The sequence below is a fragment of the Marmota monax genome, unplaced genomic scaffold, assembly GCF_021218885.2.
Source record: "Marmota monax isolate L192 unplaced genomic scaffold, Marmota_monax_Labrador192_F-V1.1 WCK01_AAM20220418_F8-fsc00017, whole genome shotgun sequence".
NCBI classification, from domain to species: Eukaryota; Metazoa; Chordata; class Mammalia; order Rodentia; family Sciuridae; genus Marmota; species Marmota monax.
Window position 1 is genome coordinate 19796635 of NW_026695241.1, and position 72089 is coordinate 19868723.

At 45.1% G+C, this 72089-nt stretch overlaps 1 protein-coding gene and 1 long non-coding RNA gene across 2 annotated transcripts; both read right to left on the reverse strand.

Moving 5' to 3' along the window:
* Window positions 1–31233: 31233 nt before the first annotated feature.
* Window positions 31234–35429, reverse strand: LOC131424021 (uncharacterized). The gene is made up of 2 exons (XR_009226391.1): window positions 35281–35429; window positions 31234–33843 (listed from the first exon to the last, which is right to left on the reverse strand). It is a non-coding gene; the product is annotated as an uncharacterized LOC131424021 (long non-coding RNA).
* Window positions 35430–43662: 8233 nt separating this feature from the next.
* On the reverse strand, window positions 43663–47048 carry Fos (Fos proto-oncogene, AP-1 transcription factor subunit). Its single transcript, XM_046441097.2, has 4 exons — window positions 46749–47048; window positions 45734–45985; window positions 45239–45346; window positions 43663–45115 (listed from the first exon to the last, which is right to left on the reverse strand). Exons 1-4 carry the CDS (start codon window positions 46887–46889, stop codon window positions 44474–44476), a joined length of 1143 nt encoding a protein of 380 aa, XP_046297053.1. The 5' UTR covers window positions 46890–47048; the 3' UTR covers window positions 43663–44473.
* Between the last annotated feature and the right edge of the window lie 25041 nt (window positions 47049–72089).

The following is a 72089-nucleotide window of genomic DNA, read 5'->3' on the forward strand; positions in this document are numbered from 1 at the left end:
TGCTAGGGAAGTGCGCCAGAGCTGAGCTAAACCCCAGGGAATAATGTTTTTAAGTTACTTAGTGGATGTGTAGAATCTTCATTAGATGCTTTAGAACAATGCTTGGAACAGTGTTTTGTTTATAAGAAATGCTCAATGTGTCAATGGCTATCATTATTATTTGCAGATGAAGATCAGTCCCCAGATCTGATTAATTCAGTCGATCTCTTTCTCCTTGCTGCAAGCTCACCAATACTAGTTCAAGATCTAGGAAGCCACGCCCCCGCTGTCCTCATCCCCTGGTCTCAGGTGGCCACCAGTCATTGCATCCATTCTAACCAACGCGGTTCAACTCCAACCTGTGCTTTTTCTAGTAAGAAAGAGATGCTCCCCGCAGGTAAGGTCCTCACTGGTCCGGGAGTGGGGGCCTCTTGCAACTGATGCCAGGATATCCAGGAAGGAAACGCTCTGCAAATATGTGCCGGGGCTTTGTCAAATGGTGAGGTAACTGCCGGAGTTGCAGAGGGGAACAGCGACAGCCTGCTGCAACCCTGTACTCTGGGTGCCTCCGCCCAAGGTTGGTGGTTGGAGGATGAGCTCTTGGCCAATATGGAACAAGAGGGTCCTGGGACTTCATTCTAACTGGGGACTTGAGCCATTCCGAACAGCCACAGGGTCAGTTGCCATGCCAGCAGGCTCCTTTCCCCTAAATCCCTAGAGGATGGTAGTCGCTGGCCTCAGAGTTGTCTTTGGTGATATCACCCATAGGTTTCCAACTGGGAGGAGTCAGCTGTTACCACCCCAGCCACAGTGCACCCTGGAGCTCCAGAAACTCTCCCCAAGGATATACTGAAACCCAGGGACTCCTCTACTCCAGGCCTACCTCCTCAGGTCACCCTTCTCACACTCTGTGCTGCTCCCCAACAGCCAAAAACAGAGAGGCCACTTTCCCCCAGCAACAGGGCGCTGGGGGGCGCTTTGCGATCCTGCAGGACGGACTCCACCCCGGCAGACCCCAGGCTAGGGAGACTGCTGCCTCACAGTACCCTGCCCCTGGGAGAGGCACCCTTCATCTCTGCCCCCTGCCTTGGCCCTTGCTTTGGGGGATGACATTCTGGAGACACCTTCTTCTTGGCAGATCCCTGGCAGAGACTGCACTCTGCACACAAGCGAAGCCTGATGCTCTTCTGCTTGGCACAGAAAGAATCCCTCTTCCTTATAAATGTAGTGTGCTCGCCTTACACATACACACCTGCCCCTAACCACCCCTCACCAACTGAGTAACTCACTGACAGAGTGAGAAAGAGACATATGGTGGAGCCCCGCTGCTGGAAACCTGCAGGGGACAGGCAGTGCCCTCGCACCTGGCATGCTGGGAGTGCTCAGTTGTTATTTATTTTTACTCTCCCTTTCTCTCTTTCTTTCTCAAGATCAGTCCCTCTCTCTCCTCCCACCATCTTCTCTGTTTCCTGCTCTATCCCTTCTACTTTCTATGGGATGAATGCTGGCTGCCCATCAGGGGCTCCCAGTAGAGCTAAGGGTTGTCCCCACCTTCCAGCATCTCCTGGATGCATGTGCTGCCTTCACCACACCACTCCCTGTCCCTAAAGTCACCCTGGCTCATTCTCCATTCCTGGTCACCCTGGCTTATTCAGCATGGTTGATTGAAGGAATCAAATCTATACTGACCCGGACATAGAAATTGCTTCCTGACATGTTTTCATGGTCATGGGACTTTCTGGTTTTACCAAATACCCCACCCCAGAGCTTTCAAAATACCATCTTGTGAACTCTTGTCCATCTCATTGGGTATAACAGTGACATTACATCTATAGAGATGTATTCTTTGACAAATTTACTGATGCAATGAAATGTACTGATCTCGAAATAATACGGGAGACCAGTAGGCAGAAGGGGTGGGGGTAGGAAAAGAATGACCTTGGATGGAGGATGGAAATTTATTGGGACTAGGTAATTAGAACATGAAGATTCCTCAGCTGGGTATGGTGGCACATGCCTATAATCCAGGTGGCTCAGGAAGCTGAGGCAGGAACATCTCAAGTTCAAAGCCAGCCTTATCAACTTAGCAAGGCCTTAAACAACTGAGGAAAACCCTGTCTCTAAATAAAATGCCAAAAGGTCTGAGAATGTGGCTCAGTAGTTAAGTGACCCTGGGTTCTGTACCTGGTACCAAAAAAAAAATAGTACTCAAGTCATGGAAAGAGAGAGAAGTGAAGTAATGAACAAGGATTGGCAGAATGTGAATAATTCTTGAAACTGAGTGATGAATACATGGGTTTGTTGTGCTGTTTTCTCCGTGTGTTTATATGTTTGAAAGCTATCATGAAAAAATATTTAAATTTTTAAAAGATGTCACCTTATCCTGAGCCCCTCAGCTATAAGGGTGGGCCCTGGGTATGCAGCATGCTGTATGGAGAGGCTGTTGGACAGGTGTTTCCTCAAAGGCCTCAAGGGCAGCTGCTGCCTCTTCCCTCAGCAGAACATGACTTCCTTGCTGGGCAGTGCTGCCTTACATCTCTGTGCCTTTGCACATGCCGTGTCCTCCACGTGGACTGCCCTTCCCTGAGCCACCTGCCAAGCTCTCAATCAACTTTGGCCCCTCTTCCGCCAAATTTTCCAGGCCTGAGCCTCCCAGGCCTTGTGCTACCATGAAACACATACAGTCCTACAATTCACCTTAAATTCCAATTGTTTACATGACTGGCCTGGTCCTACACTCGATTTTCAGCTTCTCAGGATAAATTTTTACTTAACTTTCCATCATCGTGACTTTAATTGCCACCTTATGTCATAACTCCCTGAGCAACATCAGCAGCCTTTCTCGCCCAAGCTCCAGAACCTTAAGTTCATATGTCCCCTGAACTTCTACCCCTGGGTGTTCTACAGATCCCTGAAATTCAGTGAGTCCAAAGCTGAACACATTGTCTTTCCCCTAAACACTCTTCCTGCTATACCTGAGCAGGTGAACTAAGCCTTTCAGTTGCTCCACTCACAAATCTGAGCTCCACCCTTCACTATGCCTCTTGATTCCACATCACACATAGTCCTTGGACACATCCATCTCTTCTCCTTGCAGCACATCCATCTTTTTTCCTTGCAGCGCCTTCCTTGGTCAGGACACATCATCTCTCACCTAAAGCACTACTAGGAGCTTCTTATCTGCTCTCTAATCTTGACCTCTCCATCCTTGCCTCCAACTGAAAACCTAATCTTCCTAAGACGATCCTGGTGTAATGCCAATATGATTCTATCCCGCCCTAAAAAAATTCTTTCATGTCTCCCTGAATTCCAAATTCCTTAGCAATTAACATGGTTTCCAAGGCCCTTTGTGACTGACTTCAGCGTATGTCATTCCCTCTAACTTCTCTCCCATTTAAATCCTGCCCATCAACCCCTCATACACATGCAATAAACACCAGCCATGTAAACTACTCCCGATTTCCCCACGTGCCTCATTCCATGTGGCCCAGTGGCAGTCACCAAATAGTACTTGTGCTCCTCAACGTTCCCAGCCCTGGAGCAGTTGGGTGGAGCCCTGTGACTAGTTCTGGACAGTGGTTGTGAGGAGTTTTGTGATGAGCCCAAGGCTAAAGCATCTCATGGCCAGTGCCTGCCCTGCCCCCACTCTCTGTCTCCATCCCTCTCTCTTCTCCACAGCCACATGTTGAGGCAATGGTGTCTTGACATGAAAACATCCTGGATCACTGAAATACCTCGTGGAAGGCAGTTGTGCTGACCTCACATCAGACTACATGAAAAATAAAAAAACTTTTCTTGGGTTAATCTACTGAGAACTTGCGGTTCCCTTTACCACAGAGCATGCGCTCTGCTCTGCCTGGCAGTTTTGCCCTCCACCTCTGCCCCCCAACCTCTCACCTGGACAATTCCTACTTTTCTATCAGGCTTAGCTTAGTTGTCCCTTCCTCCTGAACCCCAAAGATTGGGTCTGGGGTTCTTACTAAGAACTTCCTTAGCACCCTATGCAATTTGTTTAAGCAATCTGTACCCTCTATTATAACTGTCGTTCACGTGCGTCTTTTCCCACCAGGTCTGACAGGGCTGGGCCCAGGCCTTTCACAGCTGTATCCCCAGCACCTGGCACAAGGCTGGCACACTTAGGGCTCAACAAATATTTGCTTAATGAATGGATAAACTTTGCATTCACAGGACCTACCCTGTAGCCTATTAAATGTTTACTAAAGGAATGAATGGCTTTTCAACCCTTAACATCCAACAATAAGAACAACAAAATTTGCATCCTAAAAAAGTAGCCTAAGGGGAAATATTGGGAAATGAAATTGGCTAAATAATATTTTATATTATGTGCATGTGCGAATATGCAATGACAAATTCTACCATTATATGCAACTATAATGTACCCATAAAAAATGTGGGAAAAGGAAAAAAGGAGCAAGCTGGGCATGGATTACGCCTGTAATCCCAGTAGCTTGGGTGGCTGAGGCAGGAGGATGGCGAATTCAAAGCCAGCCTCAGCAAGTTAGTAAGACCCTAAGCAACTAGGCAAGACCCCATCTCTAAATAAAACACAAAAAAGGGCTGGGGATGTGGCTCAGTGGGTAAGTCCCCCTGGGTTCAATCCCCAATACCAAAAAGAAAAAAAAATTCATAAACAGCCTTGAATTATTAAATTATTCTCAGGGTCAATTTAGAAACACAGATTAGCATATCCAGTCCTCAGCTCTGCTCTACATCAAAAGTCAACTATTTTACTGAGTCCTTAAGTCCCCTTTTATGGTGATAAACTATTAGAAATAATTGAGGAATTGGGAGAGTGGAAAGTTCCCCTTTTTAATGACTTATACTCAGCTGGGGAAATTACAAAAGTTGAAAATCTACAGCCAAGTCCTTCCACTATCCCTCCCTTAGTTAGCTTTTTCATGTTTGTTGAACTTTTCCCCTCCATCACCTGTTGGGACCATAGGAGGCACCGAAACAGCAACTAAGTAAATAAGGCCAACATCTTAAACTCTGGTGCCATTCAAGGCCACAGCTGTTCCACAAAGCCACAGACACTACTCAGAGTCAGGTGGCTGGGAGGACCAGGAAGGGGCTGCTCCGCCCCTCTTGTTAGCTGTCAGATGCCTGTGGAAGGGCAGGCCCTTCAGCTTCTCCATTTATCATTTGCAGCAAAGCCAAGAGCTCAGGTCTCTGGGGTCTGAGACAGGCTGCTGTAATTCTCCAAGGGTTTCAGCTCAATCTGGGTGAAACCTTGAGAAATCAAAGAGGAAAGTACCATCAATCAGATGCAATTCAAGGCAGCAAAGATTTATGGAGCATGCACATGCAGGCTTCCCTGGGAGGAATACCAAAGAATAACCCAGATGGTACCTTCAAGGGTTCAAACTCATGAAATAAAGCCAGTTATGCATGCACACACACACACATAGGACAATTGAAGATAACATGAAATCAAGGGCTACATCATTATGCAGTTCAGGCTTACAAGGAACAGAAAAAGCAAAGGAATGATGTGATTGGAAGGCAAAGAAGGCTTCAATATAACATTTTATATTGGATGGCTGCTCTGGCCAAGGGCTCCACATATTACAGCTTAATCTTTATGAACCCCACGAGGTACACTCAGAGAGGTAAAGGTGACAGAGATGGTGAATGTCTGAACCAGAATTTTTAACCCAGACCTAACCTCAAAGCCTATGTTCAAGCCCACCTCTGTGTACACCATGTTATTTATCATGACTGAGATGCTGAGTTATCCTTCACATGTCTCATTTTTAGCCTCCAAGAGGGAGACTAACCCATTTGACACTTGAAAAAATGATGCTTAGAGAAGTTAAAGGGCCCCAGGGAAGGAAGGAAATTGGGAGATCCCTAATTGCAATATAGTTCAATTTAATTCAAATTCAAGTCTTCTGTGTTTCTTCCCATTTTTCCTTATTACTGATTTTTGCTTGAACTAAAAAATATGAGAGGACAAATATGGGATATTTTAGGACTTGGACACATTTAGAGATCACCTATTTCTCAAAGCCAAATGGATACTTTCCTCAGTAAAAATTGTTACCTGGAGTAGGTAGTCACTTCTTAGAGCAGTTTTTTTAAAGTTTTAAACTTTATTCATAAGAAAATACAAAAATAGCTGAGCCAGGTGGTACACACCTCTAATCTTAGTGACTCAAAAGCCTGAGGCAGGAGGATCACAAGTTCAAGGCCAGCCAGACAATTTAGCAAGACCCTGACTCAAAATTAAAAATATGTAAATGTAACTCCATGGTAGAGCTCTCCTGGGTTCAATTCCTAGTATCACTCTCTCTCAAACACACACATGCACACACAATCTTTTAAAGGGCTGGGGATATTGCTCAGTGGTAGCATGCTTGCCTAACAGGCATGAGGTCCTGGGTTCCCTGGGGGAGGGGAAGGCAAGAATAGGTATATGTCCATCTCATTGACTACCTCTGTAACTTTTTTTTTCTTTTTAACCCAGAGCACTCTACCACTGAGCTATATCCCAGCCCTTTTAATTTCATTTTGAGACAGGATCTTCTAAGTTACCAAGGCTGGCCTCAAACTTGCAATCCTCCTGCCTCAGCCTCCAGAATAGCTGGGATGAAAGGTGTGGGCCACCATGCCCAGCCCATTTTAACTTTTGAAAAGTCATGTAACAACTTTGAGCCTCAGATTTCTCATCTATAAAACATGAATAAGACAGCTCCCGTATCATGGGAATGTTTTTAGGATGTAATGAGATAGTGCAGATAAAACTCATCATACCACGCCTGGTATACTATAAACACTTTGATCCAACAGTGAGTGATACATATTAGCAGTGGTGATATTTATTCATTGTCTATCATTGGCTGCGCCTTTTGCTGTGAATTATAAAGTATACATACAATAAGACCCTGACCTGTGTGTGGATATTATGTATGTAGATACAGAAATGAATGAATAAATCCATGAATGGTTGTGAATAGAGAAAAAAAAAATCCTGGAATGACATAAACCAAAAAATCAACAGTGATTATGGGAGGTTTTTATTTCTTTCCGAAATTTTCTTTAATGAACATGCATGGGTTACTTTTATAATCAAATCAAAGAAAATCTTGGAAAATCCATTGGAAGTGCAATTCATTTTGAAATGGGAGGAAAGCTTTATTTGGAGGAAGTCATAAAAGTTTAAAACCTCTTAGAAGGTGCATTAGCTTAATAGCCCCGGGAGGGGGAAAGGAGCTATTTCCTAGCAGAGCCGAGCAAACCTAGCTGACTTCACTGGAGGTTGCTATGACACCTGGTTGTAGAACAAGGCATTAGAGTTCAAAAGCAAACAATTTTAAGTAGCAACCACCCATCAGCTCTGCTGGTCACCTTTAAGAAGGTGGTTGGCCATTGCTCAAACTTCCTTTCTAGTTGTTCTGAGGCCAAGCCCAGCTAGGACTCTGAGCCTGCCTATGTCCCAGACACCCCTTCGCCATGACATAAGCACCTTCCCTGATGGAAACCTTTCACAGCAGGTGCAGCACCAAGTAGTGCCCATGTGCTCCCCCTGGAAGTCCAGCCAGCTGCTAGGCCAAGGACCCACCTGGGCCTGCAGAAAGCAGCTCCCCCAGGTAGAAGTGGTGGAGTCTGGAAGGGAGCAAGGGAACAGGAAATGGGACGGCAGTACCTGGCGGAGAGAGTCAGTCGCCTTCCCAGGGACTTTCTCTTCCAATCCTCCTGCCAGACTGGGAGGGGTGGAGGGCACTGGCAACTCCCTTTTGCAGATGAAAGGGCACAGAGTAGTTGAGGGCCCTGCTCCAGGGCCAGAGTCAAAGAGAAAAGTGCATTCTCTGCTACATTTGAGACAGCACCAAAGCACATGTTTCCAGACTGGCAAGGAATGGAGCGAATTGGAGGCCCCAGCAGCGTAGGCCCACTGTTGCCAGATCTTCTGAACTCTTCTGTGGAATGTCTCAATTTCTGAATGTTGGCTTAATTTTAAAAAGAAAATAAATAGAGATCAATATGGACTGAGGCTCAACGACACCTAGGAAATTGGAGAGCTGTATCTGGCGCCTACTTTTCTGACAACATATCCTTCATTCTTGCAGCTGTGGGTTGGGTTTCAGACTTCCTGTAAGTGATGACTATATATCCACTTAGGGTGTTCTAGATCCTGGGGCAACATGGGGAACAGAACAGGAAGAATCCCTGCTGTCATACAGTTCAGTGGGAGGAGGTGGAACATAAGCAAGTGATCTCTTGGCAGAGGCAAGGGCCGGGGAAAAGTTAAGCAGTATAGGAAGACGGGGCAACTGCACAGTGGCCACTGCAGGCTCTCGGATAAGGAGCAATTTGGACAGGAGCCTGATGTCAGTGGCAAGCCATGCAGATTCCTGTGGAAAGGCAGTCCAGGTGCAGAGGACAGTAGGTGCAGGATCCCTTAGTGGGGAAAAGCATGGTCTGCTTCAGGGAGAACCATGAGCCAGGATGGCTAGAAGACGTGAGCAGAGGGGAGAAGACAGGGAAGGCAGGGTCAAGACAGGTCCTGAGGATAAGACAACTGAGATCTGTGCCTGTCCTCAAGGGGCTTATGGCCTGATCCTGTGACCTCCTCTCACCTACCTGCATGCTCAGCATGTTGAGTTCTCCTCATGCCCCTGTTGGCCCAGAATCTTCTGGCTACAGGTGGGACAAGGCAGTCAGAGAACCCCCATGGCACTGGGCCACTTCCTGGGCCTGGGCAGAAGAACTGAGAGAAGCAAAAGCCTGTGCCAGCTACCTTGGGACCAGTCACACCAGACTCTGCCTTAACAGCTACTTCTGTTTCCCCAGGTGACACAGAAGGCAAGAGTTAGGGCCTTGCCATTGGACCTGGAAGAGTAGTTTTGTATTAGCATATTCATGCAACAGGTGTTTATGGAGTAGAACCTGAACACTAGATCTAATACCAGCGCTTGGGGAATTGATACACAAAAGAGATTACATGTAGGTGAGCCTCCCCTCAGAGAGCTACAGTCCTGAGGGGGACAGCAATACGCAAACCAGCCATTTACAGCAAACAGGGAAGTTCCACTGTGGCTACAGGAGACTGAGCAGTGGCGTGCACATAAACGTATAACAATCACCTCTCCAGAAAAATATAACTCTATGTGTATATCTGTGTGTTTATTAACATAGCTGATAAAAAGGGTGTGCAGGATGTAGCTTATAAATAATAGCAAAATATGCAATTTTTCTTCATTGTAACTTCCATATAAACAGTTGATGTTTACAGAACACCTTCACGAACAGTCACTGAACGCTTGGCCTGTAGCCACCTATTGCTATATTAGGTGAACAAGTATAGTCCTAACAGAATTGGCTGACATCATCCATTCAATAAAAGTGAAATAATTTTTTTTTAAATGTCAGAACCTCACATACTTGTAAATATCATGAGCAACTTCTTTGCTGAACTGGATAATTGTCTTGAATACTGAAAGAGTATTTCCTCAATTTTTCATGCTATGCACAACACAAAAGCTACAAACGAACACTTTTAAGTTTAATCTGCATTATGACCATATTCTTCATCACTTCCTTAAATATAGATTATTCATACAACAATAAATCAGTTCCCCATTTACAGTGTTTCCCTGTTTTTGTGGCATGTATACTCCCACCAATTACCAAAGTGATACCATTGAGTGCAGATTTGGAATGAGATGTACAGTAGCCTACAAAACAAGTAATATTTTCACCACATAGATAAAAGAGAGTAAATAACCTCAAGAGCTAGGTACTGTGGCACACGCCTGTAATCTGAGTGGCTCAGGAGGCTGAGGTAGGAGGATCATGAGCTCAAAGCCAGCCTCAGCAACTTAGGGAGGTTCTAAGCAACTTGGAAGACCCTGCCTCTAAATAAAATATTTTAAAAGGGCTGGGGATGTGGCTCAATGGTTAAGCACCCTGAGGTTTAATCCCCAGTACTAAAATAAATAAATAAATACATAACCTCCAGAACAAAGGTAATAACAAAATAAATTAATTAAGAAGCAATGAGTTTGGGGTATTTATTACCATAACTGAATTTTTAATAATGGTTGAGTTTAACAACCATCTTGCAAAATTCCTAAAAATCTAACAATAGGCTTATGCAAAGCATGTTATTGAGGACACCAGGGCACAGTGGCAAGACGCTGTTCTAAGCTTTAGGGGCTCAGGCAGGCTGAGACTTAAGAAGTCACACTTAGGTAGGCCAGGTGGGACCAGGCATCCAGGCAAAAGAAACAGCACATAATGAGATGGAGAATATGTCAAGCAGCTGAGGTGCACAGAGAGATTGCTCTAAAAGAATAGTTGCTTTTTCAAGAAAGGACCTTGAGGCCAGATAAGGTAGCACATGCCTATAATCCCAGTAAGAGGCTAAGACAGAAAGATCACAAGTTTGAGGCCAGCATGGACAACTTAATGAGATCTTGTCTCAAAATAAAAAATAATAAAAAGAGCTGGGGATGTAGCTTAGTGATAGTGAAACCCTGGGTTTAATCCCCAAGTTTAAAATTTTTTTAAAGATCTTAAATTTGAACAACAGCTGAACCCTAGGCCTAGGGCGTCTGGTGGTCCTAAGGCTTTTCAGGAAGGAAGTAGTTATTATGGGAGGAGGGGACTGGAAGTGCCCCAGGAATCTGGGTGGGGAGGGAAGAGGAGGGAAAGAGGAGAGCTGAATGCCAGAGTGCAGTGGAACCCCACCTTAGAAAAACACCCCCTCCACTTCAGTGAAAGCTGTATCACAGGGAGGCACATCACTTGAAGAGTTTAATTTCTTGCAAATAAATAAACACAATGAAGGAGCCAAGGGTTGTTTCAGGACTAATGCACACACAGGCCTGGGAGCGAGAGAGTGTGGGGTATCCTGAGAACTAGAAAAGGTTCCTTCCCTGGAGTCTCAGGTGTGAGGTGAGAAGTGGGAGAAAGACTGAGGCCCCAGAGGCCGGGTTAACAGCAGGTCAAAGCCCCAACTTCAGTCCTTTGCACCAGTGCTGGGCTCCTGTCCCTCCTCTGTGGTTACCCCAAGTGGAGGCACCCAGCAGGTGGGCCCCACAGAGTCAGTCATGCCCCTGCTGGACAGGCCTTGCCTGTTCTTGACCCAAGCAGTCTTTCCCAGCACACAGAGGCTGTGGCATCAGAGGGCACCGGCAAAGCTGTCTCTGAGGAGGCCAGAGACACCAGACCCTTGGCCAACATGGCCTTTAAGGCCTACCAGGGCGCCCAGAGTGAGAACTGTGAGGTTTTTCTCCCAGAAGCAGAATATCCTCTCCCTGGACCCTTGAAGATCACCCTGTGGTGACACAGCAGGCGCTGGGCAGTGACTAACCTAGGTTTGAGACAACTCTTTCCATAATGAGGCAAAGCCTTGGAAAAAGACCACTGCTTAAGCAGGGGTTTCTTCCCTCATCTGCAGTTTGCTCATCCTGAAGTCACAGAATGCTAGCCTTCCTCTTCCCCATTTTCTAAAGCCCCCAGACATCCTGTTCCTTCGGGAAAGGACCGCAAGGCCCGAAACCCAGCTCTTAATTACCCTACTGTTCCACCACTGAGCTCCTCCACATCTGTCTTCCAGGAGCTGGAGATGTAAGACTTGTCACTACCTGTTCCCATCTTCAGGAGCCTACATTCCGGTGGGGCAGGGGACAGACAAGGAAATGAACAGTTACAATGCAACATGACATGCACCATAATGGAAATAAGCCCAGGATCCTCTGGGAGCTGCAAACCAGGGTGCCTAAGCCAGCCTGGGTGGGTTGAGAAAGGCTGTCCAGAGCTGATGGCAGGTGATGGAGAATTAGATCCTGAGGAGCACTAGCTAGGCTGAACAGCAGAGACAGGACATGTCAGGTAGATGGGTCAACTCACAAGAGAAGGCCCTTCGGGGTCTCATGATGGGTTGATGTGGTGAACCCTGATGAACTCAGCCATGGCCATGGAACTTAGTTAGCCAATGAAATTTGAACAGTAGTGACACCCATGTCATTTCCAGACACAAAAGCCTGGTTCAAGAGCCAGCATTCTCCTTTCCCTACTTCTGCAACAGAGGCCCATGTCAAGATGGAGCTTCTGTCAGCCTGGATCCCTGGTCAACTGTAATGAATGGAGATCCCTGCTAGTCTGCATTGAACAGTGTGAACAAGAAACGAACTTGGCTCATTTGTTGTTGAAGCACAACTTAGCCTGTTCCTGACTCCGTTGCTGTGGCTCAAACAGAGGCTCATATTGAGGGACAGCAGGAGCTAAGCCTGCACATGTCCCTGCTGTTCTTTCTCCAGATCTCAGGTGGCTGCACAGGCATCTAAGTGAGTTGGAAGCCCAGTCTGGTCATTTACTAGCTCTGTGACTTTGGGAAGTTCAGTTAATCCTTTTGAGCCTAATTTTTGCTATCTGTAAATTGAGAAGAATAAAAATAATATTACTTCTTCATAGGGATGTTAACGTTTCCTGAATAAGCAAATGCTGAACTTTCCCCATTCCCACGAAAGATGCTTGGACCACCTGTTCCCAGGTACATGCAAGTTAACCTAAAAATGCAAATTCTTCCTCCTCGACCCTAGTCCCACTTAGAATCTCTGCACAAGGGGCCCAGAACTCTGAACTCTTTTTAAGAACACTCAGGTAGTCTTTTGCATGTAGAAGTTGAAGAGCCACTACCCTTTAAGGTTTTGATTGACAGTCAAATCTCCACTCTAAGGAGACTCCTTGCTTGGTGGCTGGCTATGTCTGAGGTCGAGAAATGTGTCTCTAGCCAGGCACGGTGGTGCATGCCTGAAATCCTAGTGGCTCAGGAGGCTGAGGCAGGAGGATCAAGAGTTCAAAGCCAGCCTCAGCAACTTAGTGAGGCCCTAAGTAACTCAGCAAGACCCTGTGTCTAGATAAAATATTAAAAAAAAGGCTGGGGATGTGGCTTAGTGGTTAAGCACCCCTGGGTTCACTCCCAATACCAAAAAAATTAAAAAGAAGAAGTGTGCCTCTGACCATAGTGCCTTGGATTAAAGCTTGAGGCTTATAAACTCAGTATTACTTAGAGATTAGGTAATAGCAATGGTTTGTACAGCTCCAGCTTCCCCACAGCACCTAGATCAGCTTTTTGGAGGTGTTAGGTCCTGAGGGAAGCCTCCAGCAAAACATCCTTTTCCATCTTCACTCACCCCCAGCCCCCAAAGCAGAGGGCTTACTTCCTGTTGTGCATGACAGTGCTGGGAATCGAACCCAGGGCCTGGGCATGCTAGACAAGAGCTCTATACCACTGAGCTCCAGCTCCAGCCCAGACCAGACTGGTTCTTAAGAAAAGGTAGACCCTATAAGATTCAGGCCAGAAAGATAGCCACCAAACTAGACCCTGCTAAGAAGTCTTCTGAGTGCATAAGGTTGTCCAATGGCTCAAGAAAGAAAGATGCTCTAAGCTAATCGTATTACAGCATAGGCTGGTCCCAGCTGTTCTTCTTACCAGCAGCTACCTCTCAACACATGCCCCTGCTGTAGAACTCCTCTTAAGTATGGCTCCAATTCACACAGGTGCTCAAGAACATACAGTGGCTCCCTGTGGCTTCCTGCCTGGGGGGTTAGTTCTTAACTTCTTGCTCTGGCTTTCAGAGGCCTCCAAGTTATACTGCACCTTGCCTTTCTGTTACTACTTTCCCAACGTTTCTCAAGAGAGAGGTCCTTACCTGTAAAACTCACCTGCAAGGGGAGTTCAGGCGGATCCCCTGCAACAGGTGCTGCTGGTGCCCTACACAAAGCCCCTTTGGCATCAGCCCCTGGAACAAGGTTCAAAAGGCCAGCCTTCTTGCGTGCAGGGAGAAAAACCAGTGGTGCCGCCCATACCCCAGAGCTCCACCTTGGGATCAGGCTGAGGCTACGGCTCAGCAGAGTGGGTCCTCTTCCCCTGTTCCTCTCACTGCCCCACAGACTTCCTCCATCCAGGGTTCCCTCATAAATCACCTGCATGATGCGCCATGTCCTGTTGTTCAAGAACTCCCTTGAGGCCATGGTGGCCTCTAAGGACACTTGCAACAAGCCACCCCAGAAGTCACAGAATGGAGAAGGCCAATGAAGGTGTTGAATCCCATAGCTTATTTAATCAATTTAACACAGAAGCAAAAGCAGAGAGATGGGACCAGGGGACACACTTCAGATGGCAGCAAGCAGGTGGGAGAATCACCCTGATTCCCACTTTATATCACATTCTCACATCTGTCCTCCCTCTCTTCCTGCCAGTGCGGCTACAGCAGTTGGAGTTCAGGGCAGAAAAGTGGAACGGCTGGAAGGAGGTGCTGCGGTCAACAAGCTGGCGGGACTGGGTGGGCAGACTCCAGGCAGGTGCATCTCTCAGGCTTCAGCACCCCAGTTAATCTGTAGAGCAGCTCCGGGATTTTTCTGTTTCTTGAATTAATGAATGTTGCCACTGGGTGACCAAATTAGCAAGGACATTGCTTTAATCTTGAGAAGACGTGAGCTATGCCTTGTAGATACCTCAGGTTTACTTGGTGTGCTCGTTGTTCTGTCCATAAGTAACAATCTCATCTCTTTCATCACTTTATACTCAACACATAAATTCCATGTTGGGGTCTGTATCATAAGCAAAATTTCTCTCATTTCCTATAACAGAATCGAATATTCTTAATACAGCAAACTCAAGATAGTCCCCTTTTCCAGAGTTACTATCTTCCATTCATAGGTTCCAGAGCTCTTTGTGTCACCTCTAATGTAAAAGCAGATTTTTCAATGGCAGGACTAGAATTCAGCTCAGAATTTGAGTGTTGATCATTCTGACTCCAAACCTGATCCATGCTATAGAAAGTGTTGTTTTGGGAACATGATTTATCTCCCCTGGAGATGGGAGATGATAGGAATAGATAGGGACCCTATCATTCTTTTATCTCTATATTTCATTCTCTCTCTCTCTCTCTCTCTCTCTCTCTCTCTCCCTCTCTCCCTCCTTCTCTCTCTCTCCCCCCTCCCTCTCTCCCTCTCTCCCTCCTTCTCTCTCTCTCTCTCTCTCTCTCTCTCACACACACACACACACGCACACTAAGTGCTGGTCCATGGTAAACTCTCTATGATGCCTTTGGGGTTCAGCTGGGTCCATTAGCTTTGAAGAAACAGCATACCCAGTCTGCTTTCCTGGGTTGCTATCATTTAAGAAGCCAGAGAGCAGGAATAGGCTGCTTCTTCCAGCAAACTCTGAGCAAGGCCTGCATTAAATCCTGCTTTGCATTTGCTAGGGGCCAGATTCAGGGTCTGGCCAGGGTCTTCTTCAGATTGGGGAAAGTAAATTCTGCCCCAAACTGACTGTAAAGCCAGGAGACTGTCCCATTCCACCTGGCCTACCCATCACAGCACTAAAGCTGCACTTTTCTATGTGAAAAGTGCTTGCCAAATCCCCGGAAGAGCAGCAGCAGGAAATTGAAAACCACGTAAAGGTGTAAACCTGTATGATACCCAAGAAGGGTTTGTGTGCAATAAAGTCCATTAATAAATAAAAACTAGGCTTGCAGAGTGGCGCATGCCTATAATCCTAGCAGCTTGGGAGGCTGAAGCAGGAGGATCATGAGTTCAAAGCCAACCTCAGCAACTCAGCGAGGCCCTAAGCAACTCAGTGAGACCCTGTCTCTAAACAAAATACAAAAAAGGGATGGGGATGTGGCTCAGTGGTTAAGTGCCTCTGGGTTCAACTGCCAGTACTAAAACAAGACAAAACGAAATGAAAAAGAAATTAAAAGCTTGGAAGGTGGGTGGTGCACACCTGAAATCCCAGTGGCTGAGGCAGGAGAATCGCAAGTTCAAAGCCAGCCTTAGCAACTTATCAAGGCCCTAAGCAATTTAGTGAGCCCTTGTTTCAAAACACACACAAAAAATAAGGGTCTAGGGATGTGGCTTAATGTGTTAAGCACTGATGGGTTCAATCCCTGTACCAAAAAAAATAAAATAAAAAGGGCTACAGATGTAGCTCAGTTCTTGTATACTATGGGCAAGGCCCTGGGTTCAATATCTAGTACAGGGAAAGAGAAAAAGGAAAAACCCAGTGATGTGGTTTCAAGAGCAGTTCATCTGGGACTCTGGCTCCACTTCTCTGCTCTCTGCCCTCTTCTGTGTGTTAGCTCTATCCTCAGGATGGCTTCCATCAAGGTGACAAAATGGAGTTGGGCTCCATACATCTACGTCTACACCAGGAAGGAAGAAAACTTCACTTCTGTATCCATCGAAAACTCAGCTTCACATTTCCCACTTCACAGCCTCAACCAAGCCCTATTGATTCTGTGCTGACAGGCTCAGACCCATCAGAAACCTCCAAGAGGGGCTGGGGATGTGGCTCAGGCGGTAGCGCGCTCGCCTGGCATGCGTGCGGCCCGGGTTCGAGCCTCAGCACCACATACCAACAAAGATGTTGTGTCCGCCGAGAAATGAAAAATAAAACGTTGAAAAATTCTCTCTCTCTCTTTCTCTCGCTCACTCTCTCACTCTCTCTTTTAAAAAAAAAAAAAAAAAAAAAAAGAAACCTCCAAGAACCTGGGTGGCTTAGGAAGTGGGGAGAAGAGGAGTGGATACCGAGAAGGTAACCAATGAAGACCACCACACTCTTCAAACCCCTTTCCCCCTCCTTGGGTCTGGCCTCAGGTCCTCACGCCCTGCCCATGTGTCCATCATTCACCTCCATTCTGCAGCTGAGAGCTTGGGGAAGTGAGGTGCCCTCAGTTCCTCGTGGGAGGAGAAGGTGAAAACGAGAAAACAGCCCACTGCGGGTGAATGTGGCCTGGGCTTGGGGCTGAGTGTAAGGTGAGAGGCACAGTCTCAGGAGTGCCCCTAGTGGCCACACTGTCTACAGTGCTTTATTTTCTTCATAGAACTTGTCTCTATGTGGGTTTATTTGTTTTGTGTTAATTAACTTATTTGATGTCTCTTTACTACAAGGAATAGATGCTCCCCCAATAGGAGCTACTTTACCTCATTCATCACTGAGGTTTTGACACCTAACACAGAGTCTGTTGCTTAATGGTTGCTTAGTGAACATCCGCTGGCTGGCTGACTGGATGGATGCCTGGATGAGGGGACAGCCATCCCCCCTGTATTGCTACAGTTACAGGACCAGTCCTCTTCTCCACCTGGAGTGGCACTACCAAAGACCTCCCCTGTCATCCTCAACTTTAATATGCAAGGCCCCAGGAAGGCAGATGGAGAAAGTCAAAAGGAAACACTGTCCTACCTCAAAGAAATCACAGACCATCCCTGGGCCCTAGAAAACATCTGGCCCATAGATACAGAGTGTATTGGTCCATTTCCTCTTGCTAATAGCACAATTCCATGGCCTCAGTACATTTCAAAGAAAAGAGGTTGGTTTGGGCTCATGGTTCTGGTCCATGGTTGAGAAACCATCATCTTCTTCTTCTCTCCCCGCTTTTTCTTTTAGTGGCACTGAGGATTAAACCCAGGGCTGCTTTGCCCCTGAGCTACATCCCCAGCCATTTTATTTAGAAGAGAGGTTTTGAGAAAGATTTTGCTAAATTGCTCAGGTTGTCCTTGAACTTGGCTGTTCTGCTCTCGAGGGGCCTTCTTGCTGGCAGAGGCCTGAGACAGTGCTGGGCCTGAGAGACACAGGGCTCATCTGTATGTACACATGGGTGTGTCCTCTACTGTCCTTCACTCTTTTTTTTTTTTCCTTCTTATTCTTCTTCTTCTTCTTTTTGGTATGAGGATTGAACCCAGGGGCACGTAAACACTGACCACATTCCCTTTTTTTTGGACACAATACCTTTATTTTATTTATTTATTTTTATGTGGTGCTAAGGATCCAACCCAGCACCTCGCACATGCTAGGCAAGCACTCTACCACTGAGCCACAACCCCAGCCCCGTTTTTTATTTTGAGACAATACCTCGCTAAATTACTCAGGGCCTCACTAAGTTCCTAAAGCTGGCTTTGAACTCACCATCCTCCCGTCTCAGCCTCCTGAGCTGCTGAGATTACAGGTGTTTGTCACCACACCTGGCTTATAAAACCACCAGGATTCATCAGTGAGGGGTCCACTCTAACAATTTTACCTAATCTTAATCACCTCCACCAAGCGCCCACCTTTAATCCAACTCTAGTTGGATTAAATTTCCATTCTCTTAATGGGAATTAAATTTCTACACATGAGATCTTGGTGGACACATTCAAACCACCTCCAAACTATAGTGCTGGGGATTGAACACAGAGTCTCTCACATGCTAGGCAAGAGCTCTATCACTGAGTTACACCCCGCAACCTAGGTGGTCCCCAGTTTTACTGGAGATCAATCGGTGGAGCAATTTTTTTCTACACCATGTAAAATGTTGAAAACAATCCTTTTCAGTTCTTAATATCATTAAGCTTCTAAAACTTAGTTAGAGAAGATAATGCTAAGTGAAGTTAGCCAATCCCAAAAAAACAAATGCTGGATGTTGTCTCTGATATAAGGAGGCTGATTCATAGCGGGGTAGGGAGGGGGAGCAAGGGAGGAATAGATGAACTCTAGATAGGACAGAGGGGTGGGAGGGATAGGGAGGGAGCATGGGGTTAGAAATGATGATGGAATGTGATGAACATCATTATCCAAAGTACATGTATGAAGACACAAATTGGTGTGAATATACTTTGTATACAACCAGAGATATGAAAAATTGTGCTCTATATGTGTAATAAGAATTGTAATACATTCTGCTGTCATTATACATAAAAATTTTAATTTTAAAAAAAAAGGTAACAGGGGCCTGGATTTGGAACTCAGTGGTAGTGCGCTCGCCTAGCATGCATGGGGCACTGGGTTCAATCCTCAGCACACCACATAAAAAAATAATAAATAATAATAATAAAGATATATATATATATATAAAGGTTCCAAAACTTGCTTATGCACGGCAAGGTGCACATCATCAGCTTCCCCTCCTCATGTTGAACCAAGGGTGCAAATCAGGCAAGACAGGCTCACGTTGTCTACAGGTCCTCCAGCCTCAGAACAAGAAGAATAGCTGGATCACTTCTCACAACATGATCTGGGGGCACAAATGAAGAACAGAATACAACACCCCAGAATTAGAATCCAACCTGCCTGGGTTCAAATCCCAGCTCCACTGCTTGCTATCAAGGTGGTAGAGGACAAGTTGCTGGATCTTTCTGTGCCTCCATTTCCCCACCCTTAAAATAAACACACTATCGTTAGCAACTGCACAGAGTGGTTGTGAAGATGAGTGAGTAATTAATACACGAGGTGCTGAGAGGAATGGACACTCATAGGACGCACCATGTGGGCTGTTAGAATGTCTGGTCTACAGCACTGAATCCATCAGTCATCAAGCAAGCCTCCCTCCCTCACACAACCCACACGTGCACGCACGTCACATACGTACACACACAGTGCACTTACACTGGACACACAACCAACACCTACAATTCATATAACATACAACACACATAACACAACCAAGCATTGTTACGTGCCCTGGACTTTGTGTACTTTGCATTTTTATCCAACTTTAAAGTCAAATCCTTGCCCACACACATACTCGTGACTCTGGTGCCCTTCCCTGGTGTAGGTCATTGTAACATCACACCATGTCATAGTAAGGCAGTTTAGCCATGGCTCATTCTAATTGCTCTCAGAGCATCATATCCATTATGGGTTTTGTTTCATAACCTTCTGGGCAGTAGTGTCTTCTCTGACATACTGCAGTTTAAGTTTTGGAGTCAGATGGACCTGGGTTCAAAGCCTGACATTACTCCTAGCTACTGAACTTCTCTTGCTACAACATTCTTCATATATATATATATATATATATATATATATATATATATATATATATATATCTTTGCCCATGGATCTTTTATTTATTTATTTATATGTGGTGCTGAGAACTGAACCCAGTGTCTCACACATGCCAGGCAAGCGCTCTACCACTGAGCCACAATCCCAGCCCCCATGTAACATTCATCTTAATAAATCAGGAAACAAAAATCCAGAAAGACCAAATCACTAAACCCAAATCTCATATTGTCATCCATAAAAAAAGATTCGCCTTGCATAGTTCGTATGAGGAATTGAAAAGATAAGTTACATACTGCATTTAGATGAGTGCCTGGGACATGCTAACATATGCTAATGTAACACATGTTCGGTAAGTGGTGCTAGGGATTAATGACATTACTTTAGACTGAAAAAAAAAAAAGTTGCCTTGAATAAATTGTTGCCATTTAACAGGACTCTGCTGGTGGCTCAGGTTCCACCCATGTATCTGGGTTCTAAATCCCACAAGCTTCCACTCACACAGTGTTGTAACTGTACCATTTCCCTTCATGACATTTGAGAGGTGATGTTTTGACATTGTTTCATTTCATTTCATTTCCTCCTGATGGGTGGGTTTAACCCATTTCTCAATTTATCCAGAGCAAAAAGGGAGAAGTATTTTAAATTGCTGTGATAGCTCGAGTTCATCTTACCTTCTGGCCCCTGAGAATGAGCCCCAAATACTCTCTACCTTTCCAAGGGGACAGGCCTTCCTCCGGTTCCTCTGAATGTCAGATGCAATGATTTCCTCAGTTTCCTCCTATTTTCAACTTGCCCTTGGCAGTTGGGTACCTGAACAATGAATGGTGAGATAACAATACATTCTCAGGCACATTTCTGTTCGCTGAGCACCTTCCTTATCCAATCTTTACCATCTTCCTTACACCATTATCCAATGGTGTAAGGAAGATGGTAAGTCCCACTTGAGGACACAGTTGAGCCTGGGTGTCCACCTTCAAGCAAATGCCTGGGCGGGGTGGGTGTGGCTCAGTGGAAGAGTGGTTGCCTAATCCCCAGCACCAAAAAAAGAAAGAAAGAAAGAGCCACTGTCTCCTGGTACAACAGGAAGACGGTCTTTACAAAAAAGACGCTTTTTTTTCCTTGTACTAAAATATACATAACACAAAGTTTGCCATTTTAACCTATTTTAAGTGTATAGTTCAATAGCATTGAGTACATTGACGTTGTTGGGTGACCATCACCATTGCCCATTTCCAGAATGTTCTCAGCTTCTCAGACTGAAACTCTATACTCATTCAACACTGATGCCCCATTTTCCTTTCCCTTACCCCTAGCACCCCCATTCTACCTTCTGTCTCTATAAATTTGATCACTCAAAAAAACCTATGTAAGTGAAACTATACAACACCCACCCCACCTTTTGTGTGACAGACACTTTGGGAGCAAGATTTCTGAAAGAAGGACCAAGATGCTTTCCTGCACTGTGCTGGTCTTGTGTGGCCCATTGCACACGGGCCAGAAAGGGTCTCTCATCTCCATCCTAAAGTAACCCACCCTGGTGGGCACGAGCATGGCTGGTGGTCGGACTTGATCCTATAGCAAGCCCATCAAAGCAGAGATTTTCTCATTTCTGCTTTACACAAAGCGTCATTATTCCTTGTCCACCAGGTAATTACTGGAATTGGGGTCAAGGTAAAAAACAAATAAAGCAGCAGCAGCTCCTGGAGAGCACAAGGTGTTTGCATAGTCCACCCCCAAGGTTCCCAAAGCCCCTATTCTCTCCTTCCTTGGCTCGTGTGGTGGAGGGCCGCAGTGTTCAAACTCTGATCCACTTCATGTTTTTCCCAGAAAGTCACCAGAACCACATGTCCTTTCTGCCCAGAAGCCGCTCCAGCCTTTGCAGAGCACTCTTTGCTGCTTTAGTAGCCACTTCACTGCTGTAATGCCACCCCTCCCCTCCCCAGGCCTCCCGCCCAGCTCCTCTGGAAGCAGCCAAGCCTTCTCTGTGGTTTCTGTTACTTGGAGAAGCGCGGGCTCCCCTGGGCACTCCTGCCCCCTCTTTGGGCTTCCCCCTCAGAGAACTGGCTCTGCTGCCCGCTGGTAAACGGACTGGCTGTCACCCAGGCAACAGCCTGGCCTGGAGCCTGGTGACGCCATGCCTGACACCCCTCCCAGCCTCACCCAAGTCTGTTTGTTTGGGTTCCAGCTGCTTTTGTTGGGCTTTGTTTTGCTTGTCAGTTTGGACCAACTCCTTTGCTGACTGGCTGCAGGGGACTGAGTTGACTTTTCTGGCACCTGGGTATTTCCCCTCCGTGATAACAAGATCCAGAAGAGCCCCCTCAGAGGACCATATCCTTGTTCCCTTCAGACAACACAGAGCCCACAGAGAGAGGGGGCATCAGATAACCTGCTAATGCTCTGATCCCCATGGGACTTCAGTCAAGAGCCTTGTTACTAAACCATTCTAAAGGCCTGTCATTGATAAAACTATAAAGGAGCATACAAAAGTTGCATTAGGGTTACCAGAGGCTGGGAAGAGAAGGGGTGAAGGGGAATAGGAAAACACTGGTCAACAAGTGCTGAATTGTTGTTAGGTAGGGGTAAGAAGTTCTGGTGTGTGGAAGGGTGACTATAGATAACAATAATATACCATATGTTTCCAAAGGTAGAAAAAAGGAGTTTTGAAAGTTTGCATCTTTAAAGAGATAAATATGCTTGCCTTGTCCTGGTTTGCACATTATCATATATATCAAAATATCACATGGCACCCTATAAATATGGGCAATTTTTACGTGTCAATTTACAAAATAAATTTAGGGGACTGGGGATGTAGATGAATGGTAGACAGCTTGTCTGGCAGGCATGAGGGCTTGGGTTCAATCCCCAGCACCATACACAAAAGAACTAACATAAAAAGTAAATTTAAAAACAGAAAAGTTTTCTTTTTCCCCTCCTAGTCCCTAAATTGAGTCTTTCTCATTCATGATATATTAGTTGGGTAGGTTCCCTCAGCATTCTAAGATGGTCCATCTTTAGCTTATTCTAAGTGGAAGATTCCTTACATTAAAAACAATGGATTAAACCAAAAACAAACAATGGATGGAATTAGACTGAGAATACCTTCTCCTGCTCTCTCCCCTCCCATCTTTATATTTCAGACAAGTTACATTTCCTCTTTATTCTTCATCTACAATGTCAAGTGCTGCTGCTTAGAAAAGAGGCTAAAAGAAACTGATCAGTGAATATTTTGTATCATAAAGACAAAATATATTTCAAGCAAAATGTTCCACCTTCCTTAGAAAAACATAATTCTAACATAAAGGGTTAGAATTTAATTTAAATTTATAATTTAAATGCTCTTTGTGAAAAAGGCACTTTTATTTCTTAAAAAGTAAATCAATAAAAAGGACATGTTGGGGGCTGGGGGCGTAGTGCTTGTCTCACATGTATAAGGCCCTGAGTTCAATCCCCAGCACCACCAAAAAAAGAAAGGAAGGAAGGAAGGAAGAAAAGAAAGAAAGAACAGTTTGGCAGCTGCGGTATTTTTTCAGAAATGACTTTTAACAATTGAAGTGATGTACTAGAAAAAAATATGTACCTTCTGACTCCACAAATATTGGATGTGGAAACTCTTGGGTCCAACTGTAAATGTTACAAGTACATGGAGACAATTTTGATTAAGAACTCAACATTTTACAATTTACTCTAACAACACCAAAAAAAATCTGTTACCTTATACACTATTTAACAGAAGAAGAAGAAGAAGAAATAATACAACTCTTGATAAAGAAAAACCAAAAAAAATAGACTTTTTAAAATAAAATCCAACATGTTGACAGAAAATTCCAATTAAGTGGAAAAATCAAAAATGAATAAATCTGGGCTGGGGTAGGGGGGCGGTTCACTGGTTAGTGAGTACCAAGCATGTTTAAGACCTAGGGTTCCGGGGCCAACAGCAAAATAAATAGAGTAAAGCAATAAGGAAGGAAGAGAAACAATTACATAGATTTCAAGGAACAAGTGAATGCGGTGATAAACATTCAGGTGAATTTCCACCAACAGTTGGGATAGTTTTGCTTCCATTACTCAGATAACTATAAAAGCAGGATTGTCTGTGACTGATTTGAAAATATGGCTTCTGGTCTTTCATCATTTCATCTGGTTTCTATGTCCCAAATTATTCATTTTAATAGTTTGCTTGATCACCCAAGTTTACTCTAGACCCTCTGCTTGGAGATACGAAAGGTACTTCTTGTGTTTCACTTTTTGAAGCTATGTAAGGGCAACCTCAGTTCTCATCTGTAAAATGGGGATGAATAATACCAACCAGCCAGGTTGTAAAGTACTTAGCACAATGTAGCCCCTTACTGAGCCACAGTCATCATTGGTAACACCCACCTGTGCCATTTTTTCTGCAGATCCTGACACTCTTCATAAGAATCATATTATTGTGGGGGGAAAGAATAGAAGTTCATTTGATTCGACAAAGGGGAATGAAGGGAAGGGAGGAGGAATGGGAATAGGAAAGACAGTAGAATGCATCGGACATAACTTTCCTATGTTCACATATAAATACACGACAAGTGTAACTCCATATCATGAACTACCACAAGAATGGGAAGTTATATTCCAAGTATGTATAATATGTCAAAATACACTGTACTGTCATGCATATCTAAAAAGAACAAATAAAAAATTTTAAAAGAATCATATTGTTGATTTATTTAACAAATATTTTCTAAGTACTGTCAATGAGTCAGGCACTATGCAGGACACTAGGAATAAAATGATAGACCAAAAAAAAAAAAAAAAAAACACAGTCCCCTGCCCTTTGGTAGTTTTTGGACTGGTAAGGGAGACAGATAGTAGTCAAATAACTACACAAAATGTAAAATTATATCTGTTATGTGAGTTACACCATCTTGGATCCTCCAGACCAGATCAGCCCTGCTGAATACCACAGAGGCTCAGTCACTGCTATAGTGAGCAGAATTTCCCAGACTAGTCTTGCCTTAATCCCTGATCCACAAAATCATGAGATATAATAAATTAGTCACAGCTTTAAGATAATGGAATTATCTGATCCCTTAAATCCTAAAATCTAAAGTAAAGCCCAGGGATGCAATTTCTCAAGGCACAATCATGCAGAAAAATCCTATTGGTTCCTTCTACCAAACCTTGTTTCGTTGAGGAGCGCCCTCTGCTGGCTTGGTGCCCTTCCTCCAGCCATGCTGCTTCTGGCTGTAGCTTATGAAGGGTTTTGTAGGATATGGTGGCCACGCCTTCATTAAATATATGCTATGCACCCAGGCACTGGGTTACAGCCTGAATCAGACACAGCCCCTTCTGGAGCTGACCGTCATTTGACCATCCTGACATCTCCAAGACTATAGGGCAGGCTTTGTATCTTGTGGTTGATAAGGAACCCAAATAGTGAGGGTGGATAAAACTTTGTTACCTTATTGACAATTCAGGATGAGATTTTAGAGCTCAAGGAAACAAAGAACCTCCCACCAAATATTACATTAGACCCAAATTTCTCACTCTCCACACCACACCCTGTTCCTGGCCTTCTGCTTTCTCATTTTGAGTCCCCTCTGGCTTGAGAAGTCTCCTCCTTCTCTCACGAACATGCCATTCTTGTCCCAATCTCTGAATCCTTGTGAGGTCCCAAACTCTTCCTCTGCCACTTCATCTCTGCAGTTACCCTTTCTCTAGAGCCTCCTTCCAGTCCCCTCTTGCCTAAGACCTGCCACCTCCCTGACATCCTGCTTGGGTAGCCCTGATACTGTGGACCCTGTCATACATCTGGGAGCCTACATCCAGAATGACACCTCATTGCATATCCTGTCACAAAGGAGGGCATAGTCTTTGGGGGGCTCACACAGGCCAGGGGTTCAGATCTCAGGAGTGCCATCTACCTACCAGTTGTGTGATGTGAGAAAAGAGATGTCACCTCTCTACTCTAGTTTTCTCATCAGCACAAAATAGATAGTAGTTGGTACCTACCAAGCCTGTACTGACTGTTAAATGACGTGTTTGAGCTCTTGGCACATAGTAAACACTCAGCGCATCTTATGTCTAAGTTGTTGAACACGTTCAACCTGTCACCCGCTTACAAAGCGACACAGCCCTCCAAACATCTGGTACAATTGGATATGTCATAGAGATACAGCCGCTCCACCCTGTGGGGGGCAGCAGGGCTCACACAGAGTCACTGAGGCATGGTATCTAAGGTCTCTGGTATTTTCAGGAATCCACACAAAATCTTCTAATTTGGGCTGGGGATCTGGTTCAAGTGGTACCGTGCTCGCCTAGCTTGCGTGAGGCACTGGGTTGGATAGAAACAAAATAAAGATATTGTGTTCACCTAAAACTAAAAAATAAATATTAAAAAAATCTTCTAGTTTATTTTTTTAATCAGATAAAAAAAACACAATTTGGCATCAAAAATGTGAGTTATGTGAGTTATGTTATCTTGGATCCTCCAGACCAGATCAGCCTAAACAAGGTCCCTAGAGTAGTCAAAATCATATTAAAAATATAATTTTTAATAGTGAAAAACCTTTTGACAAGGGTGACAAGACCATTGAACAGTGAAAGGACAGTCTTTTCAACCAACAGTGCTGGAAGCCAGGCATGTTGGAGCATGCCTATAATTCCAGTGGCTTGATTTAGGAGGTTCAGGCAGGAGGATCATGAGTTCAAAGCCAGCCTCAGCAACTTAGTGAGACCCTGTCTCTAAATAAAATATTTTTTAAAAGGTCTGGGAATGTGGCTCAGTGGTTAAGCACCCTTGGGTTTAATCCCAGATATAAAAAAAGACACTAAAAGTAAAAACACAATCCAAAGAAAAGGAAAAAATATTTGCAAATACATACTTATCTGACAATGAATTAATATTTAGAATACATAAAGAACTCCTAAAAGTAAATTAAACAGAAAAAGGAAACAATCCAGTTCAAATGTGTGCAAAAGGACTTCAGTAGACATATCTCCAAAGAAGATACACAAATGGCCAAGAAGCACATGAAAAAGATGTTCAATATCACAAATTATTAGGGAAGTACAAATCAAAACTACAATGAGATGTCACCTCACACCCAGGAGGCAGGTTACAACCCTCCAAAATTAATAACTACAGAAAATGACAAGTCTTGTTGAGGATTTGAAGACACCAGAACTCTGCGCTCTGTTAGTGGGAATGTAGATGATGCAGCTGCTGTGGGAAACAGTGTGGCAGTTCCTTAAAAAAAAATCAAAAATAGAATCAACATATGATCCAGAGAGATATTCCACAGCTGGGTGTGCACTCAGAAGAAGTGAATCTGGTCTTGAAAAGGTATTTGCACAGCCCTGACAATAGCAGCATTATTCACAATAGCTAAAAAGCAATCCAGGCATCCATCAACAACAGCTGAACAGCTGGGTGAACCTGTAATCCTGGTAGTTCAGGAGGCTGAGACAGGAGGAACCCAAGTTCAAAGCCAGCCTCAGTAACTTAGCAAGATCCTGTCTCTAAATAAATTTTTAAAAGGGCTGGAGATGTAGCTCAGTGGTTAATCACCTGGGTTCAATTCCCAATACCAAAAAAAAAAAAAAACCACAGATAAATAAATAGGCAAAATGTAGTCTGTCTATACTATTCAGCTTTAACAGGAAGGAAATTCTGACACATATTACAAAATGGATGAACATCTTGCTCAGTGAAATAAGCCAGTTATATGCTGTATGATTCCAATTAAACAAGGTCCCTAGAGTAGTCAAAATCATAGGGACAGAAAGTAGGACAGTAGCTGCCAGGGGTTGAGGGGAAGGGAAATGAGAAGTTATTATTTAATACATATAGAGTTTCAATTTTGGATAAAGAGTTCTAGAGATAGATGGTGGCAACTGCAGAATGTTATGAATGTGTTTAATACCACTGCGCTGTATACTTAAACATGGGTAAGATGGAAAATTTTATGTTACATGTATTTTTACCACAATTGTTTATAATGGAAGAAAAGAATACATTGGAAATCTGAGTAAACTAATGTCAATTAAATACATATATAACTTTTACACTGGGCGTGGTGATGCACACCTATAATCCCAGCTACAAGGAAGCCAAAGCAAGAGGGTAGAAAGTTCAAAGTCAGCCTTGGCAATATAGCCAGATCGTGTCTTAAAAGCTAAAAAGGCTGGGCGGGGGCCTTGGCTCACACCTGTAATCCCAGCAGCTCCGGAGGCTAAGGCAGAAGGATTGTAAATTCAAAGCCAGCCTCAGCAATTTGGCAAGGCCCTAAGCAACTCACTGAGACCCTGTCTCTAAATAAAATACAAAACAGGGTGGGGGTGTGGATCAGTGGTCAAGTGTCCCTCAGTTCAATCTCCCGTCCCTAAATAAATAAAATACTAAAAAGGACTGGGGATGTAGCTCAGTGACAAAGTGTCCCTGGGGTCAATCTCCAGTACTGGGGATGGGGGGATGGATACACACACACACACACACACACACACACACACACACGTCTAATCTTTAGTTAGAAGAGCAAACGACAGGCGCCAAGGGAAAACAAAACTGCTCCCTAGATGAGTTTAGGGGTTCCTTTCAACCCCAGCATCCTTCAGTTCTGGGAATTCCTTTTTTCCCCAGGATGGCAGCCATCCTTTACAGGGTCAACGCTCCAACGTCTCCTAACGCTATTAGAATCCACATACATTAGCAGAAGATCTTGTTCCCCGCGGAGTTTGCACTTTGAGACCCCTGCAAGCGGTCCTTACCAGTCCGATGGGAGACTGTCGTACCTCACAGAGGCCAAAAGGGGGCGCAGGGACTCAACCTTAAGCGTGGAAATCGCCGAGGCGGAGAACCGGCTATGGCGGGGAAGCCTCGCGGTTCGGAGTGCGGTCCTGGGACCCACCGCATTCACCCGAGCTTGTAAGAGAAGCAGAATCTCAGACCCGCCCCAGGCCTCCAACATCGGAGCTAATTAATATACATATTAATGTTGGAGACTGAGGCAGGAGGATTGCAAGTTCAAAGGCAGCCTCAGCAATTTAGCGAGGCTCTAACCAATTCAGCGAGAGCCTGTCTCAAACATTTAAAAATAAAATAAAAATAGAAGAGGGACTGGGCACGTGGCTCAATGGTTGAGTCCCTTTCCCAAAAATAAATCAATATGTAAAGTTTGAAAAGCACTGGTTCAAAGTGTCTAGTCTTAGAAAGGGAAGCCGCAAATCTGGCACATTAGTACTTGTCTGTAATCCCTACTACTCCGGGCTCTGAGACTGGAGGATCACAAGTTCAAGGCCTGCCTGGGCAACTTGGCAAGACCCTGTCTCAAAATAAAAAGAGCTGGGGGATGAAGTTCAGTGGTAAAGTGCCTCTGGGTCCAACCCCTAGAACAAGAGTAGGGACTCCTTCCTGGAAGAAGAGAAGGTCTTGCTGAGCCCTGGAACCTGCTCCTGCAACCAAGCAACCAGCATCTATCCAGGTGGAACTAGAGCGCGGAAGGGGATGTGAAGCATTGTAGGAGTCACAAATGAACTATTCTTCTTCCATTTCAGTAAGTGCTCATTGAGCGCCCACTATGTGTGGGCACCTGGGTTACAATAGTGAGCAAAAAACAGACCCTGTTCTTGCTTCCTGAGCTTTCAGCCTAGTGGGATCACCAAGGGTGTATAAACCCACAAATACACATAACTACAAGCCCCGACCTTGCTGTGCAGGTACAGACGGGGACCCTGAGGGAGCAAAGGCAGGGAAGGGAGGCCAGGGGGTCCTGGTTTACACAGACTGGCCAGGGAAGGCCTGTTGGAGGAAGCGAGCTCTAGCCCCGAGAGCTGAAGGAGTTATCTAGAAAGGAGTCTGAGTTCCTAGCAGGGGGACAGAATGTAAAAGGCCACAGAGCAGAGAGGAACATGGAGCATGCACTCAAGGAACTGAAAGAAGATCAGCCTGGCACGAGGCAAGGTGAGGCCTTAAGAAAGGCAGAAAGCAGCAGGTTCATGGGGGGCAGGGACCAGAGGACACAGCCCACCTCAGACCTCAGAGAGGAGGCCTCCCAGGCCCCACAGTGACTGGTACTTGGTTCCCTTAACATTTCTCCTTTGTCCATTGAGATCCCCTCTGCCCCCTGCCTCCCCAGCCTGCTCTCTCCTCTCCCTGTCTGTAGGAGAAAGGGGAAGAGCAAGAAGATACAGGTGGAGTATTCTTACCCAAAATGCTTAGGACCAGCAGTGTTTTCAATGTCTGAACATATGCATATGCATAATAAGACATCTTAAGGATGCACCCAAGTCCAAGCACAAAATTCCTTTTCATTTTGTAAACTCCTGTACCCACAGCCTGAAGGTAATTTCAGAGTCTTTTTATTGCACAATCTTTTTTCTAAAAGCATAAACTGAGATTTACTTAGGAAAACTGATACCTATTCAAGGGAAAATGGAAGCAATCTTAAAAGAGAGAGATCTTGGGGGCAAAGCAAGGAGTCCACATAAGAGAGAGGAGGTGGGCCATCTCCAGAGGGAGAGGCGGTGTGCCTGTGTTTTGACTGCAACCCAACTTGAGGACTGGGGTTGAATCTTCCACTTGTGGCCAGCTGTAGCTGCTCAAAAGTTTCATATTTGGAAGCATTTCAGATTTCAGATTAGCCATGCTCAATAAGGATTGCTCATGGTATGATGGGGTACTGTATGTATTGATTACACAGCTACATTCCAAAAGCCTAAAGAATGAGCCCACTTCCAACAAAGTAATCTGGAATTACTTTATGCACACTTAGCTGCAAAGATATTTGCAGCATGTCTATAATAGCAAAAAATTTAGAAACTACCCAAAGGTCCAAAACGATGAGATTGGTTAAATGGGATATTTGTAACTAGAAACCCATAAAACACCTAAAAAGTGATTGTATAGAAAAATATTATCTACTCTGTTAAAAATCAGATTACAAAACAGTATTACAGCGTGGTTCTATTGTTGTAAAAACTACATTGTATAAAGTATAAAACAAAAGTACATATTGGAAAATTAGAATAAAAACTATTGACAGTAATTCTCACCATGGTGGGGGTCACAGTTCATTTTTCCTTGCTCTTCTTATTTATATATGTACTTACTTATTTTGTGGTATTGGGGATTGAAGCCAGCAACATTCTACCACTGAGCTACAGCCCTTTTTATTTTATTTTGAGACAGGGTCTCACTAAGTTGCCAAGACTGGCCTCAAATTTGCTATCCTTCTGCCTCAGCCTCCCAGTAGCTGGGATTATAAGCATGTACCACTTTGCCCCACTTCTCTATTTTTTTTTTTTTATTGTCCAACATTTTCAAAGGTTTTTACCAGGAAATCTATTTCCTTTGGAAAGAAAGGGCAAAGCAAAGAGAAAAAAAAATTTAAAAACAAGGGGGTGTTTGCAACTTCCCATTTATTATGTTCTGTTATCTATCTCTAAAAAAATAAAAAGAAAGAAAGACATACTGCTCTGGTGAGAACATTTTAAAAATATTTTTCTTTATTACAAAGCAATATGTGCTTGCCAGAAACAATAAGAAAAAAAAATCAGAAAGTACTGAGAAGCAAAAAAAGAAGAAAATAAGCGCACATTCCCTTCTCCCCAGGGACAATTAAAATTTGCACCTTCATGACCCTTCATACTCTATGGCATTTTTGAGGCACAGTCCCACTCTGGGGTCTTCTCAACAGGGTCCACCTTTGATGCTATTGCTGGAAATTTGCATATGGAAGGAGGCTTCCAGAGTCCTCTGTGATCCCCAAAATCCAAAGGTGGTTTGTCAGGGCCTCAGATTGTCTGGAAGCCTGAATAACAGATTACTTAGCGGTAGATGCCCCTGTCCTTGGCCTGATTTGAAGCACAGAGGACAAGAGCCGTCAAGTGTGGGGACCTAAGTGTGATTCCCGACATGTTGGGGATTGCAACACCCTATTGTTGATGTCGCAACCCAGCTTCCCCTTTGAAAAGAACTCAAAGAAATATACAGCCCAGTTAGTACTTTTCCACCTATGTAGTTGAAGGGAATTAAGATCCGTGGGATTCTCATAACCCTCCCTCCCCCAACCCTTCAATAATTGCTGACAGCTGATCTGGGGTGTCCTCAGTCAGGGCTGGCAGCTGCAGATGCCAGGCCTAGGAGTTCACCAGGTGGGGCAGGACGGCTCTGGGCTGTTCCCACACACAGGCCCCTCATGCACACATACAACAACCACAGGTTTCCTAGACCTGCCAGCACCTAGCCTCTCCTGCCACAGCCCCCTCCTGGGAAGGAGGGCAGGAGGGCCTACCTCTCCTGGCATCCAGCCCTACAGGGTCCACACCCTCAGCACAGCCCTGGAGCAGAAAATGTTCCTAGAGTATGCACGGGCCATTCCTGGGTGTTTCAGATGCTGTGATAATGACTCATGGCCCAGGCCCAGGGCCCACCTCCCCAGCCCCCAGCTCTGTATGTTCACCTGGTCTTATTGCTGTTTGGCAAATTCAATCGCTTTTTTTAACCTCAAAAATTTTGGAAACTCAATTCCCCTTTCTATGGTGCTCCTCTCATCCGAGGTAATACTCTAGCTCCTGCTCATTATGCCTCAGGCACCAGGCATTTTCCAAACCTGTAACATAACAGTCTTGGAGAGAGACATAATTACCCCTACCTCACAGATGACAAAACTGAGGCTCCAAAAAGAAGAGAGATCTGCCCAAGGTCCACAGCAATAGACAGAGATAAGAGTCAATCAGACCTGCCTGACCCAAGGCTCAGGCATCACCCCAAAAGAACAGTGCAGAAGGGAACCCACAGAATATATCATTTCCCCCATTCATTTACAAACAGTTATATAACACTTATTTTGGCCAGGTGCTATTCTAGCACTTTACAAATAAAAATTCAATTCAAAGCCCTAAGAAAACTGAGGCACAGAGAGGAGCATTAACTTCCCCGATGCCACACAGCAAATGTTTGGACATAAAGCTGGCTCTAGAGCCTATGCTGCCTTTCTCCAACCTCAGAGATAGAGGATCACCACCACCACCAATTCTTCCTCCTTTGACCTTTCCACATTGTCACTCTCCTCCTTCTTCTGGGAGTCTGCTTCAAACTTCAAACTTCCTCATCCCACTCTGGGTGGTTTTGGTGTTCTCTTGTGAAACTGGTTTGTGAAACTACTTATTGTGCAAGGACACATTAGATTAGATCATTATCTAGATTCCCACAAAGAACTAAGAGTTCTAGAAAGTTTTTCTAAGCAAAGGCTCAGAGTTGTATCTATAGAAATTAATCAATTAAGAAGCAAGAGCTTGCAGGCCTGTAATCCAGCTACTCTGGAGACTGAGACAGGAGGATCACAAGTCCAAGAACAGCCTAGCAAAATAATAATAATAATAATAATAATAATAAGAGCTGGGGTACAGCTCAGTGTAAAGAACCTTAGTACTGCAAATGAAGAGAAGAAGAAGAAGAAATAGAAATAGAAATTAAGAGCTCTTTTTGTTCCCTGGCCTGTGGCTGAGCACTATGGTGTCTATGGACACAAAGGACCTCAAGGAAATAACTGTAAAAATGACAGCAGATTAGTCCATGCTGTGTGTTGGATCTGTGTACAGACGAATTTCAAAAGATGTCCGGGGGAGGAGTCAGAAACGTTATCTTGAAGGAGGTGGAGTTTAAACTAGGGTTTGAAAGCAGGGCTAGGTTTTGATTTAAAAGAAAAAAAAAAAAAAACCGTCCTAGCAAGAGAAACTGCAGAATGTTTTCCTGCATCCGCATCGACCAGATCCTCAGAAATGAACCAGAGGGAGGAAACACTAGATCGGCTTGTGGTCTTGTTTGTTTTGTCTTTCCAGTGTCGCTCTGCCCACCAGGGTGAATAATGAAAACCTGCCTCAGGCTGCAGCGTCATGGGGACCTTTCTGGAATCGGAGGAGGGCGCGCTGCCTCGCGCCACCACAAGGTGGCAGAGCTGCTATTCTGCTGCTAATCGCTGCGAGTTAGGATCAGCGTAGGCGAAGGATCTCAGACCCCTCCTCAAACTGGTCAGGGGGCCGGCAGCTGGTGGGCACCGGTCTTCTCGGTGTAAGCAGCCTTCATATTCAGCCTGGAGGTTAGAGAAGAAAGACGGTGTGAGAGGAAACTGGGTGAAGCTGAAAGGGAAAAGAGGGAGACGAAAGAAGAGGCGCGCACCACCAGGACCTCCTGCACATGAAAAGATTTTCCAATCAGCAGGACCAGGGTTTGTTTACAGGGACTCTGTCCACCCAGCCTCCTGCTGCAATCTTGGTTTCGAAGAGTTTAATGCTTATCTTGAAAGTGATCAACTGCTAGTCCAAGACTGGTTCCAGAACAGCCAACTCCCTAGACCAGGGTCTCTCTCTGGACAGCCAGTCCAGCCACGATAAGGAGGAATGCCATTAGCTTTAGGGAGTACATACCTCTCGGCCACCACCCATCCCTGGTGTTATGCTGCCAGCTGTGTATGGCAGGAGATGTGTTAGTGGCATCCTTTAGGTTAAATATTACTGAAGTCAATATTTAGCCCAAGTCTACATCCTACCAAGTAAGCCAGGCCACAGGGTACTGAAGCCACAGGAACACATTTAGAATCACCTAAGACACAGTTTGAAGCCAGAAATTTGACTTTTATCGTTCCTAACTAGCTGGGCAAGTTTGAATGGGTGAACCACTTCTATGAGCCTTGGTTTCCCTATTTGTGAAATAATAATCTCTGATGTGCCTTCCAGTGCTGAAATCCTGAAAAACAAATGCTCCTTTGGCCAGAGGAACTAGGGGATGGGGATGGGGATGGGGGAGCGGACATCACGAAGAATTGGCCCCAGTCATCTCCAGGGATTGCAACTAGCTGCCCAGCAGTGGCCACTGCGGCACTGCCCCCGCCCTCCCCCTTCAGGGCCAGGCGGTGCACACCCACGGTTCCACAGAGACTTCTGGAATCTCGCTGGATTCCTCTCAGGAATGTTTATTGCCCTTTACATCTGCAGATCGCTTTACATCAGCAACCCTGCGGCGCGATTATTAATCATCACAATATTCCTCCTCCTGTAAGAGGAATTGCGGGGATCCGGACTTATGAAGGTGAAACCTGCCTGGGATTCACTCAATCACCAGGTAACTCAAGTTAATTAAGCGTTTAATGTAAGCAAAGCGCAAAGAGCCACACAAGTCCAATTACTGCCCGGATCAGAACGGTAGGGGTCCTCAAAGAACGCCAACGATACTCCAATTATGCCACGGGGAGGGGGCCCTTAGAAACTGATGGAAGATCACTCACGAGCCTGATGACAGTGCGGCAAACATTACGACCCCACCCCCACAGTTCTCAGGCCAGGGAGAGGAAACTGGCCTTTCCAAGGTCACTTATCCCCCAAGGAGCAATACTGAACCTCGGTCTTCAAAGCTTTCCACTGCGACATGCGCAAGAATTTTAAATTCAAGTGTACAAAACACAGGCTGGGGGTGGCTGTTCCCATGATTTCCGAGCATACACAGTAAAAACTTGTGACCCCAGATCACGCACCAGGAAGACCGGACAGTCCCCCAGGTCTGCAATGCACCCTCCACGAGCCGAGCCACAAGAACCGTGGCCCGTCCCAGGGTGCCAGCGCCCCCGCCCCGCCTCCGCTCCGGTTCGGGGAAAGCGGGCGGAGACGTCCGGACCTCCGCCGCTTTCCGCGGGGGCGTGGCCTGCCGGGGGCGGGGCGCAGCGGGAGTCCGGCTCCCAGCCTCCTCCCGACCTGCGGCGCCGCGGCTGCGCCAAATATGGGCAGAGCGGAAGCGGCGGGCAGACGTCATGGCGCCGGGTGGGGGCAGCGCTGCGGGGCCGCTGACGGGAGGCGCTGACGGCGCCTACGTGTCACCGTGGAAACCAAACAGTAAATAGAGGACTGGGAGCTCCTGACACCGCCTGCCCCAGCGACCTGGCCTGGAGCAAAAGGCCGGAAGCTGGGAAGGGCCTGGAGAAACCTTGGCCTAGCGGACGAATGCGGGGGCGCGGAGAGGGTGGAGGAGGGCACGCCGAGCTGAGAGAGCGCCCCAACATCCCTTTGGGAGGCTTCTGGAAAGCCAGTTCTCCCTCTGCCCGGCAGCCAGTTGGAGCGGGTCAGGAGTGACAAGAAACCCTCAAGCCACTTCGGAGGGTTTCCATCGGTCTGCAAGGTTGTTGGAGACGTTGCTTTTGCTTTGTTTCTCCTTACTAGTGGCAAAGAGTGCGGGCATTGGAGCCAGGCTGCCAGGAGCTCCACTTCCAGCTCTGCCACTCCAGTTGGATGATGTTGAGCAGATTACACTGAATCATTACCTATAAAACTAAGGATAATAACAGAAACCTCTTTAAAGAGTAGTTGTGGGGATTATTAAGGGAAAACAAAACACAAATATACACCATCACTGCCTGCACCTGGGACGAAGCACTCCAACCTCGCCATGCTTGCTTGGTACACCACATAGTGCTGCATACACTGCTAGGGCATTCCACTCTAAAAAGGCTCCAAGAGAGGAATGCAAGGAGTGTCAAAGCAGAGCATAGCCAATATTGCTAGCTAAGCATCGAATGAGGCATTGTTGGCCCCGTTGGTGCATTTCTATAGCAGTCATTGGATGTCATCAGAGTTTTGAAATTGAAAAGTAGCTTTGAGATTTTTTTTTTTAAGCCCGCCTCTTATATGGCATGGGAAGCAATCCCAAAGAGGTTTGATCACATAAATACATCGTAGGGACTGATTTTAGCATTCTGATAATGTAATTAAGCACTCTGATAATGTAATTAAGCACTTCCAGCTGCCAGCAAGAGTCACAAAGAACTAGATTCAAATCTCAAATCTCTCTTATTTAAGCTTTCCTAGATCATTTTCCTCATCTGTAAAATGAGGATACTAATAATGTCTGCCTCATAGGATTGTCGTGAAGATTAAATGAGAGAATTCATTTGACAAGATAATTATTATATGTCCACTATGATTACAAAACAAATATGATCTCTGATTTAGCATTGCCTATAAAGTGCTTAGCACGACCTGGAATATAACAGGTACGTGTGAAATGTTAGCCATGATGAATATTTTATTCTAAGCCTCCAGGTTCCATCCAAGCATGTGCCTCCAGACAAGCCCTGTGAATTCCTATCTTAGAACCTCTGTTGTGCAATTACCGTGGACTTCACCTCCCCCTGGATTCCACAGGCATAACAACCCAACATGTACAACATGGAACTTACCTTTGTATACCCCAAACCTGTTCCTCTTCCTATAGTCACAAAGTCATTGGTGGAACCACAAGCATCCTTGTGTGTCAAGCCTGGTAAATGTGGGAATGAGCTTGGATTCCTCACTGTCCCTCACCTCCCACATCCACTCAATCACCGAGTCCTGACAGTCCTACCCCCTAATTACCTCTTGTTCACTCTCCATTCCCACCACCAGTACCTTAGTTCAGCCTTCACACAACTGAACTAAGTAAATGCTAGGTTCTCCTTGCTCTGGCCACAGTTACCTCTTCTTGACCTGTCTCTAGCCTCCTCCACTTTGATGCTGCAATACTGATATAAATGAAATCAAATGCAATGTTCTGTAATTTACATCCCCACACTCCCTTCCATCCCCCACCACTTTATAGTCTAGCAAAACCAAATTCATTGTTTTATGAGTCTGTGGTTATACAGTTTAGTCCTCTGCCTTGAATCTCTCCACCCAGCCACTTACAAACCCCATCCACCTTCAAAGCCCAGTTCAGAGGTCACTAGAGATTTCCCCAAGTAGGGTACATCACTCCTTCTTCCATTCATCCCCTGTAACTGATGTTGATTTTTGTTGTTACAGTGTATATTATAATGTTTGTATTTAGGTGTCTGTTTTTCTCCCTTACTAGACCACATACTCTGAAAAGAGGACTGTGTCTTGTTCACATCTGAATTCAACATTTGATAGACAGTGGACACTTAGAAACTGTGTGTGTGTGTGTGTGTGTGTGTGTTATTGTGCACTGAACCTGATGGTACTCTGCCACTGAGCTACACCCATAGCTCCCCCCACCTTTTTTTTTTGTGTGTGTGTGTGTGTGTGTGTGTGACAGGGTCTCACTAAGTTGCCCAGGCTGGCCTGGAATTTATGATCATCCTACTTCAATCTCCCAAAGAGCTAGGATTATAGGAATGCACCATTGCACCAGCTTAGAATTTTTAAAATTTTATTAAATGAAGCCATGTTTGTTCCACTAACCCCATCTTCCTAAAGAATAAAGATAATAACAGCTAACCCTTCTAGTATACTCCTGCATGCCCAGGAACTGTAATAAGCACTTATATATACCAACTTATATTGTATACAGCAATCTCAACAGGTGAACATAATTATCATCTCCATTTTACAGATAGGGAGACTAAGATGCAGAGAGATTAAGGAATTTGCCAAGCTCAAGGAGCCAGGATTCAAAACTAAGTCTGTGCTCTGGACCACTCTCCTATATTGGACCCAATTTCTCAAATCCAGATCATTTATTATATCATCTTGATAAGTTTAGCTATGATTATAGTCACATGATCAACCAAAAAGCCTGTAGATCTGACCATAATTTGTTCTCTAAAGTAAACATGGCAACAACTTAGTTGAGCGTGGGGCATTTACCTTTAGGATAAAGGTGTTGCCTTTTGCTTCTGACCCTTTTAACAAGGCCTTCTTCATATGGACCTGCTTCTGGTGCTTTCTTGTTTGCTGTGCTAGGGATTGACCTCCTGGCCTCAGCATCCTAGGCAAGTGCTCTACCAGTCAACTCTATCCCCATCCAGGGCCTACTTCTAATGTAACCTACAATTAAACCCCTGTGGGTTCTTAGACCTAATCACCTGATTTAAGCAAACACAAGCAGCATGAGCTGAAAGTAAAAAGAGCTTATTAATTAAGTAGAGATGATGGCCATCAGGCCAAGCAGCCTCTTTGGGACAATAGCCAGAGTCCTTTCTGCTCTGCCTCCTCTTAAGCAACTGAATAATGCTTCTAGGACAAAGGAAAGGCAGCTTAGTTTAGTCCATAAGTGGGTGTGTGGAACCACTGAAATGAATTGGGTTGCAACTAAACTGGTTTATATTTTGGATGCTTTTACCTGTGTGCAAAGAAAATGGAAATCTATCCAATCAGACCCCTTCAGACTTTGAACTCAGTCATCAGGATTCAATTCACCTTATTCCCACATGCCTTTCCTCAGGTCTGGATATACTTTCAGCAAATTATGACTATGATAATGACATTGATGTTGAAAATGGTAATTTCTAACCCTTATTCTTTCATTCTCATGCAGTCTAAATTATAGGCTTTATCATTTAGCATACAGGTTGCTTGGAACCAATAAACTCAAACGACTTGTATGATAGTCTGAGTATTTTGTATCAATTAAAATGAAAAATATTATTTTGTTTCTTTGAAGATGATTATTCCCAGATTTATATAGGTGTCCATTCTGCATTTGATGTTGAAACAGTTCCTCAAACTATAGTAAACTTATGGTTTACTTGTATTTTTTTAAACCTTAAAATTCTTTCCCAAGCTAGATAGTTTCTCATCTTAATATTGTAGAACATTTAACAGAAGAGAGTGTGTGTGTGTGTGTGTGTGTGTATTGGGGATCAAACCAGGAAAAAAAAATGGAAATCTATCCAATCAGACCCCTTCAGACTTTGAACTCAGTTGGAATACGGATTCTGATCTGCTTTTCCTCCGGTGGGAATAAGTACCTCTACACAAACTCTACCACCTAACTACACTCCCAGCCGAACATGAACTTTTTCTGGGCTGGGATTGTGGCTCAGCGGTAGAGTGCTCACCTAGCACAGGCGGGACTTGGTTTCGATCCTCAGCACCTCTTAAAAATAAGGGCATTGTGTTGTATCCATCTGAAAAAAAAAAAAAAACTTTTTCAACAAAGAGGCATCTTCTACTCTGGAAGAAATCTATGAAGTACACAGTTAATTTTCACATCTAAATTCTAGCTGGCTCCCTTCACACACTTTTGTAATTTTCATCTGCATTCTTCTATTCAAAAGAACACAGAAGTGATCAAGACAGAAAAGTTCCTATTCTCATTGGACTTGCACTTTGATGGTAATAGGGCGTAAAATTTTATAAAGGAAAAGAAAACATAGATTTATATTGCACACAGTGATCTTGCTGTGAAAAAACAAAGCAGAATGAGATAGTCAGGGGAGAGAGTATGTGCAGAAGGGATCCTAGATAGAAACTTTAGGTAATTTCCTTAATCATCTGAGAATTTTACTGTGCCTTAGTTTCTTTGTCTATTAATTAAAAATAATATAATTTATTTACTTCCACTCACACATGGGGTAGAAGTAAATAAATTATATTATTTATATATTATATTTTATATATAATAATATATATTAAATATAATAATATATATTATATATAATATATATTATTATATCACCCACAGAGGACATATTCATTAACACAGTGCTAAGTGCCAGGTCCTAAGCTAGGCTTGAGGATCCACTAGTGAGCTAAACTGGACAGTCCTCAGAAGGAAATGACCCCCCAGCCACTTCTTGGTACAAAATGACTGTTATTAGAACAAATTGCTAAATGCTTCTCTTTAATTTTGATAATTGCACATGATGCAAAGATGTGCAAAGACAATACAGTATCCATAATCCACAATTCTACAGAGATAAATATGCTTTTTTCTACTCTCTGTCTGTATAAAATTAATTTTGAGCCAGAGCGTACTGGCATTCACATTGAACTTGAATTGGTAAAGGTGACCCAGGGAAGGCAGTGGAGAAATTCCACCAACCAAGGATGGAAGTGGGGTGTTGATTCTGGCCAAACAAAAAAGATGTGAAATCCCCATTGCCTAACATCCTATTAAAGTCAGGAATAGAAATTAAAGAATTTGAGTAGAATGCATTTCTGCTTGTAGAAACAGTGTGGAATTTATTCATTCACCCACAGAGAACATATTCATTAATACTGTGCTATATGCCAGGTCCTAAGCTAGGCTTGAGGAGCCACTAGTGAGCTAAACTGGACAGTCCTCAGAAGGAAATGACCCCCCCCCCCCAGCCACTTCTATGATAAATGGATGTCTTGTATTAAGGTTTTTAACAATGATGTCCTGACATAGTTTTTGTTTGTTTTATTTTATTTTGGCCATACTAGGGGTAAAACTCAGAGTCTTACGCATGCTAAGCAAGTACTATACCACTAAACTTTATCCCCAGCCCTTTCTATTTTATAATATGAGACAGGCTCTCAGGAAGTTCTCCAGGCTGGCCTCCAACTTGCAATCCTCCTCCCTCAGCCTCCTGAGTGGCTAGGATTATAGGCATGCACCACCATACCCTGATGACATGGTTGTTTTGTTGAGACTAGTGTAAGACTATATCTTATGAGGTCAAAGTCTTTTCCAAAAGAAAATTGAAATTTCCAATGTCAATCATCCGCTGTAGTTGTTGAACCTGAGTCAGGAAAAGAGAATTTGGAAGGAGTCCTTTGGCTAGCAAGAGATGGAATTTCTTCTCTCCACACCATAAAAATGGGATCCGTAGAGAGCTTGGCAGGGTGTCAATCCTGTGGGGGACCCCGTGACCTCTAGGAAACTGCTAAAGAGACTCCTTGCTTTAATAAATTCTTGTCAGTGGGACAGCCTGGGCTACGGTGAATTAGAGAAAAGTTCTGTCCAGTCTGTCAAAGGGAAAGCAATAGTATCCCTCTGTAGTCAGCATGGGGTAGCCAGAGGCCATTAGTGAGGTCATGGGATGTTCAGGGATATCCGAGTCCAGCTGCCCTTCTCTATCTGTGAAATTTTGTTTCTTCTTCCTCCTATTATTACTATGCACATAAGGGATGCAGCAGGGTTCCCTATAAGATATATATATATATATATATATATATATATAATATACAAACACACACGCACACATATCACCTTTTTATTTCCAATTCAAATGTTAGTTACATTAGTGTGTAATTAACTTAGGTCATATTTTTAAACTATAAGGTATTTACCCTTTGAACAGTAAACAATGAGCCCAAGGCGGCTTTCATTACTGCCAAACTGGCAAAAATAGCGTACATTGCGTGATGTAGGAGAGCTCCAAAGAGCCATAAGTAAGTTGCTTTCAAATGTCAATTATCATGGGAGGAGCAGGGGATCATAGGTGAGAACAAGCTTAATGGAACTGTCATTTCAAATTAAAACTTTTAACTTGATCGAGTATGATACTCTGTGACCACCCAGTGATTTTCATTATCACCTAAGCATAGGAGACTGGCCTTGAAGCTCCCTTTCCACCCGGCATGTGTAGAAACTTGCTCTCTGGCTTTCAAGCTTGGTGCCTGTGTGACACTTGAGAGCCAGGGTAGAAGGGCACAGTCGTCTCTCTTTGTGGTTTGTACATGTGCGTGTAAGTGCCCCATTACCAGAGGTGTCCCAGACAAAGGTCATGTTCTTCTTTAAGATGATAAAGTTTCTAAGTTAAAACTTATTCACAGTCATGTTGACTTCTTACTGAGCGATTATGTAACTTTTTATTTACAGAATGATCAACCCTTATTTGTGCTCTTTGAGATCTCTTCTGAATTCTTGGAGCCAGCTTGTTCCTGATGTTAAAGCAACTTCAGAAATCACAAAGCACTTTTTACCAAGGGATAGGACAATAGTCCTCTTTTCCTTTTGAGAATAAAATATGCCAACTAAGTATGTAAGCGCTAAAGACTAAAAAGTTGGGGCTTTTTTAACCAAGTGAAAACTTTTTTTAAACTAGTTATTGTTTTGTTTTTTTAATTAGCAGAACTTTTGTTGATTTATTTTGTGGTGCTGGGGATTGAATCCTAGGCTTTGTGCATGCTAGGCAAGCATTCTGCCACCGAGCCACATCCCTAGCCCTTAAATCTAGTTTTGTTTTGTTTTTGATACCAGGGATTGAACCCAGGGGCACTTAACCTCTGAGCCACATCCCCAGCCCTTTTGTATTTTATCTAGAGACAGGGTCTTGCTAACTTGCTCAGGGCCTCACTAAACTGCTGAGGCTGACTTTGAGTTTGCAATTCTCCTGCCTCAGCTTCCCAAGCCACTGGGATTACAGGCGTGTACCACCACACCTAGCTAAACCTAGTTTTAAGAGGCAATTCAACCTGATGGTTTGGACAAAGAGTAGGAAGTAAAGATTCTAATCCCCACAGTAGAATGTTGAGAAAATCATTCTTTCCAACTAGTCTTCACTTTGTTCACCTTTAAGGTAGGAGCATCCCTTCACATAATTTTTTGAGGAATACAAAACTTAAAATAGGGCTAGGTAAACCACTTGCTTAGCATTGTGTGAGTACCTGAGCTCAATCGACTGCACCACATTTTTTAAAAAAAGTTAAACTCATGTGTGCAAATCTTAGCTCTGTTTGCTCAAAGGAGTCCTTTAAGATTAAAACATCTGGGGCTGGGGATGTGGCTCAAGCGGTAACGCGCTCGCCTGGCATGCGTGCGGCCCGGGTTCGATCCTCAGCACCACATACAAAAGAACGTGTTGTATCTGCCGAAAACTAAAAGTAATTAAATAAATATTTTAAAAAAAAAAAAAAAAGATTAAAACATCTGAATTTAGGGTCGGCACAACTAGATTTAAACATTTCTCCCATTGCTACCAAAACAGAAAAAGAAGCAGAAAGACACAGAACCTACTGGACAGATTTCTGCCCCCAGAGCCAGAAAGCAGAGAATTTCAGCAATGCTGAAAGAAGACACATATTTGTAAAATCGCCTCTCCAGTTTCCTTCTCCTCTTTGGTAAGGGATCAGACAGAGGGGTGTGTCCCCCTCCAGGAGCTACCCTTCCTGACAAACTGGTCTTCAATAATACCTTTCAGAATCTTACAAAACTCCCAGAATGAAAAGAGCACGAGTTTGGTGGCATTCAACTTAAATGCTTTTATTGACAATGTCTTGGAACAATAAGCAAACAATGCTTAAATTTTTCATTCAAATTCACTTTCCACATGTTGAAAGACCTCAAGGTAGAAAAAAATAAAATAAAAATATAAATATCTGAGAATCCATCTTAATAAATAAATTAAAAACACAATAAAACGTTTTCATGGAAAACTGTTAATGTCAGAACATTCAGACCACCTCAACAATGCATGATCAGTAACATTACAATGAACATTGATGTTGAAGAAAAACTACAGTACATGGATATAGCTATTTATTTCTATCTACTAGAAAATAAAGTCATATCTTTTCTTAGTTTAATATTGGTCATTTCTAATCAGAACACACTATTGCCAGGAACACAGTAGTTATTGTTAAAATCAGCTGCACTAGATACAATTTGAAAATATCCAGCACCAGGTTAATTCCAATAATGAACCCAATAGATTAGTTAATGCTATGAGAAGACTAAGGAGAAAGAGAAAAGAGACACAGACCCAGGCCTGGCTCAACATGCTACTAACTACCAGCTCTCAGATGTGTCACTGGGAACAATACACACTCCATGCGTTTTGCTACATCTCCGGAAGAGGTTAGGACTTGAGTCCATACGTGGATGCTTTCAAGTCCTTGAGGCCCACAGCCTGGTGTGTTTCACGCACAGATAAGGTCCTCCCTAGGTCTACGGGAACCCTCGAGGGAAGACGTGTTTCTCGTCTCTGTAATGCACCAACTGGGGCAGGGGCACCTGTGAGTGCCCACTGCCTCCCCTTCCCTGCCCGCTCACAGGGCCAGCAGCGTGGGTGAGCTGAGTGAGTCAGAGGAGGGCTCATTGCTGCTGCTGCCCTTGCGGTGGGCAGCTGCACAGCTGGGGAAGGAGTCAGCCTCGGGGTAGGTGAAGACGAAGGAAGACGTGTAAGTAGTGCAGCTGGGAGTACAGGTGACCACCGGGGTGCACAGGGGCTCCAGCTCTGTGGCCATGGGCCCCATCCCCAGGGAGCCACTGTGCAGGGGCTCCCAGTCTGCTGCATAGAAGGAACCAGACAGGTCCATGTCTGGCACTGAGCGAGCGGTCTCAGAGACGCTGGGCCTGGATGATGCTGGGAACAGGAAGTCATCGAAGGGCTCAGCCTTCAGCTCCATGCTGTTGATGCTCTTGATCGGCTCCACCGATGGCTTGGGCTCAGGGTCATTGAGCAGGGGCAAGGCAAAGGCCTCCTCAGATTCTGGGGTGGCGGCCTCTGGCAGGCCCCCACTCAAATCCAGGGATGCCACAGACATCTCTTCTGGGAAGCCCAGGTCATCCGGGATCTTGCAGGCAGGTCGGTGAGCTGCCAGGATGAACTCCAGTTTTTCCTTCTCCTTCAACAGGTTGGCAATCTCAGTCTGCAAAGCAGACTTCTCATCTTCAAGTTGGTCTGTCTCCTGTACACAGGGGGATGAAGGACAGCATAAGGCACAGTCTTCCTCCAGGGCCTTGCTCCCTATGCCCAATCTCCAACTTTGTCCCTTACTTTTTAAAAGGAGTGACCCAGAGGATCTACCTACCGCTTGGAGGGTATCAGTCAGCTCCCTCCTCCGGTTCCGGCACTTGGCTGCAGCCATCTTATTCCTTTCCCTTCGAATTCTCCTTTTCTCTTCTTCTTCAGGAGACAACTAAAATTTAAAAAAGAACAGCATTCAGTAACAGTGTCTGCCATCACCTGCATTCCCTGGCCCCAATAAAACTGGCTCTGGCAGCTTCCTGGCACCTCTCTGAAGCCATTTCTAACCTGCAGTTGCAAGCTGGGTGTGACCTGCATTTAAAGTAAGATTCTCAGCAGGGGAACAAAGAAGAGCCCAAACTAAAACATGAGGTAGGAAACTATCAGGGAAGAAACTAGAGGGCACTTCTTGGAGCCAGACTAAGTGTGACTCTGATGGAAAGGGCTTGGAGGCAGGGTCAGGAAGTGCAGGCAATTCCATCAAGGCTGCCCCCTCTCTACTGTGTTCCCGCATTTCCACTGCCCCTCCTCTGTCCCCAGATACAGAAGAGCTCCTCACCTGTTCTACCTTGCCCCTCCTGCCGATGCTCTGCGCTCTGCCGCCTGTCATGGTCTTTGCCGCTCCAGCCCTGGAGTAAGCCGCAGTAGAGGGAGTGGGGACTCCGTAGGGGTGGGGAGCTCTGTTCTGCGATGGGGCCACGGAGGAGACCAAGGTGGGTTGCACCAGCCACTGCAGGTCCGGGCTGGTCGAGATAGCAGTCACTGTGGGGATGAAGTTGGCACTGGAGACATTCAGATCCGTGCAGAAGTCCTAAAACAAAACAGAAGGGGAAAGCTGACGTGAGCGAGCGTGTTCCAGACACAGGTGGGGAGAGCAGAGTTAGTGCCGCATGCAGTTGGGGGACAGAGGGAGAGAAACGGTCCTGTTATGGACTGTTCATCTTAAAAGCTTCTCATTCTGGATGAAAACTCTCTCCCTTTCCTCCCAAGAAGTCCGCAGAGCAGTGCCTTTCTCCTCCATCCTGCTGCTGCGTTCCCGTTATCCCTCTAGCATCACTCGCTTGAAAGGGGGTTTGTTATAAATATCCCTGACGTCTGCGCTGACGCAGGCGCCGCTCCGGAGTCTCCAGAATGAACTCGCTTTTTATCAATGAAACTGCCTTACACACCCGCCCGCTGCACCCTCCTCCTTGAGCCCTCCTTCCTGCTCCAGGCTGCCACGGGAAGGAGGGAATTGCCACTTTTTGCCGCCTCCCGGGAGAATCCAGGCTCTAGTTAGCGAGCCTTTGCTTGGGACACGTTTGCCCAGCTAATGCCAGGGACAAGTCATGGAGTGCGGACCAGAGGCTGCTCAGGATGAACCTGCAGCGGGAAAGGGGATCCAAGTCTTACTATGACAAGCGTGCCAGTGCTGAGAACAAGTCCCGAGCTTCCAAGTTAGGGTTGCTCCAATCGCGGCAACCTCCCTCGCTAGCTAAAGGGAGACCCCGACTGTTTTCCCTGAGCATCCCACCCGCTTTTTCCTCCCGGAGACACAGAGTCCCAGGTCCCACAGCGGCACGAAGCCAACTTACCTGTGCATTGACCGGAGAGCCCATGCTGGAGAAGGAGTCGGCCGGTGAGTGGTAGTAGGAGAGACTGTCCCCGGCCGGGGAGGCGCTGCTGCAGCGGGAGGATGACGCCTCGTAGTCGGCGTTGAAGCCCGAGAACATCATTGTCACGGTTTGTGAAAGCCGGGAGAGGGACCAAGGGACGGAGAAGGGTGGGAGCTGTGGAGCAGAGCTGAGTGGGAGCGCGGTCACTGCTCGCTCGCTGCGCCGCCGCCGGCTCAGTCTCGGCTTCTCGCTGCTGATGCGATTGGAGTACTAGGCGCCGCAGCCACCGCTTTTATAACAGCATTTTATGAATGAGCTAATACGTCACTGGGCGCAACCACTGTGGCACTCGGGGGGAGGAGCGCGCTCTTAGGTGCCTCTGTGGCCGCCTTGTCGCTTCCACCGCACTCATAGCCACGAGTTCCTGTCTTCCTGTATGTTCTTATCCTATGAACGTTTTGCATTCCGGTCTTAGGGGTCTCTTGGACCCCTCCATGTGTGGGATTTCGGGGATAACTCCCCCCACGACTACAGTGAGCGGCCGTGGAAACCTGCTGACGCAGATGTCCTAATATGGACATCCTGTGTAAAGGGGGGAGGGATTGACGGGAACTGCTTGCCGGCTGCAGCCAACACCAAGGGTGCAGCGCCGGGGGAGGCGGGGGCCAGCAGCCGGGGGAGGGGAGGCGGGAAAGGCGGAGAACGCGAGCGAACATTCGCACCTGATTGAATGCGGACCCTTGTTCCCGGGGTCGGAAGAGACGGGATGACGGCCGCCTCTTTAGCACTGTCCAGAAACTGGGGACAGGTATAGGAGAAACTGGTACTCGGCGCTGAGGGCTTGAAGCCTCTGCTCCCGGACGAATGCGTCCTACCCCCATTCCCTTAGTCCTAATTCAATGCAAAATGTGAAATTAGACCCTCAGCCCTCTCCTTGAGTCCCTGGGCTCAAGCAACACTAGGACTGCGTTTTGAAGCAGAAAGTGGAGGATCCAAAGTAAGAATACGATAACCTGCTTTATCTCTGATGTGGGTTCATTCATTCATTTGTTTTCAAGGAAGATAGCGCAGTTTTTTCTTAGTCCTATGTAGAGATATTAGTGTTATTGTCAAATCTGAGACACTATCCGATAAACATTGTGCAAAACCTCGGTGCTATAACGTCAGAAGGGGTAGTTTGCCTTCTTCTGGGCTGTGGCTGGGGAGTGAGACCGCGGAGTGGGGCCGCAATTGCGTTATCTAGGCAAGTGTCCAATTGAGGGTTACAAGGTGGGATGATAAGTGGGGTGATCTAACTCGAGTCCGCGCTGGGGAGATGGGGACTAGTTCGGTCCCGCCAGGAAGCTGCGCTAACCGGGAGGCAGCAGCGGGTGATTTTCCAGCTCGAACTTGGAGGGGGGAGGACTGGGGGACTGGAAGGACAGTGCCCAGCAGTGCCCAGACAGAAGACCTTAGTCGCTGGGACCCCAGCGCGGCTATGTGGCCATTTCCTCATCCTGGAAAATGAGGTTCGGGGGAGGGAAAATGCCCCAGAGTGTACCACACCCCCAGGTGCCCCCAATCTCCTGCCCCGCTGCGAAGGACAACCGGGGTCACACTGCCCTGGATCAGCCCCAGCGTGCTGGCTACCTCTGGGGCAATACGCCGCAGGTCCCTTGCAGAGCCCCTGTGTCCCGCCTTCCACACTTTGGACTGGGACACAGGGCCCACAGTGGACACCCAGAGGGGGCGAGGCACAATAGGGCAGCGGGCAGACCGTTCCTGGTGCGCGGGGAGCGGAACCGCGAACCTGCCTCCCGCCGCCGCACCCGGGAGCCAGGCGATTCTGCTATAGATAGTAACAGGGAAGCTGCTGTTTACAGCAACACAGCGCCGCCAGGGCCGTCGCCAGGCGACGCCGCGCGGCCGGGTGCGCCCGTCGGTCCAGCGAGGCCACCCGCCCTCCCCGCTCCCCAGGGGCCGCGGCCTCCCTGTCCCGGCTGCGGCCGCTCCCGCCGCCTGACATCACCCGCCGAGTCCGGGGGCTGAGCGCCTCTAGTGCGGGCTGATGCGCTAACCTCCATTCTTAGAGATCCGAACCCGCGGGAGCGGCGAGGGCAGGGAGGCGGGGATTCGTGGAACTGGGCCATTTGCTATTTTTGCATTCCCTGTCACAGGCAGAGGTGAAAACAGAATTTCATCACTGTATGTCATTGGTTTATGTTAGTGGGAATTTAGACGCTTTTTCTCCCTCACCAAAAAGGTGCGCGGTGGGGGCCCACGTAACAGACTTTTTGGAGGTCCCCTGAATCCTAAAGCAATTCTTGGGGGTCTTCTGCTGTGCTAATTCTATCATCTGTTAGGCTATCCCACCGTCCTTGATTTTGAGAGAGAGAGAGAGAGAGAGAGTTTATGAAGGCAAATTTATTTCTCCTCTTATTATTAGCTTGGACAAAGTAGGTCAAGCCTTGAATTCCTGGGTCTGGCCTTGCCTTCTATTCACACAATTGAATCTCAGAGCCACTTAGGAGAAAAACCTAGAATGATTTGATTTACTTCCCCTTCAGGTCTGAAACAGCTCAGGTCAACACCTAAAAGATGTGTGGAGATTTTATATCCAGGATTTATCTCATGTATCACTTGTCCTGCCTTTGCCAATTAAAAAAAAAAGGAACGGGGGTCTTATGTTGAGCCTGCCTCCTTCAGAAAGCTTAACTCTTTCCTTTCTGGCACCACTATGACCAGAGAGTTGAAGACTTAATACATTTCTCCTCTGAAAAAGACAGGCCACTGTTCATTCTTTCTTTTATTTATTTAACAAAGAACTATCAAGAACCATACATGGGGGCTGGGGTTGTGGCCATTGGTAGAGAGCTTGCCTAGCACATGTGAGTCCCTGGTTTCCATACCTGGTACCACATACAAAGATAAATAAATAGAGACTGAGGCTGTGAATAAATAAAAATAAATTATTTAATTAAAGATATTGTGTCCATCTACAACAGCAACAAAGAACCTAACTTGGCCTGGCTCTGGGCTGGGGGCTGATGTCTACTATAATAAATAGGGTGGTCCTATCCCTACCCTCAGAGAGAGTCCAACTCCTGGGGAACATAGACAAATCAATAGAGAATTTCTTGGCAGCAGCAAATGGCTTGACAGAGGTAAGAACAAGGTGCTATGGAACACAAAGAGGGTTTGGAGACAGGTCCCAAGGAAGTAACTTCAACACAGAGACAGGGCCTAGATCCTCTGTGTTCTGGGTAATGAAATGATCAGGATTAAAAAGAGCTGAGAGTGACATCCAGGGAACCAGAGCAGTGGGATAAGATGATAGAACCTCGGGCTGGAGTTGTGGCTCAGTGGGAGAGCACTCGCCTAGCATGCACCAAGCACTTGGTTTGATCCTCAGCACCACATAAATGTAAAATAAAGATATTGTGTCCACCTAAAACTTAAAAATAAATATTTTAAAAAAGATAATACAACCTCAGACCCCCCACCCTCCTGCCCCATTAACCCTCGCACTGTGATCCTTCTAAGATATGCTTCTATCTCAGTCTACTCCTGGAATCCATTCAAGGACAGCAGAATCACATTTTAAAAAGTGGAATGGGTTGGAAATGTAGTTTAATGGTAGAGCACCTGCCTACTGGGTTCAAGGTTCTGTGTTTAATCCCCAGCACAGGAAAAATACATGCAATAGTAAAAATTTTAAATAAAGAATAAAAAGAGTTGATCCAGCCACCCAACTATTGGATATAAACCCAAAGGGGGAAAATCAGTATGCTGAAGGAATATCTGCATACCTGTACTCACAGCAGCATTATTCACAATAGCCAAGATACAACCTAAGTGCCCATCAACATACAAATGGATTTTTTAAATGAACTGTACATACACAATGAAGTACTATTCAGCCTTAAAAAAAAAAAAAACAGAAAATTCTATCATTTGCAACAAAATGGGTTAATCTAGAGGACATTGAGTACAATAAGCCAGACACAGAGCAAATACCATAGTATCTCACTTAAATGTGGAATCTAAAGCTGTTGAACTCATGGAAGTAGAGAAGAGAAAGATGCTGAGGAGGGAGGTGGGCAGGAAAGGGGACAGGCTGGTCATCAGGTACAAAGCTATAATTAGATAGGAAGAATAAATTTTGGTGTCCTTTTGCACAGTGTGGTGACGATAGTTAATAATATATACTTTAAAATAGCTAAAAGAAAGGATTTTAATTGTTCTCACCACAAAGAAATGATAAATGTTTGAGTGATGAAGATGCTAATTACTCTGATTCAATCATTCCAGGATCTATACATGTAACAAAATATCATTTTGTACCCCATAAATATGTATTACTTTTTTTTTCTTTTTTGGTGCTGGGCTTGAATCTGGGGCCTTGCACATGCTAGGCAAGCACTCTACCAATGAGTCATATCTCCAGCCCATATATATATATATATATATATATATATATATATATATATATATATAAAATTATGTCAATTAAAAATAAAATAAAGCTAGACAGGCATGGTGGTACATGCCTTAATCCCAGCTACTTGAGAGGATGAAGCAGGAGGATTCCAAGTTTGAGGCCAGCCACAGCAACTTAGCAAGGCCTTTAGTACCTTAGCAAGACATTGTTTACAAATAAAAAATAAAAAGGGCTGGAATGTAGCTCAGTGCTTAGGTACCCCTGAGTTCAATCCCCAGGATAAAGAAAGAATAAAGCTTAAAAAAATGGAGTTTACAAAATAGAGTCTAAAAATAAAGACAAATCAGATCCCATATGTGAAATTATTTTTGCCACTTGAAAAGGTTAGAGTGACTTTGAGACAGGTGTGTGTGCCTCTGTGAGCGTGGAGCTGCCCTCCAGCAGGGCAGAGATTCCATGCTGTGGACAAGTTTGAGCATGTGACCAGAACATACATATAAGTGATTATCTATGTGCTGAGTTCCTCCTATCTGGGGATCCAAAAGTGAAGAGAATAGAAGCTCACACCTGATTTTAATCCAAAGTGAAATCAAACTCCTCTTTCCTCAGTAGATTTTCCTTATCACATACGGGCTTTTCCTATTTTGCACGCTCCCTATGACAGCTGAATAAAGAGACCTGGCCAACATCAAGCTGTTGGATAACTTTTGCATTTGGGTGCACATTGTTTAGCCTGGTATTATTGCAACATTAAGTGAAAGGCTGCTGTCTTGTGCCGCCTACGTAAATGCTGCCGCACACAGCCTGTCCCTAGCAGGCAGAAGTAGCTATTTATTTGGGGAAGTGTGGTCTAGTGGTGAAGGGTTGTGGTCAGAGCATGGGACCAGAAGTCAGGAAGATGCATACACCAAAATCAACTCCTCCAGGGACTTGGGGAAGTCACTTCTTGGACTTGTCTGACAACTTTTGGCCTTTGTCTCCTTCATGTTCACTTAGAATCTAGGACAGTGCCTGACACATAGTAGGTGTTCAATAAATAGCTGTTGAATGAATGACTGAATGTCCTCATCCAGGCAAGGAGAAGATGGATGACTGTTCTTGATGAGTACTTAGAGAGGAAATAGTGTTCTTTAAATCTTTGGAAGGGCTGATAGGCTGTCTTTTATTCTTGTGTATGAATAGGCAAAAATTGGGAAAGAGAAAATAACAAGATGCTTGTGCTATTTTCAGTAGATGCAGCCTATGTGTAACATCCCAGTGGCTCATGATGAAGGATCAAACCCACCCTTGTTATCGAGCCCTATGAGAAAGATAGCCAGTGTCCATATATAAACACCACATTGTCTGCAATGACAATGACTGTGTCAGCAGCACCCTTTAATTTATTCATTCTAAATGTCTGGACCCAACAAGGGAGAGAAGCATTCCCTGATTCCTTCCTATGGGACTCACACACATGTGAGCTCAATGCGGAGCCTTAGAGGTCAAGGTTACTCCCCCTAAGCTTCAGACTGTGAACAAAAACATTGCCCCTATTTAGAACAGCGGAGGCAGAGTTACCACCACCACCACCCCACACACACACCACCACCCAGACTAATTAGTCCTAGTGATTTAGCCTCTTTAGGGGGAAAAAAAAAAATCTGTTTTCATTTTGAACAACTCTTGGCTTTTTGACAGGAGATGATGATTCAATGGGATCCCCGTCCTGCTGCTAATGTGAGCATTTAAACAAAGCTCTGTGTGGTTCCTGGGATACACTCCATCTGGAGCTGAGGAAACTGGGGTCCAGCGGCGGTGCCAAAGACTGATGCAATTCAGCCCAAGCCAGCGGCATCTTTCACCGCCACTGGTCCCACACTGGTTCATCTGCCACACCGACCCTACAGAAACAAGAGTGCTCCATCAGCAGGCAAGTGGGCCTCTCCGGGTGTCAGCTCCTCAGATGTCCTAAAGTGACCTTCTGTGGCTCTGCTGGACTTAACTGTTGCAATCCCAAAGGAGCCCCACCTACGTCACTAAACCTGTAGGATAACAACACACCCTGACTGAGAAACCTCAACTGCAGGGCTCCCATCCCATGAGAAAATCTCACAGTTGACATGGGCAGGGCTGTGGGTATCTTGAAAGAGCTGGCACATGACCCGCTCAGTGTCAAGATATCTTATCCACCATCTTACTTAACAAGAGGGTTTCAGTTTTGATTCATTTTTGCAATATTAGGGATTGAACCTAGGGCACTTACTACTAGCCCACATCCCCAGTCCTGTCTATTTTTTATTTTGAATACAGGATCCCGCTAAGTTGCTGAGGCTGGCCTCAAACTTGTGATTCTCCTGCTTCAGCCTCCCAAATTGCAGGGATTACAGACATGTGCCACCACACCCAAGCATCAAGAACAACTTTAAAGAGATTGTTACAATTGATCACTGTAATGCAAAGGAAAAAAAATATCCTAAACCAGGAAAATCATGATGGGTATCAAGGAATTCAGAGTTAGGCTTCTGATCCATAGAGCATAGCTTCATCCTTATGACAACTTTTGTCTTAGTTTAATGCAAAGAGGCTTCCAGTTGCAATTCCCAGAGGAGGTCTGAAGTTCTCCACTGATGTTTTACCTGGAGGATTACCAGTTAAGGATCACTAGTGAAATTCCAAAAATAACTCCGCTAAGGATTTCACCTTCAGACTCTGGCCCACCCTGGATTGCGAGGTCATCAGTTAAGAGCAGGACAGACCAGACACTGACAGGATCTGCTCTCCACCTTGGGAGTGGGGGCGCTCTAAATTAAATCACAAACCTGAACAGACCTTTTGTCCCACCAACCTGTTTAGAGTCCCACTTACGGAATGACACATAGGGACACATCTGCACTCCATCCCGGGGTCTCTGGTCTACCAAGCCTTCCAGCCTCTTCTGAACTTCTTTTCTTCACCCCGTCCTTCTTTCTCTTCCTTAAATCTGCCAAGCGGGTTCTGCCACTGGCGCTGGTCTGAGGTACCCACTGTCTCCCTTCCCCACGGTTTGTGACATGTTGACTCTTCCTCATACCAATATTTGCTCAAGTATCCCCTTCTCCAGGAAGCCTGCCCCACCCCCTTGTACATTGCATCACTCCTCCTCCTTGCCCCTCAGTCTGTCCCATTCTGTCACTTTGTGTCACACTACCTGGATTTCTTTCCTATTGAGCATTTATCACTATGATACCCCGTCTGTTTGGGCAGGCACTTTTCCATTGTCTGTCTTCCCCTCAGCCATAAGCTTCTCCAGAACTGGGGCCTCGTCTTACTTGGTAGGTATCCATCCATCCTCAGGGACTCACTTCCTGACACTAGTAGACACTCAGCAAATGTTTGTGGAATGAATAAATGTTAAACAGAAAGCTCATCAGCGATTGTCCTTGTGGTTAAGAGGGATCATGGATTCTCCTTTTTGGACAAAAGGATACGATGGTGACTTCTAACCTATGTCCCCCTCAAGTAAGGAGAAACAAAACTCTAGTTGGCACTGTTGTTATCAGGTATAATAATTTAGATGCTTATAACACCAAGAGGAACAAGCATCCTTAGAACTGCATAGACCACCTCACACCTGCAGCCTAGGAGGTGCTTTAATTTTAAATCTATAGCCACCCCTTATAGAAATGATGTTAGTGAGACCTAGCATACATGAAGCACTGGGTTTGATCCCCAGGAGTGCACAGAAAAAGAGAGAGAGGGAGGGTTATATCCCATATGTTTCTCCAAAAATTCAGATTAGTTTTTAAAAATATGTTTTTTCTCTCTCTCTTATCTCTTTCCATCTCACTATCTTTTTTTAGAGATTGACACAATACCTTTATTTTATTTGCTTATTTTTTATGTCATGCTGAGGATCAAACCCAGTACCTCACACATGCTAGGCAAGTGCTCTACCACTGAGCCACAACCCCAGTCCTAATTCAGGCTAATTTTACAAGTGACATTTTAGAAAAAAATGGGGCATAAAAGTAAATATCTAAGTGTTTAGTTTAAAGTACTGGCTACAGAAGTATAATACAACTTTTATGGCCTTAGCACTAGAACAATTAGACTATACCCTCAAGTAATTAAAAAATAATAATATTGAATTGTGGAATAAGATTTTATTTAAAAAAATTACGAATATGCCAAAATCATGCAGGAATCCCTGACCTGCGGGACTCACTGTTTCCCCGTTGCCAGGAACAGTGCCTTACACAACACAGAGCTCTCAATAAATGAAATAATGGATCCAGCTCTCCTGTTTCTTTCTTGAGCACCCCCCCACCCCTGCCCCAGCACGTGCTGACTTGACTTCTTGAGCAATCCAGCCATGATTGGGCACATGGCTGGGACCAGGTCAGTATTTGTTGACTGTCTGAATTGCACAGAACAGAGGACTAGAGTATCACTAGCAGAGGCCCACCTGAGGCCTGGTTACATCTCCTACAACAGCCCCATCTGGGCCAAGCTGGTCTCTGCTGCTATAAACAGCACTCCCCGTGCTCCTGCCTGTTCCAGATTGGTTAACATGAAGGAATGGGAGGAGCCCCTACTTGACAGGGCCATTCTATTCCCTTCTCCAGATTCATCAGGTGGCTTGGAATAAACCATGGGTTACCTGCCCAGAGGGTGTCTGAGGGTAAAGACTGCTTTCACCTGGACCCTGCTATCTGTGAATGGAAAACTTCACAGTTGGTGAGGACTTGGGAATTCATTTGCTGTTCACATTTCAACATCTAAGTTAAGATCATTTGAACCTGAGGCTTCACCCAACTGGTGTCTGTCTGAGCTTAGAACTTGGAAAAGAGAGGAGTAACGGGGTATGAAATAGGCTGGGGAAACCAAAACAAAAACAAAATCCAGCAACAACCAAAGCCACGATGTTCTTCAACTCACACTCTTCTCGTTGGCCACCAAACAGGCTGACTGCATGACGGCTCCAGGCCACAGCAGACCATCCCTGCCTTTCTTACCCATTCCTTGGCCACATGGTAAACTGACCAGAGAATAATGATGGAGAAAGCCAAAGAGTTTCACATTGAGTTGGTTTTAGATTATAAGTTCAGATAAGAGCAGGCCTGAGGTATTTCTATCACATATCTCATTTGAGATTAATTTAGTTGTATTCTTATCAGATATTTCTAGCCTGCTTTCTATTTTTCCATTGGTTTCAGAGTTCCCTTCAGGGAAGAAAGAGGTTTCACATGCCTCAAAATGTTATTTCCTTGTATAAGAGCCAGAAAAAACAATTACCTACAGGTACTGGGATAAGGCCCCTGCAAAGTTAATTCAGCCTTAATTCAAATTGTACAGAGTCAAGTATTCTATTTTTTATGCCTCCATCAACTCCTTTATTGAGCACCTACTATGTGCAAGCCACTGGCATGCACAGAAAATAGAGACACTACTTGTAAGGTGATGGTTACAGTCTAGTAATGAATAAACAAGAAAACAAACAAAAGCATCAAATAAAAGTAAATGCTGGGCTGGGAATGTGGCACTTGCCTGGCATGCGCGGGGTGCTGGGTTTGATCCTCAGCACCATATAAAAATAAAGATGTTGTATCCACCAAAAACTGAAAAATAAATATTAAAAAATTCTCTCTCTCTCTCTCTTTAAAAAAAAAAAGTAAATGCTGTAGCACATGGTGGTGCACACCTATAATCTCAGCAATTTGAGAGTCTAAGGCAGAAGGATTGCAAGTTCAAGGCCAGCCTCAGCAATTTAGGGAGACTATGTCTCAAAATAAAAAGGTATGGGGATGTAGCTCAGCAGTAAAATACCCTGGTTCAATCCCTATTTAAAAAAAAAAAAAAAGTAAATGCTGGGCAGGTTATCAAAATGAGAGGATATGTTGTAGGAACTGTGTTGCTATTTTGGATAGCAGGAGGGACATATGCCATGAGAAATGAATGATAAGCAGGAACTGGCCCCTGAAGAACAGGTAGCAGAGCATCTGGGCAGAGGAAATGCGTCTCAGTGTGAGGTTAAGGCATTAGGAACCCAAGTTCTGATCCTGACACCTCTGCAGCCACCAGAACTTGCAAGGGACCCTTCCGGCCCTATCATGTGACTGGCTGACAACTCCCCCTCCCCTAGACCTTGAATACCAACTTTTGGAACAGTGCTACTAAATTTGGAAATTACCATGCTCCTCCCAACTCAGTTTCCTCCTGAGCTGTCCCTAAACTTCAGACAGGATATGGACAGTTGTATTTCATTCTCACGCAAACACAGCCCTTCGAGATCCTTCTTCTAGATGGTACCACACTACTATGATGGTTGGTAAGATCCTTCTCCATAGCTTAGAGTCTTAATGAAAGCAGAGAAAAACAGTGAAATAAATCACCCTTTGGCTTTGAGGTCTTCCAGGGCCCCTTTTTACAGGAATGTGAAAACAGGCGCATTCCATTTTTCCCTTTGTTGGAGAGCAATTGACAATAAACAGAGTTCAGCTTAGGATCTGTGCTGTAAAACAGCAGAGCACTGAACAAACCCAGCTTTCTCACCCGAGCCACCACTCCCCTGCATTCTGCTGATCTTTACACAGGATTCAAGCAAGTGTATTTGGAAGGCTTAAGGGGAAGTAAACTCAAAGCATTCATTCCTTGAATTCTTTGTTATTTTAACCAAACTGGAGACCATTCCATGAGCCACTATCAGAATCCACCCATCTTTAGTTCCTGTAAATATTATGTCTGCTCTGAACTATGTGAACTATTTCATAGCTGGAATATGAACCAGGCTGTGAAAACATGTTAATGAGAATGACATAAGGAGACCATTAAAACTGAAACGAGAGGGGGAAGTCAGTAGCAAAAAGAAAAGTGGGCTGATGTGTGTGTTGGAGAGAGGTGAATTATTCCATCCATGCTTGATTATTTAAATCCAGCAGCAAATGTATGCTGACACATTCTTGGGGGGCACTAGGGTGACTTTCATTACAGCAAGGACAAGAAGCCATGCTCAGTTCCCAGAGAGGTTATTCCTGTTGTATTTGGAACTAATTGTTCCAGGCAATGTGGACCACGGGAAGCGGAGCAGCTAATAGCAACCCTTAGTGATTCTTAGGAAGTGGGATAAGCACGGGCAACTGAGGACCAAATTCAATATGATTGTAAACCTCTGATGCAGGAATCATCTCCTGTTCTTTGGCAGTCCTGGCCTCAAAGGCACAGTAGCATAGAATTAATGAGTGTACATGTGTTCTCTGCCCCCACCTCCCCACTCTGCTTAACTCATCCTACTCTTTGTCCGGATCTCAAACGCCAAATGTCACATCCTCATGTACTACCCCTGAGAAAAACAGTGAAATAAATCACCCTTTGGCTTTGAGGTCAAAATAATTCCCAGGCAAAATTAGGAACTTCTTAGAAGCCCTCATTCCACCTCAGGTTTTTCATTAGAGCACTTATCAACATTGGTAATAATACATATTTATTTACAAAGCAGTTGGCCTAATATCTAAAAGATAACCTCCACAAATATAGGGATCTTTGTTTTGCTGGCACAGTGGCTTGTGCTTCATGAGGCTGAGGGCAGAAAGGTCACAAGTTCAAGGTCGCCCTGTCTCAAAGTTAAAAATATAAAGGGCTGAGGATGTAGTTCAGTGGTAGAGTACCTTTGGGTTCAATCCTCAGCACCAGAAGAAAAATTAAATAATAGGGGTCTTTGTTTCCTTCATTGATGTAGGTAGCCTCAGGCACTTTAAGAAGGCCTAGGTCTAATAGCTAATAATTATTGAATGAGTTTACTTAGTGTCTGCCTCCCATTCCGGGAAGAAAGATGCTTTGCCTACTTTACTCATCATTGGCTTTCTAGATCTAACACAGTATCTAGCACATAACAGGTGCTCAAAAATACTTTTTTGAATGAATGGAAATCATAACAGCCAATTTTATTGAATGCTTGCTTGGGAATTCTGCTAAGTACTTTACAAAGATTATATAATTTAATATACACCGTGTTTCAATGATGAGATATATTATTATGCCATTTTATTTGAACAGGTTTAGTAATATTTTTTAAAATAATAATCTTATAATTTTGAAATTCACACTGGATAATTGGGGGCCAAATATTTTCTCCAGTGTAGTAGATGTGCTCTGGTGACTAAGTGAATTAATTTCCCTAGGTACCTACCAGGGAGTAACTGACAAAGAAGAGACTATCAGTCTCCTGAGCCTTAATTATGTTTATGTTGCTTGGAATTAAATTACAGCCTCAGCTTTCATTGGGCTTTGGAGATGTATGTACCTCGTGCTGGTTGCATTGGGTCTGTATGGAAACCACAGAATCTGTAAAACGCTTCCATTCTAAGAAAGGAAACTAGAAGTAGGGATAAAGGGCTGAATCTTGCTCAAGGTGCTGGTTACACTGGCTCTACCAGTGTCTCCAGCACCTGCCTGAGATGCTAGTAGGAAAGCTTGTTCCCTCCTCTGGGAACCATGCCAGTCTCCACCATTCATCCCCATCTGATCTGGCTGAACCAGGCATGGAACAATCAATAATCCCACCTCCCCAGGTAGAATCCAAAGTGTTTAGGTGGGTGGGACATAGTCCAAGCAAGGATTGGACCAAATGAAAATGAACTAATCTGTCCCAGAGAAGAAGGAATTCCAAAAGAATTATTCAAATTCCATGGTTCCCGATATGGGGAAGCCATCCTGCTGAGATGATGTTACTCTCCTTTATCAAAGAACCTGGTGACCCAAAGTTGCCTGGTGTGAGAAGTGGTCATGCTAATCAGGGATCAATCCTTGAGATAAATTTTTACCTCTCTCTAACATTTCTACCTGCTTTTCACCACTGTCAGCACCATCCCATGGATACCAAAGAAGAAACAGAACTGTCAAAAGAAAAGACAAGAAAAATAAAGACAACACAGGGAATGTCATAAAGGTACATATATTTGATTTAAAAGGACTGTCCTTTAGTCTTAGGTTATGTCCTTTTGACTTTTGTAGGGTTAAAGTGTCTTCTCATTTATAAGATGATGGTTATAATAAGTAGCAACTGCTGTTCAGTAAAATCAAGTCAACAATCTAGTTCCCAACTTCAAGAACCCTTGCTTGCTCTTAGAACCCAATAGCAGGAAACCCCTGGATTACTGTGCAGTGGTGTTTTGGGAGGCTCTGGGTTAGGGTTAGCCAAGAGTCTCTCCTCTCACTTGTGAATAGAGCTACAGGGCTGCTGGATGCGTTCATCAGTAAGGCCCACAACTATGAAGTGACTTTGATTCAAATGAGTGTCTTCAGCCAGGCATTGTGGCCCACGCCTGTAATCCCAATGGCTTGGAAGGCTGAGGCAGAAGGATCGCAAGTTCAAAGCCACTGAGCCTCAGCAACTCAGAGAGATCCTAAGCAACTTAGTGAGACCCTGTCTCTAAACAAAATATTTTTTTTAAAAGGGCTGGAGATGTGGCTCAGTGGTCAAGCACCCCTGGGTTCAATCCTGGTACCAATACATAAAGAAATTAATAAAAAATAAAATAATATCTTCTCTAGGCACCCTATATCCTGTTACTCAGACCTGCACCTGCACAAGAGCCCATTGCTCCTGCATGGCACTCTCCTACCTGTGAGGGACATGTCTGGTGACCTAATTTACATTAAATTTCAGGAGCTTACTTATCACAAGATAATTTTTATTTTAAAACTGACACCTAAGGAGAGTGGCAAATGCTTAATCCAAAGAAATATATTGCTTTACAGTAGAATTTTAGGGACAATGACGGAGCACTCCTTGACAAAGGGCATATCAAATCATAGGTGGGCATTCATCTGGTCTATCTGTGAATTTTGCCCCTTCACTCCACCTTGACTCTGCTGCCCATTTTCAGGTCTCCTCAAATCTCCTCTGGCCATCACCACTTTTTCTTTCTTTCTTTTCTTTTTTTCTCCCTTAAGGAAGGGTTTTGCTATATTGTCCAGGCTGGGCTTAAACTTGAGATCCTCCAACCTCCTGGGTAGCTGGGATAACAGGTGTGAACCACCACCCAGATCTCCTCCTCATCGTGAAAAAAAAAAAAAAATTCTTGTTTTGTTTTTGCTGCTTGGGATTGGACCCAGAAGTGCTCTACCACTGAGCTATATCCTCAGCCCTTTTTATTATATTTTGAGACAGGGCCTCACTAAGTTGCCCAGGCTGACCTCAAATTTCTGATCCCCTTGTCTCAGTCTCTACAGTGACTGGATTACAGATGTGCTCACCACACTGGATTTTTTTTTTATTTTTAAACTGTAAAATGACTCTCCTTTATGGCAGAGCCCTCCTGCTAGTATTACATAGTGTAACTCTCATAACAATGATGAGAGGCAAGTATGGACGGTAGCAATATGTCCATTTTCGTATCTGAGGAAAGCCAGGCATGAGGAGTTGCACTCCAGCCTGGCTGGGACATGGATGAGGTACCTGGGCCTTAGTTGGCCTGGTAGGTCCCTCTTCCTATGCATCCTGGCTCAGGCAGGGCCTCTTGGCTATGGAAACCTGGTGATTACAGGCTCCAATCAGTACTAAGATGACCAGGGGAATGGGGAGAGTGTACCCTTTATAATAATCAAGCATTTGTAGAGCAGGTGGTATTTCCCCAGTGCCCACTAATAATCACTGCACCATTACAATCCTCTTGGGTCAAAGGAAACACGTGAACTAAGTGAATTCTCCAGGTCTCATTGCACAGATGAGGGAATAAGTTGGGGGCATTGTCTTGAGGTTCAAAAAGTCCACAGCATAGGAGGACATCATTGTCCTTCTGGTAAATTTGCTTAACAGAATAAAATGGCTCAGGATAGGAGCGTGTGTGTATGCATGTGTGTACACACACAAATACACAGGAAACCAACTGCTTCTTATAGTATCATCCAAATTACAATCTAGGGGCAGGGGATGTAGTTTAGTGATAGAGCACTTGCCTAGCATGTGTGAGTCTGGATTCTATCCCTAGCTCCAAAACAAATAAATAAAATTAATTTATTTGGTATTTCCTAGACTAAACCTGAGCCATATATCATGGCCCATGATCAAGTCTGGGTCTAACAAAAAAAGAAATGAAATGTGTCTAAGTGTGGTGGCACACACCTGTCATCCCACCTACTCTGGAGGCTGAGGGTAGGAGATCGCAAACTTGAGGCCAGCCGGAGCAACTTAGTGAGACCCTATTGTTAGGTCGGTGGTGGCGACTTAGTGGCTACTTAGAACAAAGCAGCTCCAGCCGGGAAAAGAACATCAATCAGATGCTGGGGGAAATGCCTGTCAATCAGTCAGATCTCCTGACTAACTCCTGTCAATCAACAGGACCCCCTGGCCAATCCTGGAGTTCAGCCAACTCCCCTGACCAACTCCAAGGGGGCAAGAGACCTTAAAAACACCTTTTCCTATCCCAAGCCCTTCCCTTCCTGCTGTAAGCGCCATAAAAGTCCAGTCCTGTAGAGCTTCCACACGGTTTCTCCTCAGACCCTTCTCCTGTCCCCTCTGTGGGTCTGATCGAGTTCCGCCCGGGAGTGATATCTCAATAATGCCTGTTCAGCGGCCCTTTTAAATCTGCCTCCTTGGGTCGCTGCCTGCCCCGCCTGATCTGACACCTATCTCTCTCTTTTTCTTTCCCTTTGGTACAGGGGATGAAACCCAAAGGCATTCTGAGCTACATCTCCACCCCTGTTTTAGTTTTATTTTGAGACAGGCTCTCACTAAATTGTCCAGGCTGGCCTCGAACTTGTGATTCTCCTGCCTCAGCCTTCACGTCTTTGGGATTACAGGTGTGCACTGTCACACCTGTACTTTAAATTAAAAAAAAAAAAATTAAAATCTGTGGATGTAGCTCAGTGATAGAGTACATGTTTGAGGCCCTGGGCTTGATCCCCAGTACTGCCAAAAAAGAAAAAAAGAACTAGCTGACTACAGTAGTGCACACCTATAATCCCAGCAATTTAGCAATTTGGGAGGCTGAGGCAGGAGAATTGCAAGTTGGAGGGTAGCCTCAGCAACTTAGTGAGGCCCTAAGCAATTCAGTGAGATCCCCCATCTCAAAAAAAAAAAAAAAAAAAAAAAGGTTGGGGATATAGTTCCGTGGTAAAGGACTCTGGGGTTCAATCGCCGGTAATCCCCCCGCCAAAAAGAACTAAAAGCAAAGAAGCTGAGAGGTTAGAATTGATGTCCTTGGACGGGGTCATAAATCTGGTTTGCTTGCTAGAGTCAAATCTAAGCATTTTGAGACTCTGTCATCTTCTACCCTCCTCCCCTCTTCCTCAGCCACACTGAAAAAAATGTCCCCAGTCACCTCTTCCAGCTTTTCAGGTCATCTTCAATGTTCAATGTAAATATTGCCTCATTACTCCTCTTTCAGTGTAACCCAGATACATTGGCTCTCAGAGACCGAGACACTCTGCATTCCTGGAAACATAAAGAGATGATAGAATTAGAAAGGGGTGTTTGATGGTCTAAAAATTATCTTATATCAGACTTTCAAATATTCCCTGGCAGTGTCAGGACAAAAGGGAGACTTGCTTGGCACTTTAATATATTTACTGGGTAAATAGTAAGCACTTGCAGTTCCTGACTTAATCAGAATGAAGTTCATTATGATAAAGAGCTGTGCCCTTTGGTTCTATTTGCATTAAGCAAGCTCCCAATTTCATTTAATTTCACTCACATCTCTGAAGGAAATTACAGGCTGTGAGGCTGGCCAAGAAATGGGGGCAGGGAGAATTAGCAAGTATATTCATCAGAGCAGATGAAGGGGAAAGGAGGTAGTGGGCTAATATTAGAGAGAACAGATATATTTTGTAGCCACCCCAATCTAGGAGAGTGATTTTACTTTCTTGTTTTCAACTTGAGGTTTGTATTGGCATATCTCTCTCTGGGATTTGAAAGCATGTTATCTGGTCATCTAAACCTTTTATGAAACATTTCAGACTTGTATGTGCATGAGCTAGTGAAGATTTATTTTATTTGACACTATAACTAAAGATTTTTAAGGCATTCTTTTAAGCAGAACTTGATTGAAACCCCTGAAGCTAGATCACTATCTCTTGCCAGATGTTAACTTGGTTTCACTGATGGGAGTCCAGGGCAAGGGTAAGACTTTCTGGGGTTGGGGTTGTGGCTCAGTGGTACACCACTTGCCTACCAGCATGCACAAAGCCCTAGGTTCAATTCCTAATGCTACAAGAAAAATAAAGGTGGAAAACTGTCTTTTGGAGACATTTATTCATGCCTGGAATGTTTAACTCCATCCTTATGTATTACATATGAAGACATTTGGCATGGTGGCACATGCCTGTAATCCCAGGGACTTAGAGGTTGAGGCAGGAGGATTGCAAGTTGGAGGCCAGTCTCAGCAATTTAGTGAGGCTCTAAGCAATTTAGCAAGACCCTATCTCAAACTAAAAAATGCTAGGGATGTAGCTCAGTGGTTAAGCCTCCCTTGGTTCAAACCTCAATACAAAAAGAAAAAAGAAATCTGGCAGCTTGTTATAAAGTAATATTCTTTTCATCTCTGTCCTCAATTTATTTCTATTTCTTTCAGAAAAATCAAAAGGCCCTCGTTTTTAATTAAAATGGGCAGAAAGAAAATGAGTCCATAACTAGAAGTACCCACCCAAAATCCGTTGGGATTCTTTTATACTAACCTACAAGAAATCTGAACATTTCTGGGTGGGAATAAGGGTAATGATGTCATTCAACAGAATTAGGACCAGACGGAAAAATGTAGCCAAATCCTGAAGGGGTAGCACGGAATCCAGGCATTGAGTATGAAAGGCCCCCGACTGCTCTTGGGAGCATAACCAACTGCCGACTGTGAAGGCAACACAGTTTCTGGGATGTGGCAAAGAGGCTAATGGCATTTCTGAGATGTGATGCGGGGTGGGGGCAGGGCTCCTAACACCAAATACTGGCTGGTGACAGACGCCGGGCTGCAGGCCCAAGATTCCCACAAATGAACTTGATCACAGTGGAACTATGTCATCTGTTGTTGGCTGTAATCGGTCGGAGCCAGCTGCACGTTGAGCACGTTTTCTCCTGAATCCCGTCCTTGGCGACGGCTCTGGACCTCAGCTCCCAGCTCCGACCGAGAAATAAACAACTGGTGGACAACAACCAAAACAGCAACACCGCGGAGCCGGCGCCGCCGCCGAAGCCCCGCCCCGGGAAGCCCCGGGCCAATCAGAAGCCTGTTGCTGGGGCCCAGTGTTTAGCCGCCTGACGTTCCCATGGAGACGGAAGAACGTTTCACACTAAACACTGGCGACGTTGACGTCTATGCATTATATCCATGGAAACGACAAAGTAAACGTCACCCCCCCACCCTCCCGCCCGCCCCGAGGGAGAGACGCAGGCGTCGCGGTCACGTGCGGCCGGCGGAGCGGGAGGCCGGGTGGGCGGAGCCTGTTGCTAGGACGGCCGCGGAGGCTGTTGTTGTTTGGGGCTGCAATTAGAAAGTGCTGAGGAGGCAGTGGAGCCAGAACTGATTCTGGAACAGCAACTCCCGCCCCCGGGCCAGAGAGGGTTCCCCAGCCCCTAGAAACACAGGACACCCCTTAGGCTGTCCCAGCCCGCCTCGGCCTCGGGTCCTGAGCCAAGATCTCTCGGTGCTGCCTGGGACTCCAGACTGAGGGCCAAACCCAGACCACTCTCTCCACCCTCAGTTGGCCATAATTGTCGGGGAGACCTCCCAAACGACGTCTCCTCCAGACAGCGGACCACAGAGCAGCCTCTAACCAAACTGCCTTGCCCAGCAGACGGGAACGAAATCCAGCTTGGAGAACTACCCCTGTTGAAGTGAACCCCAGAATCCAGGAGAACCAGAAAGGAGTTTGGATTTGCCTTTTATGCTTTCAGAGCCGCAGAACTTGAGAAATGTATTCCTTAGAGCTTTGATGAGGGAGCTTTGACATGAGGAAGGAGTGCCTAATAACTCCCATTCAGAAGGATTTCTTCACAAAGGGAGAAAGTAATTCGTGAGAATTGTGATTCTTAAAAATGGGAAGGCCAGCTGGTCTCAGTGGCGCACGCCTGTAATCCCAGCGGTTTGGGAGGCTGAGACAGGAGAATCAAAACCAGCCTCAGCAACGGGGAGGCACCAAGCAATTTAGTGAGACCCTGCCCCTAAATAAAATATAAAATAGGGCTGGGGATGTGGCTCGGTGGCCAAGTGCCCATGAATTCAATCCCTGGTACCAAAAAAAGAGGGGTGGGGGGGGAAGGCCTGAAAAACCTGGGTCAATAGCATCTGAAGCTTAGACCAGTACACTGCTTAATTCTGTCTTTACAAGTCAGCCAAGTATGAGATCTCTGTGTGCCAGCCTCGTTTTTCTTCGCAAGTCTCTGCAAACAGTTACAGGAAGCCAACAGCAACAAACTAAATAAAACCAGATCAAGAAACAGTAGTAAAGTGTCAAGATGACCTTGTGAAAACAACCCATGAACAGAATGTGAAGTTTGAAGATAAGGCTCAGCGGAGAACCTCCGGACTTTGAATTTACTTCAAATATCACAACCTGAATTTAAGTGGTTTTGTTTTTGTTTTTGTTTTTAGGGGAATGCAAAGGGGATATAATTTGGTCGAATTAAAAATAAGCCATTAGCCTGGGATACAATGGTTCAGGCCTACAATCCTAGCTATTAGAGACCCCGAGATAGGAGGATCTCAAGTTCAAGGCTAGCCTGGGCAACTAACTTAGTGAGACCCTGTCTTGAAATACAACACAATATAGAAGAGCTAAAAGTGTAGCTCAGTGGTAGAGTCCTTCTTAGCATGCATGAAGCTCTGGGTTCTATCCCCAGGACCAGAAGAGAGGACAAAAAAAAAAAAAAAAAAAAAAAGCCACTGGGGTGAGAACATAGTCTTTCAGAGGGTGAAGCATAGAGAACATGAACATGAATGGCATTTGAAGTTAGCCTCCTATCCCTCCATTCCTCCACCAACACATATCCAATTCCATTTTCCATCTCTGCACCTCAGGGTTCCTTCCTTGCTGCTGCTTCACAATAGCCTCCCTGAGCTCCCATTCAGACATTTTACCACCTGCATACAGACTGTATCCATTCCCTTTCAACATTCCTTGCTCCATCCTCTGACCTACCCATTACTCACTTCCCTGACACCCTCGTCTAAACAGTTCACCCTCACCTCTCTTCCCACTCCATTGCCACTCCCCAGGTTTCTATGCAGTTGACCAGCACTCCTAAATCTTTCCCTCATCCACCCAGCTCCAACATTATGATGATGTTTTCACATTTGCTCCTCACTTAATAGAAGACAATAGCTTTTTGGAACTGCTGTCCAATTCCAAACAAACAAAGGGTATAGTCAATGGAATAAAGTCAAACTCAGCACTTAAAATCTCCAAATAATAGTTGAGATGCATACCACATATCCAACAATAAGCAGATTCTGAAGGCAGGGGAGCAGTGTACTAATTCTGCCACTTTCAGGTAAGCAATGATAATTTCTACTTTATTCTGTCAACCAGTGGTCAAGTAGGCCCCTTTAAGAGTGTGGGTTGCTACCTTCAAGGCTCCACCTAGAGCATAAGCTAGAGAGGAGAGAGAAACCTCAAATTCAGATTAATGGGAAAGCTTGACTTGGGGGTAAATTAGATTGGATGGGTTTTTGGCAAGAGAATGAAGTGTTTGTGTTTTGTTTCAGATAGGAAAGCATTGATGTGATTACCCCCAGGCCTTGAATAACCCATCTAGCCATCTAGAAAGAAGTGAAGTAGCAGTCCTTATCTCCCCAAGTTTAAACACAGAGTTGAGTTAGAGAAGTTTTGTTTACTGTACAATTCTATCTCACAATCTCTCCTCCACTTTTTTTGTGTGCCTGTGTTTGTGTGTGTCTTAGTTCTAGGGTTGGAACCCAGGTCCTCACTCATGCTAGGCAAGCACTTTGTCATTGAGCTATATCTCCAAGTGCTTTTATTTTGAGACAGGGTCTTACTAAGTTTCCCAGGCTGGACTTGAACTTGCAATCCTCCTGCCTTAGGATCCAGAGTAGCTGGGATTATAAGTACATTACACCACATCGAGCTCTTCTCCAAGTTTTCAGGCCAATCAAGAATACAGCAAACCTCTAACAGTATTGGGGGAGGAAAATATGAAGGAAGATTCATCTAGTACTTTTCAAGTGACAAGACAGTATTTATATATATATATATATATATATATATATATATATATATATATACACACACACACACATACATACATATATTTGTACCAGAGATTGAACCCAGGGCACTTAACCACTGAGCCATATCCCCAAACCTTTTTTTTTTTTCCTCTCTCTCTCTCTCTTGCGAGACAGTGTCTCAATGAGTTACTGAGGCTGGCTTTGAACTTGTGATCCTCCTGTCTCAATCTCTGAAGCTACCAGGATTAGGGGCGTGTACCACTGCTTCCTGCCATTTGTTTTCATTTTAACCTCCTAACTTCCGTGAGAACTAGGTCTTCTGTTCATTTTGACAATGGAAGAAAATGAGGCTGGAATAGTTAAGTAAGATAACCAAAGATGTGGTAGAGTCAGGCTTCCAACCCAAGTATCCATTTTCAGATCTACTCTTCCTACTTCCTCATGATGCGCTGGCACACATAGAAAACCTCTTGGATTATTTCACAAGTTTTCCTTCCTACAGGAAGGAAGTCTCTAGCCTCTTTCCTCAAATTTATTAAAAAGAAAATAAAGGGGGGATCGAAGATCTGCTAGAACTTTATGAAGAGATGCTGACACCGTGAAGTAAGAACATAGGTCCATCCCTGCCTCCTAGGACTAACCCATATTTCCTCATTGGCCCAAGATCCAAGGAGACAGAGAGAGACATGCCCCAGAGCACATGCACCAGAAAGGTTTGGGCAGGTTCTGGGAGACTGTGACCTGCTCCAGGCTAGGGAGGGCACTCCCTGAGTTCACCGGCTACCTGGAGAATTCTAGGCAGATTTATCTGAAGCTGTCAGTTAGGACTAGCCCCACCTTCTCTTCTTCCCTCCTCCCCATGCCTGACCCTGCAGGGAATCACGTCCAGCACGAATTCCTCTCAACTTCAGATGCCTTTGGGATTTGAATGTGTTTGAAGAGTTCCCTCCTTGACAAGCAGCATTAGTCAAGCAGAGTGGGTGGGAAGGGCATTTCCCGGTGATCCAAGGCTTGGAGGAAAGGGAGACCCTCCTCCCTCCCTGCCTTGGCAAGCAACTTCTGGAGCAGTCCATGTGGGTGGCAATGAGTCCAGACAAGCCAGAGGGTTTCTTGCTGGGCAGGAATGCCCACGGGCCACACCTTCCCCAGCCCTCAGAGCACCTCATCATGTCTGGACCCGAGAAGGGGGTGGCAGTGCCAGGGTTCTCCTGTGTCTGGCTCCAACAACCGGTTTATTGTGATGATTCTATTTGTGTTCCCTGTGTTCTGTTTGACTTGGCGGCAGGGGAGGGAAAGGGCAGCAGGTTCACTCCGGTCTGTACTGGGTGGTTCCTGCAGCCACACCCAGGCGTTGAGGCCTGAGGCTTGCTTTTGCTCCAGGGGTGCCTTTCCCTGGGGGCCCTGTGTGCAAAGGCAAGGTGTGGGAAGCATTTCCTTTTTCTGGGCCAGCCAGGTGGGGCTGGCATTTCACCTATTCCTGTATTACTAATGTCACCTATATTCAGGTCAAAGGGCACGTATACCAGATCACTCAGAGAGCCAGGATCAGGAAACCGGTGGTCAAGTTCATTTGGATGGGATTATTCTGAGAGTCTCTACTACCTAGGAGTACCTTAATTCCCACTTCTAAAACCACTGACATTTGTGCTCCACTTTGGGTGAATTCAGTCCCCAGAGTTGAAACATAGACTTTGCTACGGCACGTACAGTAGGAATTCTTTTCAGACAAGGTGGTAGCTAGCATTCAAAGACAGCAGAATTAGGTCAAATCAACTCAGTCTCAGACTCTGGGTTTGTCCCTTCTTTTTATATGAGCCTCAGTCCAGAACTAATATCTCTAGCCTGTAGGACATAAATGGCTAACACTTATGCTACTACACTCCAGGCACAGCTGTAAGCATTTTTATAAAAAACTCATTGAACCCTCAAAACAACCTAAAAAGGTGAGTAGAGACATCCCTTCTTGCAGTTGAGAAATGGAAGCAGAAAGAGGTCAAGGAAATTGCCAAATGTTACCCAGCTTGCTAGTCACAGGGTCAGCGTTCAACAGAAGAGAGTCTGGTTCCAAAACCTGTGCACTTACCCATGTTGGTAACTGCTGAGAACTGGGGGTAGTTGCTATGGAGTAAATAGACAGACACAGCCCCCAACCCGGCTTTGTCACCCCCACGCTTTACTCTGAGGCTCCCAAGGCAACTTTTAAGGGGTTTCCTACTAGCTTAGAACTTGCTCTTGCCCTGGATCCTGGGTTGCCTTTCCTTAATGCAAGGATTTCCTAGCTGAAGAGGACAGTCATGGCCATTCAGGAGGTCAACAAAAGGGCCAGAGGGCACTAATTCCCATGGGATCCTCACCAGCACCAGGGACAAGAACAAGGCCATGATGACATACACCTGAAATCAAGCAACTAGGGAGGCAGAAGCAGGAGGATCACAAGTTTGAGGCCAGCCTGGGCAACTTAGCTTGTCTCAAAATAAAATAAAATGGGGATGTACCTTAGTGGTAGAGCACCCCAGGATTCCATCCCCAATAACGAAAAAAAAAAAAAAAAAGCCAGCACAATGACACTTGGGGCCTGTCATGAATGAGCATTCTGCCCAGAAGATGTGTATATGTCCTCCGGGATCCTTCACACGCCGGGGGCTGGCAGAGCTAGGCTGGGTTGCTGGGTGTAAGGAAGCATGCTGAGCTGGCAAGACCTCAGAGAGCCAGCCCTTCCCTGAAGAAAGTGGCCCTGACCTAGACAGCTGAGTGACGAAACCATTTCCTTTCCAAGAGAGGCCTGGCAAGGGCCACAGGCTTTGTTCCCGATGCCACTCCCTACCCAGATGTGATTATGTGAATCTTGGGGCTCAAGACAGTTAGAATCATTTCCAAAAGGGAGACAAGGTGTAGATAATTATGGTCGCCCACACATTTACACTTGGAGAACTTTATGCCGCTGATGTGGATTCATTGATTTAATTCTTTAAACAACCTTATTAAGTAGGTTTGAGTACAATCCCCTTTGACAGATGAAGAAATGGAGGCACAGAGAAGTTAACTTCCCCAAAGGCAGCACAGGCAAGATTCAAACCCAGGAATGGCCGACTTCCCAGATTACGCTCAACTATCTGATGCAAAGTGGAGGCCTTCTTTTAGAGTCAGGAAACACACAGGATCAGGGAAGATCCTTGAAATATTTCCTTGTTGGATTGGGGATTCACAAACCTGAAGTCCAGTGCCTGGGAATGCTTGGCACGCTGAGCCCAGGCCTGCATCTGATGGGCTGGGGTTGTGGCTCAGTGGAAGAAGCCCTGAGTTCAATCTTCAACACTGCAAACAAACAAATGAAACATCCTATCCATAAGTGTCATGGTACCCAGGCTCTCACTGGCCACTCTAGAGCCACTCTAGAGCCCCATGAGCCAGAGATGGCTCCAGTAATCCAATAGGCTAACCAGGTCTTTGAGACAAGTGTCATACTGGACTGAAGCCTGGCTGGCCCCACAGAACCAAAAAGAATGGGAAAAGAGTAGGCACTAAGCTCTGTCTTATCTCTGGGGATAGCTGGGGTTGTGCCTGCCTAGCACGCAGGAGGCCCTAGGTTCAATCCCCAGCACTGCAAAAACAAAACAAAGTCTTTATCTCTGGGCATTTGTCTGGACATGTCCTTGTCCATCTGGGCTTGGGCTCTGTTATAACTGGGACAACATCATGCTAGGCCAAAGCTCCCAAGACACCTTTCTATTTCTGGTCCATTGACATGCTCTGCCCCAATTAAAA

Coding starts and splice junctions, on each gene's coding strand:
- Fos (XM_046441097.2), bottom strand. CDS start 46,889: ATGATGTTCTCGGGCTTCAACGCCGACTACGAGGCGTCATCCTCCCGC. Junction 45,986..46,748: donor GCTCTCCGGTCAATGCACAG/GTAAGTTGGCTT, acceptor GTTTTGTTTTAG/GACTTCTGCACGGATCTGAA. Junction 45,347..45,733: donor GGAGGGGCAAGGTAGAACAG/GTGAGGAGCTCT, acceptor TTTAAATTTTAG/TTGTCTCCTGAAGAAGAAGA.